This window comes from Apodemus sylvaticus, chromosome 5, assembly GCF_947179515.1.
Source record: "Apodemus sylvaticus chromosome 5, mApoSyl1.1, whole genome shotgun sequence".
NCBI lineage: Eukaryota > Metazoa > Chordata > Mammalia > Rodentia > Muridae > Apodemus > Apodemus sylvaticus.
In genome coordinates this window covers 85137152-85209240 of record NC_067476.1, presented here as the reverse complement: position 1 = coordinate 85209240, position 72089 = coordinate 85137152, and the positions used below count along the sequence as shown (strand labels likewise).

The following is a 72089-nucleotide window of genomic DNA, read 5'->3' as shown; positions in this document are numbered from 1 at the left end:
TAAACTCCATGCCAGCTTGATATTTCTACATCCTATAACCAGAAAGAGGGGTGTTTGCAGCAATAGAGTCTTATTCTGTAGTTACACTGGCTACAAGTGGTATTGCTCTGGGGAGCTCAGAGGCCTCTCAGAACAATAGGCCACTGTGATAGATACCATGATCAAAAGCAAGTTAGGGAAGAAGAGTTTATTTCAGCTTATACCAGAGGTTCTCAACCTCTCTAATGCTGCAACCCTTTAACCCTTATGCTATGGTGACCCTCACCCATAAAATAATATTTATTACTACTCGATAACTATAATTTTGCTACTGTTATGAATCGTAATGTAAATACCTGTGTTTTCCCATGGTCTTAGGCAACCCCTGTGAAACTGTCATTCAACCCCTCCCATAGAGTCAAGATCCACAGATTGAGAACCACCGGCTTATAGGTTAGAGTCCATCATCTAGAAAAGCCAGAGCAGGTTGTGGCATGAGCCTGGAGGCAGGAACTGAAGCAGAGGCTGGAGAGACATTGCTCACTGGCTTGCTTGCAGGCTCCAGTTCTGTTACCATAGTTACACAGGCCAAGCTCACCTGCTTAGGGGATGTGAGCTGGGCCCTCCTGCTTCAATTAGCAATCAAGCAACCAATGCCCCACAGCTGTGCCCACAGGCCAATCTGATGGAAACAATTCTTCAATTGAGGTTCCCTCTTCCCAGGTGTGTCACATTTACAATGAAGGTCAGTTATCCCAGGGAGGTAGCCCACTCTGGTAGGGCTCTAGGATTCTCATTCAATAACCTGTGACTTCTGGGAGCAGTTTTACTCACCTACATAGAGTATCCCCATTCAAATACATTCTTTAAAAATGTTTTTTTAAAAAAATATCTGTGTGTGGCTGTGTGTGTGTGTGTGTGTGTGTGTGTGTGTGCACATGCACATGTGCATATACAGGTACTCGAGGCCAGAATGAAGGTGTTGGATCCCATGGAACTGGAGATACAAGTAGCTGTGAGATGCCTGATGTGAATGCTGGGAAACAAACTCTGGTCCTCTACAAGAGCAGCAAGTGCTCACTGCTGAGCCCCTCTCTAAACTGTTCAAAATTAGCCTATTGTGTATCAGGTTTCCTTTTGGCATTTCCACCTCCTCATGGTTTTGGTTAACCCTTTCCTCTCGCTCTCTCTGCTCCATCTCATTACCTCTTCTCCAGCCTTCAAACTTTTCACCACCACAGGGGCCTTTTGTCATAAGACATTATCGAAGGTTCTTTGTGGTCAACTGTCTAAGTCAGTCATAACAAATATTTACTGAGGTCCTCTTAAGTGCTGGATTCCGTGCTGGGCGGTGTGGGTGTGGGTCAGACTAACAGAGAGAAAAGTCCTGCTCAATTCTGCGGTCACGTAGCAGGATTTTAAAGGAATAAGATAAATAAGTAAAACCTTGTTCTCTGTACACAGACGTGCATGGAACAGGCTACACCGGAGTCGGAGGAGCAGTCATTAAAGAAGACAGAGACAGAGACAGGGACAGAGACAGAGACAGATTGTCCACAGAAAGCAGCTGCCCAAATGAAGCACCGAGTTTAGGGATGGAAAATTCAAGAGTAACAATTTGGCTTTTACTTGACGTTGTCCCCAGAGATGACAGACCAGGTAAAATATGAAACACTGTCCATGCGACAGACACAACAAAATGTCTCCCTTATATCTGACTTGCTTGTCCCTGTCCTCATCCAAATTTTTATACGAGTGGATTCCATCTCTGCCTCCTTTGTTAGCATTATTTAGAGCATGGTTTAGCAAACATTTGCTGCAAAGGGGCTGGAGGGAAATATTCTTAGCTTCCCAGAGTGGACAATGCCTGTCCAGAACCCTGCTATTGTGGTAGAAAGCAGCCACAGAGGACACACAGTCACGCGATGTTTTTGTGTCTGTATGTGTATGTGTATGTGTTAGGTATGGACGCTAGAATTTGAATTTTGTATGATTTTCACATTTACTAATATTCTTTTGATTTTTTAATCACTTAAAATATAAAATATATTTTTAGCTCATTAGTTGTAAAAAAGACTACGGCCTATATTTGGGCAAAAGGCTACAGTTTGTGGATCTCTGATTTAGAAATATAGTGCTTATTGCAATGAACCCCTTTGAGCATGCAAGGAAGCTTAAACTTTATACATTAAATCACCAAGCAAAGGGACTCCTAATATTTTTAGTGCACAAACAGGCACTACTGAGAGTGGAGCTGGGGAGCAGGCGCTGCCTTTCTAGCCTGGGGAGCTTGAGGGTAAAACATGGGAGCATGAGGGCGGTGTCCTCCAGTAAAGGGGAGACAGGAGAGAGAGAGAGAGAGAGAGAGAGAGAGAGAGAGAGAGAGAGAGAGAGAGAGAGGACAGCCAGGGTGAAGACCCTCAGCTGGAAAGGAGCCAAGTGGGTGTGAGTCCTGTGACCCGAGTCCAGGTTGAAGAGGAGGGTCACAGAGGGTCTTCTCCATCCTGATCAGGGCTTGTCTTCTTTCCTGAAAGCAAGAGAACAAACAGGAGGAAAGCAAAACCTTTTTGAGAAACCGAGCTTCCTTGGCTCGCTCTTTTGTGGTTCACTGGGGTGGACCTTGGCACGAAGTGGCGGCTCCTCACCTTCAGGAGCCACCTGCAAAGGAGCAACAATCTGATTGACGCTACCCAAGGTCAGGGTTTGTACGTATCTCCCAGAAGTTGTGTTTTCTCTTCCACACCCTGGTCATCATCCCTCAGCTACTGCACAAGGACCCACATCCTTGCATCCTCCCCAGCAACCTCTGCCGCTCAGCTCTGTGCAAACCTTCTGGGCCTCAGCCTACCCCAAAGGGTGTGATCCCTAGAGTTGTGTCTCAGATCCTCCTAGTCTTGCAAAGAGAACGGACTCTGAGTCAGGTTCTCTAACACAGAGGCCACCTGTGCTCCTGGGGAGCTCTGGGGAGGCTGGGAAACTTTCAGAGTGCAGTTAATCACTAACTAGCCGGAGATAAGAAAAGGAGAAAGAAACAATTGAGAAAATGCCCAACCCAGAGCTTAGTGAGTCCCTGCCCACACATGCCAGGACCTGGCATGCCAGGAAAAGCCCCAGGATCAAACTGAGGTTGTTCACTGGGGAGAAAGCATGCCAGTCCCTGGCGGCTGCAGAACCTGGCTGATAGGCTGTTGGCAGCCAATGGCTTTTCTCTGCTGGGACCCTTTGCTTTTAGCCAAGACTCAACCCCAAGGTGCAAACAGGGCGAGTTGTCCACACTGCTTTGTACAGGGCTTGGAAACCCCAGACAGGTCAGTCAGCTGCCTACCTTTTACTGAATTCATGCTGAAAAGAAAGACAGACAGGATACCTGTATATAGTCTAGGCCAACATGGTAAGAAGACAGACAGGATGAGGTCAAAGGGAGTGGCCAGCTCTTCCTCTGTCAGAAGGGGCTCCACAGCTTATAATCCTGGTCATTAATGGAGGGTTTAGCAGTGCTAGGCAAGCCCAGAAACTTCCTGTCTATTATCCCTCAACTTCACATACTGACTTGTGTTCAAGGGATTAACACCACTTTCCAAGCGGAGAGTGTGCTGTCCTGTTCCAGGCCACTTTGCTGCTGAGTGCCAGAGTTGGAATCCCAGCTAAGTTCCCCCTGACCTCAAAACAACAGAACTGTCCCTTCAACGTCCCTTTCCCATGGCCAGTGTCCAAAATGCTCTCAATGGGAGTGGTTTGCTTTCAGTCAGAGGCTTGAATTCTGGAGAAAACAAAATCCCGGACTTCCATCCAGGTGCTGACAGCCATACATGTCTTCTATGAGTGATTGCCACTGGAAGGAAGATGCTGAGTGACAGGGAAAACTGAGAGGGTGCTGAGAGCATGAAGACAAGTTCCCTCAGCCACAGAGGAGGAGCCCAGCACAGCTCCTGCCCCTGTCTGGCTTTTCCATAGCACCTTACCAAGCTCATACCCTCAGGAGGCTTTTAATTTATGTTTCCGGGAACTCACTGATAGGTGTCCCCGCCTCCTTGCTGATGCTATCATTTGGGCCTAGTACAGATACTTTATCAATGTTTTATTACTGCCTGTCTTTTCAGAATATTGTAGATAAAACCTGCCCACCCCCCACCCCCCAAAGCGTTTACAAGTGGAAGGAAAAGTACCCAAATGATTGCCAGCTGGAAGCTCATAAGACGGGAGGCAGAGGCTGGCATGGCCCGGAGGTGCCTTCCTCTCCTCCTTCCCAGCAGCTGCTGCAATGCGCCCTGTGTTATGCTGACCATGGTCAGAGCCATTTTGGTCTCATGGTTTGTTGGAAGGTGAAAGTGTTTTTAAGTACCCACTATGTGGCAAATGAGATGGGACAAAGTACGTAACATGTGGGAACTTACTCAAACCAGCTGGTAACCTTGCACAGCAGGTTTAAGCAATGGGCTCCAGCCGACATGGCAGGAAAGCAGAAGTCTGGGTTGTTGACTTCCTACACCTTGGCTCTTGAGAGACCCATTCAGGCAATGCTCTGGGACCAGCACCACGTGTGTAACATGAAAGCTTGCTCTAAAGCAGAATCCCAAGCTCTACCCCCCAACTTCCTTCAATCTGCATCTTTCAACAAGATTTCCAGATGACTAGTATACACTTTGCAACTTGAGGAGCACCACCCTTCTTGCATAACCCAACTGTATTTCTGGTGGGTTCCTAAACGATTATATTCTACCAACTAGTTAAACAATGACCAGTTATAGACATTGGGTCAGAGAGCAGGTGTAGGTCAAGGAATGGACCTCCTTATAGGAACTTTTGACTTTGCATTTTACAAGGGAGTATGGGAATTGGGGCCAGGTGGTAAGAATCAGGACGCTTGAATTTGAACCCTGACCATGCCACTCAGAGGCTGGGTGTGGAACTGACTGGGTAAGGCAGTATGTACCCAGCACACAGTGTATTTCATAAACACAGGACAGGCATCCAGTAGCCTCTCAGCAAGGATCTGCTGAAAAAGGAAACTAAAAATTAGTGATCTACCCAGTCATCCTCTGCAAGGAGAAAGCCCCTTCCCTCAGATGAGGAAAAGCAGTGTGCTAGAATAGGAAGACCAGAGTAATGGTCTTGGTCAGAGAAATGTAGGGTCTTCTGACACCCCTTTATCATGATGATGGCCTAGACTGTCTCTATAAAACTTCTTCCCAGATCTCCCTAACTTATTTTATTTGGTGAGTAGCTGCTACACACCATTGGTAACTCAGCAAATTGGCAGCTAGATGTCAAGAGTGGGTGAGTGAGAGATTGATCGGAGCTTGACTTTCTGGTGTGGGAACCTCAGGTGTTGAAGGGAAAAAGGTAAATATGAACTAGAGCTCCAAGATGGTGTTCTCCCCCTCCCCCTCTTGCCTCTTTCCTCTTGTCTGTAAACTTCTTTGAGTCTTCCTTAGTTACCAAAGTGTACTGAATCCCACCTTAGTCACAGACGGTGTTTCCTTTGCTTATGCCAAATCAGTCACCACTTGATACATTTTACTATGGAATCCCTCAAACACCTTGATGATAGGTAGATGCTATTATTTTCCCATTTTATAGCTGGGGCAACTGATCCACAGAGTAGGGAAGCAACTTGCCCGAGGCCACTCAACCATTTCCTCCTGATGGTGAGCACAGAATCTGTGCCCAGGTTCAATCAGTTCCAAAGTGCATGTAGACACCCACTTGACCTTACAGCTGTGGCTTGTAACTTGGTTCAAACAGTAAGCCTGTTCACATGGTGTCTCCAACCAAGACCATTGGCTTCCCCATTCCAGAAAGCAAAACATCATGCTCCCTAAAGGAGGACAGAAGGCACAGAAGACAGCTTTCCAGACCCTACCTTAAGGAGGCTCTTTCTGGTGGGCTGCAGCAACAAGGTATTTTGGTGAGGTTCCCAGGTGTTTTAGAACCTCCATGGGCTTCGTCGCCCGTGAGCAGCTGGGCTCCATGGAACGGCCTGTGTGTGTGTGTGTGTGTGTGTGTTTCTCTTCATGAAGAACAGGTTGTTGGCTTCTGGGACTGCGGGGCCATTAAATTTGAGGGTGCTTCTTGCAGGTGACCTTTGCCCCTTGTGATTGAGATAAGGATATGAGTTTGTAGTCTGAGGTTAGGCTTCAAGGCTCAGCTTTGGAGCTTCTCTTTTGGAGACTTGAGCTCAGTGGTTACTAGGGGCTGGGTAGAGTGCTGAAGATCATTGATAATTAAAACATTTAGCAGTGAGCCTATGGAGTGTCTCATTCTGGTTCTTAATTAATATGTGTATGTTTGTGTACATATTCCCAAGTATGTAGATACATGCCTACATGTGCAGAAATGATGTTATGTTTCTTCCTCTATTCCCCCCCACCACCTTATTTTTTGAGACAGGGTCTCTTATCGAACCCACAGGTTATCAATTAGCTAGATCAGGCCAGCAAGCTCCAAGAATCTGTCTATCTCTGCCTTGCTAGCACTCAGATCACACTGAGAGCAAAAATGAACATGCCCTGATTTTTTTGTGGGTCCCAGGGAGCCAAAGTCAAGTTTTCATGCTTATGTATAAGCCTATCACCCACTGAGCCATCTCCCCAGACCTCAGGTTCTTAAAAGCCCTAGAAAAGGTGACTTTAGTATACCTAAGTGTTCAGACATAGATGTAAAATTGCTCTTGGTAGCTCCCAGTATGACGGGTACCATCCTGTTCAAGTTCCCCAAACCTCCTGTTGTTTATTTGGTACATTTACCACCTACTTGATTAGTCTCTTAGGTCTTCCTTTAAAATGAGTCACTCACTAGAGAAAGAGTTTTAGTGTTCTATGGCGCAGCATGGTGACTATAGCTCACGCCACTCTATTTTACATTGTATAAAGAGCTTGAAGAGTCAATAAAAGGCTCCAAGGAAAGAATTGGTAAGCGTTAAAGGACATGGAAAAGCTCACTCTTCTGACTTGATCATTACTCACTGTATACAGATATCCACCCCATACCCTACAAATATGTGCAATTACTATATTTCAGTGAAAAGGAATATTTATGCATTTATAAAGCAATCATATCACTACCAATAATAGAAAATAAGCAGCAGTAGCTGTATATATATAAAAATACATAAATACCTATGCTAAAATCAGCATGGGAATTAACTTCTCATATTGGAACTCCAGTTCCTTCTATGAACATGAGATGTCTGTCCACAAATGGATACTTCCTTTGAAGTGTGTAAAGAATGAAAGAGATCAGAGGAGGTGTAATTTTTTCTGTGATTAACTGTGTAATTCCAGGTTCCTAGGTAATCTAAAGCCATGCCGTTTCAGGTGACTATTAAATACTGCAGCATTAGAACGCCAGCTTCATGAGGGCAGGGATGCTGTGGTTTCCTTTTTGATGATCTGTTCATTCACTTGCTATTGTCCTAGACCCTGGGTCAGTGCTTGGAATGTGTTAGGTCTTCCATATCTAGTGAAGACATTGTTCATGGGTGCATGACCTGAGTTTTCTATCCCTTATCTTCTCTCCACACCAAGAAAGCTGAATATAAGTCAGGGAGAGTATTCAATTGGCCATTAGACATCTTGTTTGCTTCATCATAGCTCAAACACTCAGGTCTGAGAATGCTGGGACACTGATCTGTAGCCTGTATCAGTCTTGGCTTCTTTCAGTTCTTGAATGAACATGTGACTGTTGATGTGGGGATCAAACAATATTATGAGTGGGTAAACATTTAGAAATAAAAAGCCTTCTGCCCAGGGAAAAGTTGAGTTGCTTATAAAAGGCAGAGCTGTCTGATTGTAACTCAATGACTTTGTGTGGCCCCCAGCTGTTGTGGGAGAGCTCCTTCAGAACCTGGCTGTCCTCATTGTCTTCGCCTTCTAATAGAGAACCTGTTGTTCAAGAGGAGAGCTCTCACTGAACATGCTCATTGATACTGTTGATACTCCTGCATCCTCCTGAGTGTTGGAAAGGGTGACCTATAAGGTTGATACCATCTTCTCTGTGTTTATTTTTAGTAGAACCATCATTATACCGCTACTAATATTACTAATAATATTGTTCTTACTAATAATGCAAGGAAACTCCCACTTGTCTGTGACTGGGCCAGTTTTGCCTAGAGGCAGAGGCATAGATTCAATGACCTTTTGATCTTCCTCTTAGCCCTTTGGTTTTATTACCACCTTGTAAACCAGAGGGTGTTCTGTTTCTACCCTTAAGGAGTTGTGGTTAGAATTAGCCAAAAATATCACCAGTTCATCTCCCAATGGTCACCGTCTTTCATAATGTGCCTGTCATTCAAGGCTTTAAAGTTTCTCAGATATGACAGTGAAGTGCTAGCCATGAAAATGAAGGTAGCAGGATTTATATGTGACATGCAACAAGCTGGTGAGGTTGTCATTGTCTGATACGTGTCATCTACTGAGGAGGTGGCATCCATATCATGCCTCATTCATTAAGTACATGTTTACAGATTCTGAGGATGCACCAGCCACTCTGCTGGTTCATTCCAAGACAGCAACAAATAAGACATTGCAATGAAATGCTGTAAGCACTTAAGAGAGGAAAAATCGAGAAAAGAGAATTCAACAAGCCAGTGTGCATGTATGTATATGTGTGTGTACTGATTTGTGGTAAGATAGTTAATCAGGAAAGGTTCCCAGATGACGCTGTGTTTGGGCTGTGATCTAAAGGATGAATAGCCAGAAGAATGAGTAACGAAGATTAATGAACATATTCTGGGCACATGCAGAATGCACTATAATAGTTTAGGGGAGAATAGCATGCCCGTTTGTGGGAGTGTGCTATTCTGAGATGTAGATTTAGGTTTCAACCAGTTTGTTAGCATTCAACTCTTATATGTCTCAGAATCTCCAAAGTGATATATGTCTGAAATGATATTTATGATAATGAATTGACTAATAGATGCGCACTACTAGGTTCCTTTAGAGTACAACATTGACAATGGAAAAACAGGGACTGGTGAGAGGTCTCAGTGAGTAAATGTGATTGCTGCTATGCCTGGTGTTGAGGTGGATCCCTGGGATCCAATTGATGGAAGGAGAAAACTGACTCTTGCAAGTTGTCCTCTGCCGTACACACATACACAGAAGCATGCACACACAACCCTCCATATAAGCAAGCAAGCAAGCAAGCAAGCAAGCAAGCAAGCAAGCAAGCAAAGGAACAAATAATTATTCAAGTGCAGTATATAAGAAAGAAAAGAAAAACTAGCTACGTGGTTAGAGAATTGTAGTTCAGTCCTGATCTGCACCTCTGAGAATGAGACAGGGGCTAGAAGTTGAGCTAATCACGAATGGCCAGTGATTTAGTCAATCATGCTGAGTTAATGATGCTTCCAGAAACACCCAGCAGGATCTGAGCTCTGGGCTTCCAGGAAGATGAACAAGAAGACATTCGTATGCTGATGCTGATATAACTAAGCTCTGTAGGAATGGAAGCCTGTGTGCTGGAGACCCTTCTAGATCTCGCCCTATCATCAGGCTGTCAACCTGCATCATTTAAATATCTACGATAATAAACTGGTAAACATGAGTTTCTCCTTGAGGTATGTAAGTTGCTCCAGAAATTTAATTACAACTCAGGCAGCAAGTATCTCCTGTCTGAAGCAGATATCCTGGAGCTTATAATCCACAGAAGTTTTGTGGAACTGGGTTCTTAACCTGTGAGGTCTGACACTATCTCTGTGTGATTAGCACAGACAGACAGACAGACAGACACACACATACACACACACACACACACACACACACACACACACAGAGAGAGAGAGAGAGAGAGAGAGAGAGAGAGAGAGAGAGAGAGAGAGAGTCAATATCTTCTTCAGCGTTGCTTGCTTGGAGTGGGGAAAAGCCCACAAGAATTTCATCACCGAAGTAATCTGTGTTACGAGACTATTGTAGGGCAAACTGAGTCTATCCTATTAATATCCAGGCACTAAAAGGGGGCACTATGCTAGGTGAGAAACACTTGGAGAAAAGACTGGAGATGTGGCTAGATGCCAAAGGTCCTCTGCATTGTACCATAGAGGCTAGTCTTCATTCCAAGAGGCAAGGAAGCCACTGGTAGGTGTTAAGCAAGAAGATTCACATTCTAAGAAAAACTCTGAGCTTTCCTGTATGCTGGTGCTCTGAGTACATCCCCCTTAAGGGACTTTAGGCAGATATTCACATGACCTACCAAGACAAAAGTGGTATTGCTGCCACCATATCGGAATTTAGGGTCAGCTCACATAGAGCTTAGAATAGGAAAACATTAAATAGCCAGTGCTAAGTCAACAGAGGGAAGGAGGCATATGCTAGGGTCTTGCTTTCCTGGTTTGCTGATGGATTCCACCTTTAATTAGAGGTTAGGATGCCAAGCCTGTGTCTTCTCAACCCTTTCTTTCCTCCCTTCTCCACCATGCCCTTTACTTCTCTTTGTCTCACTGATATCTTCCCCTCTCTTCTCAGCTTTCTCAACTTCTCTTTGGTGTTCTGGGTTTCATATACCCTGGAGAAGTGATGATTTTAATCAGAGAAGAACTAGTGTAGATAATAGCTGAGAGGGCTGGAAAAGGTATCTGGCAATGGAATGGAAAACCTGAGCTTCTGGACCTGGCTCTACCAGCTACCGACCATGACCATGGAGACAAAGACCTTTTCCTCTCTGATGTTCTGTTTCCTTATCTCTAGCATGGAGATACATACTATCATGGGGATAATATCCATAATATCCATGGAGTAGTAGGACTTCAGTGAGGTTTCTGTTGTGAAACTGTTTCATAAACTGCAGAGCTCTGAATCCATATTCATTTGAGATTCTATGTTGCTTTCCTGGAGGGTTCTACTAGAGAGATGGCTGGGATAGAACTGGACAGATCTCTTGTACTGGGATATTTTGGTTCTCTCTCTCTCTCTCTCTCTCTCTCTCTCTCTCTCTCTCTCTCTCTCTCTCTCTCTCTCCATATATACATATAATTTTATATATCTATATATTTATCTATATCTATATCTAGAGAATATATATATTTATTACACATATAAACAAATTTTCATTTGTGGCAAAATTGAAGAATGTGACCTCCCCCTAGAAACAATAACTAGCTGGTCTATGCTCTTCCAGACATACCCAAAAGGAGTATATGTGTATGCATGCAAATATTTATTTATCTCTGTGTGTATGTCTGTATGTATATATGTATGTATGTGTATATATGTGATACATGTACTAAATATACATACATATTTATATATATACATATATATTTTAAATGTAATCACTAGCCTTTTTTATAGCACTTATTTGATTATATGAATATTTTTTTGTCTTAGCATTTAGAACCACCATAACCACCACCTCCTCTTCCTCCATTAACACTGTTCCCCCTTTTCATTCTTCTGTACACAGATGGCACTCAGGACATGCCACACAGGGTAGGCAAGCACTCTACCAGTGATCTGTATTCCTAGCCCAGATCTACCTTCTCAATATTCCTTCATTGCTTTGTAAATGGTCCATGGTTTACTTAAGCCCGCACCTATTGAAGGAGACTGAACTTTCATTTTTTGGGGGCACATATTTGTGTGGCCTTTTATATATATACCTGCAGGAGACATTCTAAGAACTGAAGGTGCTGAGTCAAAGGATATGAGTATCTGAAATTGTGGCAGATGCTACCAATTTTTTTCTCATGAAGATTGTAAAATAATATCTGCCCATGTCTGAACTAACCATGTATGCTACTAGTTTTGTTGGAGATTTTAACAGTTCCTTCCCTGAGTGGCTATGGGACACTGGCCATGTCTCAGTGCTCTCTGTCATATGCATGTAGTTCTTCACGACATCAGGAGGTTAGATCATTGAAGAATGGTTTCATGATAAAATGGAGGGAATCAAGCCCTGAGATGGAGAGACTTGTGTTGAGGATTAAACAGACTCTCCACAATTCCTAACCTTCAGTGCAGACACAATGGGGACATTGGACTTTAAGCGCATAGTATTGTGTCCTTTATGATTTTGTTCTTGGAGGAAGTTTGTGTTTGGAAGGGAGGAAGGCTAGGGGTTAGCTTAAAACAATGTGTCTCTGTCATTTTCAAGCTGGGGCTGGGCTCATGTCCCAATAATCACATGATCGGGCATCACAGGCCTTTGGTGTTACTAGATGCAAAGCATTTGGTAACCAAATAGCCCTTCTATGGAAAGAGCTCACTGCTGGCGTGAGGGAGCACACTCCAGAGAGAGGAGGAAAGGGATTCTGCTGCCTCAGAAACCTTCAAGAGGCTGTTGGAAAATAGATTTGGTTAGAGTCTATATTAACACTGATCAAAAGCAACTTGGGGAGGAGAAGGTTTATTTTACCTTATTTGCTTGCAGTCCACCATGGAGGAGAATAAGGGCAAGGACCTGGAGGCAGGAGCTGATGCAGACGGCATGGAGGGGTGTACTTCCTGGCTTGCCCTTCCTGGCTTGTTCAGTCTGCTTTCTCCTACAACCCAGGACCACTTGCCTCGGGGCAAAGGCCCTTGCTGCACATTAATCATTAATCAAGAAAGTACCCCCATGTACATGTCTATGGATCAATTTGATGAAGGTCTTTTCTCAATTAAAGTTTCTTCTTGTCAGATGACCCTGTCCTTGTTGACAAAACAAAACACCCACTAACCAGAACCGCTCTATATCACCATGACTGACAATACAGCTGCCACCCCTTCTCTGAGGTAAGAACTAGGGACCCAAAGTGGGTGTTGGTTCCTGGCCCCACTAGCTTCATTTAAAAAAAATTCTCAAAATGGACTGGAGAGGTGGCCCAGCAGTTAGAAGCACATCCTGCTGTTGAGTTTCTTCCTATCTCCTACACAAAGTAGCTTAATCCACTGTAACTCTAGCTCAAGGGGGTCAGATTCCCTCTTCTGGACTCACCTGCATTCACGTATGCACCTTGCCAGACATATCAACACATAATTTAAAAAGTATAATAGGGCTGCAGAGATGGCTCAGAGTGCTTGAAGATCTTACAGAGGACCAGAGTTTGGATACAGCGTACATCAGGGTTCTCACAACTACCCATAAATAACTCCAGGTCCAGGGGACCTGATGCCCTCTTCTGACTCCATAAGTGTCTGCACACACAAGCACATAATGTAATCATGCACACACACACATTATATATAAATATTATTTAATTGTATAAATCATAACTCTAAATCTATCATCTATCTATATCTATCAACTATCTATGTCTATCTATCATCTATCTATGTCTATCTATCATCTATCTATGTCTGCTCTACTCTGGGAAGATTGTTATCAGTGGAAATTGTGTAGGATTGATGGCCAAGAGCTTCAGAAAGAGAAGGTAGACAACAGGGTCACTTGGCCAATGTCTCATTGTCATAAATGACCAATCTGGAATACAAACAGACCTATCTTACTAACTACCTAGAGTGTACGGGTATGACTTGCAGTTGTAGGTTGCTGCTGCAAAGGCTGGATACGTGAGAATGAAAGCTTTTCTTTTTATTTTTTTCTTCTTTGAGAAAAAATGAACCATATTCAATCTGTCTCGGGACAGTGAGATAAATCAGGATTTCCATTGCTTAACTGGCAATGTCGATGTGTACATATTTGACAAGTCTACCACCCTCTAACCTCACATTCTCTCCACCCTTTTGGGGAATATTGGGCAAGCAAGGGCCAGTGATATGGACTTAGCAGGTATGACTCTGGAGGAATCACAAGGAGACCCTGCAGGGTGATTGAAAGCCCCAGCGACATGTTTGGTTTGGGTTATTTGTTTCTCAAACTTTACCTGGATCCACAGTACCTGGTGGAATCCCTGGACCTCCTGGAAGTCTTTGAGGCTGTGATTTATGACCTAGTAAACTAGACAGCCCTTGGCCTTCTTGTCGCAGCTCCAGCTTGTAATTATCTTGGCCACAAGTGGCTGCCTGGCTTTGTTCTGCAGTTAGATACTCCTTCCTCAGTCCCCCTGTGTTCCTGAGTCATTCTCAAGCTCCAGTGTGCACATTCAGATTGGTGAGTCACTTGCCATCACGTGGACGGGCAGTGTGGGTCAGGAAGGAGGGGATTCTGCTTGGGGAGGGTGCTCCTGAGGACAGCCCCTTCCCTTCTACCAAAGCCCTTGAAAAGCAGGGGCTTGAGGTCTGTACAGCAGAGGATGGGAGATGGTCTTCCAACATGGGCAGCCTTACTGAGAGCTTTGCCTGTGAGAGAGAACACACCAACCACGGGCAAGGCCCTCAGGTTAGACAGTCTAGACCTTGCTCTACCACATATAGCCTTGGCCCAGTTTCCCACTTCTCTGAGTCTGGGTTTCCTTAGGTATAAAGTAAGAATAAAGGTAGCCACTGTAGGCTGGGGATGGCTCAGTCAGTACGGTACTTGCCTTGGAAGTGTGAGAACATAAGTCTGAACCCCTAGAAACCATTGTAAGCGGCTGGGTATGATGGCACATGTCTGCAATTTCAGTGCTGGGAGGTGGAAGGTGGGAAAGAGGAGGGGGAGGGAAGAGGAGAAAGGTGGGAAGGGGAAGGGGAGGGGGAGAGAGAAGGGTTGGAAGAGGGGGGGCAGGTGTGGGGGGAGGGAAGAGTGGGGGAGGGGAATGGAGGAGGGGGAAGGTGGAGAAGGACTCTGGAAAGCTAATAGGCCAGCTCTACCTGCCTATGATGATGGTGTCTCAGGCCAGAAAGAAACAGTGCCTCAAATAGAGAGGAGGTTCCTGGGGATGGACACCAGGGGTTGTCCTCCAACTTCTACATATGTGTGCCTGTACACACACACACACACACACACACACACACACACACACACACACACACACACACACTGAAAAACATAGCCTCTGCATAAAGCATTCAAGGGATTTTGCACATTCAAGTGGCACCAGAGATGAAGATGACGGCAATGATGCCGGGGCCCAATTTATATTCATTTTAAAGATGATTAAATTGAGTCTCAAACTGTCCAAAGTGATATAATTAGTAAATAGTGGAGTCAGATACAAACCTAGTCTGTTTCCAAGGCAAGAACCTCTCCCTCTAATTAGTCAGTGTGTTTGCTGTGGGCTCACAAACAAGCCGTCCGTGCTGCCGTGGCAATGTTCACCGAAGTGGGTTCTGGGTTTTCTCCTCACAACGAAGCTGGAAAACGATGTAATAAGATTATGTAAATATTAACTCAAGGTTCTGGGAAAGCCAGCAGGGCTTCAGGGTAAGCCATCTCCCAGCAAGCAAAGGCTTGCCTGCTAATTCTCAGGCCTTATAAGACCGATCAGGTTGCCCAGTGTAGAGGCAAACACCACTTCCCTTCTGTTTGGAGGGGAGAGCAGCTGTCTGCTTCCCCTAGGGCTAGGGGAGAGTTCCTTGGGCCTGGTTAGAAGGTGTTTAAGGAGAGAGATCCTGAGGTCAGCCTCAGCTGGCTCCCATCTGGCCTTTCCAGCAGTGCGACTTTGGGAAAGTCACCTAACTTTTTCTCAGCCTCAGTGTTCTCATACTGAAAATGTGGGATTATGGTGGTACTTTCTAGAGCCTTTTTGAGGATTAGGTAATAAACTGTATGTTAATAAATCGATATCTGGCGTGTAAGCACTTGATCAAAATAATACAGCTGGGTAGAGTGAGGGTTTGGTGCTCAGCATGCTACAAGCATGACTCTTCTTTCCTGCCACACTTGCCACTCAGAGAGAGGGTTGCTCGGTCAGTGTCTACCAGCCAATGGGATTTGCTCCAGCAGCAGCCCTTCCTTCCCACAGTGTATCACCCACAGGTGCTAATCAGTGCAAGCATTCGGGGTGCATGCCGAGCCCCCAACATGCTTCCTTTCTGGTCCCCGAAGCGGTATAGTGAGTGAGGAGTGTGATCAAGTCCATTTTCAGATGGGAAAACAGAGGCTCAGAGATGGCCTCTAGTCTAAGGATGCAGGTCTATGAGAGATGATGAGGCTGAAAAATGTCAGTGTGACATGTCCTCAGGTTGGCCAACGTTGGGAGTTTGGCTGGGAATGTGGGGTTCTATGGGACATTCAGTGTTACAATGGGGCAGCATCTAGAGTGAGTTGGCCACCCTAAGGTAGTCTTCCTGTTGAGCTTGGCAGAGGTTCTGGAGGAGGGTAGGGGTGAGCAAGAAAGGAGGGGTGTGGAGTGAAGGCTGAAGTTCAGCCTTGCTTTTTATTTATTTATTTTTTAATTTTATTTATTTATTTATTTATTTATTTATTTATTTATTTATTTATTTATTTAATGATTCTGGCCTCCCCCTGTCCTGAGGTTTTCGGTGATTCCCTAGTGACCACATGGCTACAGGGTGCCAAAGGGGATTGGAGCTATCTCCTCAGGCTGCAGCTTGAAGAGAGATCACGATGTGCTAAAAGCAGCCATAAGGGGAACCCTGAACTTGACCTCAAGCTTTGCCTGCTGTTTAAGAACTGTATGAAACTCAGAAATGCACTAAACCCAACAGAGTCTATATTATATACCAAAAGGACGCTGTGGGGGGATCTAAGAGATGTAAACGGGAAACAGATTCTAAAAGATGAGTAACTCAGGAGGCAGAGGAAGACAGATAGATGTCTGTGAGTTCCATGCCAGCTTGGTCTATAAAGTGAGTACTGGAACAGCCAGGGCTACCCAGAGAAACCTTGTCTTGGGGGGTGGGATGGGGGTGGGGTGGGGTAGAGGGAAACAAACTGAGGAACAGAGAAAAAAGAAAGAGAGAGAAAGAAAGGAAGGAAGGAAGAAAGAGAAAAAGAAAGGAAGGCAGGAAGGCAGAGGGCAGGGTCTTTAGCAAACATTAATGATTAATCTCAACCCTGGAGCTGGTGCTATGGGGTTTGAACAAGTAGGTTTGGGTGCCCTGCTACTTGAGTGGAGTAATGTTGGGCCTTTCTGAGATAGGACCACGAAGAAGACAGAGGCTGCATTTGCCAGGCTGGCAGGGAAAAGCAGTAATCTGAAGCAGCCCCCTTGGGGCTGAATCAGAAAGTTTACTTCATTACAGTCTGTATCTGCCACAGTAAACCTTTTTCACCTTAGGCATAGCACAGAAAGCCCAGAAGCTTTTGTTAAATGTTGAATATTACATGTTTCCAAGGACAAAGGATCCTAGGAAATTAAAATTCTTAATGAAGGCAGTTGGGGAGGAGCTGTTTTGCTCATGTCATCCTGTCTGGGTCACAACAGGAAAAAGGGGACAGGGAGGTGCAGGGTGCTTATATATAAGACCCATACCTGGTGCTGGGGTGCACCCTCTGAGGTTGGGGGCTTAGAGACTTTAAACAAGGAATTTGAGTGGAGGCTATGCAGTGCAAGAGGAAGTCTGTCCCGTGGCAGGACGCAGTACCAAGAATTTGCTATCTGCCATCCTGCAAGCAGCGTGGCGTGCCCATCTCTAAGTCACTTCTCCCCGAATTTCAACCTTTTCTGTTCCTTTGTTACTGTTTTTGCTGTTTCCACTCTTCCTGGGGTTACAGAACTTAAGAGTTTATTTTCAGTTGACTCACTTTTACTTATTAATTTTTCACATCAAAATCATATAGCTTAAAAATGATGATCTGCACTTGAAATCATCTTGCATGTCATCTGAGATGGGCATGTTCTCCTCTGCGGAATATGAGCCTGGGACAGAGAACCGGCAATGGTTTTGACAAAGAGAAGGAATTGGATGCTGTTTTGAGAAGGTCACAGATGCAAGGAAGTCCAGAATAGGGCATATATGCTGTGTGTGTGCATGTGTTTGTGTGTGCCAGGGAGGGAGGGGGGTAAGGAATAGAAGGGGAGAGCGAGAGAGAAAATCAGGCACAACTGTGACTAAGATGTTGAGACATTTTACTAAGTTGTCTTTGCAGTTGTTGGGGGTTGATTATAAGCCCCCAATCCCGCCTCACTCTGGGTCACCATCTTTTCCAGCAGTTCTGCCCTGTGCCCTGTGGAAGGTGGAAGCCCTGAGGAAGAAGGCAGTGAGGGGAGGGCAAGGCTCTCCTCTGAGAGAGGCTCTGGACTCCATCGTGACCTGCAGAACTCTGGGTGTCTGGCAGTTACACCTTCACTGGGATGACTTTTTGTGGCTTTCTAGGCTCATCTTACTTGATTCTGAAGAGAATGCTACCCCAGCCAAGGTGCAAGGTCACAGAGCTCCGCCCTCCTGCTAGCAAGCAGCATGCACTTCCCAGCTTGGCCTTTAGTCCTCAAGTCAAGTTGACCCACTAAGCTGGGAGGAAAAAAATGGATTAGCAACAGTGAGGTATCTGCCAAGGGCACCCCTCCTTCATCACGACCACATAACCTTGAGATTGAAGGTCAGATTCCCTGAGGTTTTCTGCCATGGTGGTTCTAGAAACTTTTGAAGAGCTATAGGCTAATGAGGCTGAGGGCCATAAAGAAGACTTAGAAATTTTTGGGGGTTGATAGGAAAAGCTCCTCAACACTGGCTTTCAGTGTTGGTGGAAAGGAGAGCACAGTGAGTAGGGCTTGCCTGTCTGGAGTCTCTTCTTGTTGGAGTGGCTCCTTCCTCTTCTCTTCTTATAGCATTCTTTTCTTATTAACTTTAGACCATGCATGTGTCCATGTAGTGCATGTGGAGGTTAGAGGTCAATTTCCAGTGTCGTCTTCTATGACTGTGCACCTTACTGTTCTGACAGGATCTCTCACTGAGCCTGTGCATCAACAATTAGCTAGACTGGCTGGGCAGTGAGCTTCAGGGATCTTCCTGTCTCTTCGTCCCCAGGGATAGTATTATAGGCGCATGGCACCATGCCTGATTCTTAAGCGGGGCTCTGAACCAAGGCACTCATGCTTGTGGGCAGCTGTATTACTGAGTGAGTCATGTCCCCTGACTATCTAAGGCCATTCTTTTCAGAATAGCAGAGCTTAGGGCCTTCGTGATTTCCACTGTAAGGGGTTTTGTGCAGACCGTGGCTGGTCCCTCTTGTTGGAGTTGTGCTCCCAACAGAAGTTTTCACATGCACTGACTATGCAGATTTGGTTCTGTTTGTAGCCAAGTTCCTTATTTCGGTTTTACTGTACATCTATCTACACTATATCTACACTATATATACATATGTATATATGCACACACTCATAAATTAATATATATGGTTTTCAGAATTTCAGAGCTATTAGCCTCCACATCATGACTCATATCAAACCTCTCTGGGTCAATGTCATGAAAGAAGTTATCTGTCAAAATAGGACTATTTGGCATATAGTCTGTGCAGAGAGGCAGACTGACTAATTTCAAACCCTGAACTAACATGTGATTACTAAGAGTTGGGGTGGGGAGAGAAGAGAGAAATAAAAAATCAGAGACCTGTCCCAACATCAGCAGGGAGATTTCATCTGGATTTCCCCCAAATATGAAATTATTCAGAAATAATTCCAGAGGTTTCTTTCCTGCCCCTACCAGCACACAGGTGCAAATGTTTTGAATAGCCTGAATGGATAACTTATTTATACAAATGAGTGTTTTGCATAGTCCTCATAGATGTGCCTGTCTACTTCTAGGAGTTTCGAGATGCATTTAGTCCAAGGGCATGGGCAGTCCTGGTTTTATCTGCTGCTGTTCTCAGTCCTTGCTGCAATTACTGTCACGGCACCCCTCTGCCTGTTCCTCAATTTTGTTTCCAGATGTCAGAGACTTGTCACGTGCCATTTAACCTATCCAGTGCCACCAAGCCTGGTGAGCAGCAGGGTGACCTTTGTGTCAAAAGACCCTCATGACTTCCCGGACACCACAAAATCCCTACTTTTGCAGTGGGTTTCCCCCTCAGTTTTTATTCTGAACATTCAGCTTTTACAGTATTTGATATTGAACCACAGGGGCTGAGGACTGGCCCTGAAGATCCAGGTCTGTCACCTCGGTTTAGACTTATTCATATTGGTGTCCAGTTTTAGTTTGCTTTTCCATTCATTCTCTTGCTTTTACTTGTTTGAGACAAGATCTCACTCTGTAGCCCTGGCTGGGTTGGAGTTCAGCCATATGCTAAGGTCATCCTTTCATTATTTTCTTTTTATTTAGGGTTCCGTGATAGTGGGAAGGGCAATCTTAAGCAAAACATAACCTATGGAAGTAACTGATAATTGTTCAACAGGATAATGGGAGTTAAAATAAGATATTGTGTGTTTGAAAACTGCTCAGAACAGATTACAACTGTTCTTACTGTCCAAAAAATGCTAAGTGGTTGTGGTAATGCATATGTTAATTAGTTTGATTTATTCATTCTACAAGGCATACCAATGCATCATGTTGTATACCTTAGATATATTCAATTTTAATTTGTCTGTTATAAAGAGTCGCACAGAAGGTGGGAAAGTCTGCTCTAATTATGAAAAGAAATTTCTTTTGCCTATACAGAAAAGAAAATCCTGGTTACAGAAAATTTGTCTGGCAGAGGTCAGCTTTTGCTTGGTCTTCTGGCCTTTCCTGAGACTGAGAATTGTACCTGAGAGTCTGGAGTAGTTTGATTCAAGAAGCAGAGTGTCTGTCCCCACAGTGGAGTTGGGACAGAGTGTGAGGCTGGTCACTAGGGAAGATAAAGCCAGAAAGGGAATAGCAAGATAATATGCTGGAGAAAAGGCCAGGCAGGGCAAACTGCAGGGCAGGAATAGAGGGGTTCTGAGTAGGAATTTAGGGTAATTCTGTTTTTTCTTTGGTGTTTAAGTAGGGCTAGAGACATGACAGAGAAAGCTGTCTCCCTGTCTGTCTGTCCGTCCGTCTGTCTGTGTCTCTCCATCTGTCTCTTGCCACACTGAGCTCTTTTCAGTATCGCTGGGTCCTCCCTACTCCACAGTGAGGCTGTCTCTTACCTCAGCAATTCGGAGGGTTTGCTCATCAGCCCGTGGGTGTGCAGATGTGATGGCAATAGCCACAGAATACTCCGTGCCAAAGTGAGGACAACAGTCAACCTATGACCTCCCCAAGGAACAGAATGTCACTTGCAGGGCCTGAGAGATCATCAGAGTCCAGAAATCTAATCAACGTTCAGAATTTAAGGAGGATGGTAAGAGGTGAGAAGCCTCTTACCATCTGACCTGTGGGGAAGACAAAGCAGGTTTCTATTCAGAGTATCTGTGTTTCTAGAGACTTTACATACATCATGTGTATGAAGCCTGGTTTCTTATTTGGCTATAACCAGGCTAATAAATGACTGACTTTCTGTCCCCTGTGAGTTTTACAGGAAGGAAGAGAGGGAGGGAGAGAGAGAGGAGAGACAGAGAGAGAGAGAGGCAGAGAGAGGAAGAGAGAGACAGAGACACAGAGACACAGAGAGAGACACAGAGAGAGAGGCAGAGAGAGAGACAGAGAGAATTTCTTGCTCCTGTTCAGCTTGTGTTAAATGTTTGTGTCTCTTGTTACAGACTCGTCCCACTCTGCACTCGGGTATACTGTATCATCAGGAGAGAGTGAGAGAAGGCAGAAAGACACACAAACATGCATTTGCTCTCAAAGATGACCATAGGCTCCTGGTTAGGAACTGAAGTGTAAAGCAAGTGAGCCTTTGTGCAAAGCAAGGCTATCACTGTCCTTGTAATGACATCGGGCTTTGTCTGAGCCTTGGACCCACTAAGGCTTGCTGATCGCAGAGAGGTTCTTTGTTTTGGCCTTGGATTAGCAGTTAGGTCCCTTCATGTCTTTACTTTCCTGACCTTTTAGTAGATGAACCAACTAACTTAGGAACTCCAGGGAACTGCAAAGTTCTGCCTGCTCTACATGGCGCGCGTGTGTGTGTGTGTGTGTGTGTGTGTGTGTGTGTGTGTGTGTGTGTGTGTGAGAGAGAGAGAGAGAGAGAGAGAGAGAGAGAGAGAGAGAGAGACCTGTGTAGATACACTTGAGCCGGGGCCAGAGGCTGACATTTACTTCAGTCTCTCTCCACCTTAGGTTTTGAGACAGGAACTCTCACTGCTTCTGCAGGACTGGCTGGTCAGCGAGCCACAGGGGGCCTCTTGTCATCCCTAGTGCTAGGATGGCAGGCGCATGCTGCCATGCCTGGCATTTAACCTGGGTGCAGTGGACCCAAACTAAAGCTCTCACGTTGGTGCAGCAGGCACTTTACTGAGACATCTTCCATCGGAACTTGACTCAGAGGCTCCATGTCTTTGTACAAGTCTGATGCTTGGCAGCTTTCTATTCAGAGTATTTGTGTTTTTAGAGACCTTAATATAGTTCCTGGTTCTATGTCCTTCTTATCCCTCTTCAGAGAATCTTAGAAACAGAGTGAATGATAGAAATCTGTGATGATAATGACACCCTGCCCGATTCTTCTTCAGGAACCTACTCTGTATTGGTGTTAAGTATCTGCTCTGTTTGATGTTCCCATAGTTACTATTAAATTTTTTTAATCCAGGTTTGATCTATCTATCTATCTATCTATCTATCTATCTATCTATCTATCTACCTACCTACCAGCACTGTCTTGTTGAAGTTGACTATCAGGTAAATGACTTCATCTGGAGGAGTTTCTCCATGAATGAATGTCTAAGAATCAATATTCTCTCTCTCTCTCTCTCTCTTTCTCTCTCTCTCTCTCTCTCTCTCTCTCTCTTGAGAGGGGAGGTACTGTTTTAGCTACTGTTTTTCTTCTAGAAGGGTATGTTTAGTCCCATGTAAAGAAAACAGTCAACATTTAATATGGACTCACTAATTATAAGATACTTTGTTAGTAATACATATTAATATATTAATATGTGTATTAATGTATACAACTGTGGATATATACATGTCCACAGTGGCTGTGACTATAAGGTGACATCCCACTAATACCCCCAGATTGTCATCTAGCTTATTAGAATGAGTGTAAAAGGACTGGCGCAGGAGTTGATGAGATGGCCTCATCTTGATATTAAAAGGCCTATAACTAAGAGTGTCTGGGCCTGGGCTAGGGAGCCACAAATCTGAGGTGTTTGTATTTGATGTTCATACCTCAGGACTATACATACCGAACCCCTTTCCAGTCTCTGCTGTTTCAGGGGAAGATCACACGCAGAAGCATGGAGAAGGCTAAGGCTGCTTCCCTAGAGCCCTCCTCCTCCCTCCCTTCTCCCCCGGAACACCCAGTGGTGGGTGGAGTTATGGCAGCAAAACTCCAGCTGGCTGTTTCCCCGGGGCCTCGCTCTCAGATCTGGAACTGATAAACTAATTGGGGCTAATATGATAATGGGAAGTGATGACATTTACTGTTTTATAAGGCCCAGGGCATATATTTGCATGTTAACAGCGCCTTTGGCAGCTAGATAAGGTCACACTGGAGGGGAGGTGGGTTTATTTGCTGGAGGATAGACAGAGAAGCAGAGCTGCTTCACGGAGCCACCCTAAACCCTACCACCTCAAGGATGCCAGTCCCTCCTTTAAGGACCTGCTTTCTCCCATGACCCCTCCAAACCCACCCTGACCTGAAACTTCTCTGAATTCATGGTGCTTAAACCAAGCACAAATACAAGGGAATATTGCAGCTGGCTGGCTCCTGTCCCAGTTAGCAGCACAACAACCATTTGGGTCTTGTTCCTTTCATGAACTTTTATATCACACACACACACACACACTTTTTTTCACAGAAGGAACTTCTGAGTTGTGATCACAAAACCTTCTCTTTGCCAAACTCCTTCCGGTCTTCCAACAAAGGGAGAGGGGAGAGGAGGCTTACAGAGTTCAATGAACCTGTCCAGATGCTTTGCACATAGAAGGCTGGTGTCCAGGAAGACCCAAAAGGGAAAGTTAATGGTTAGGGGATTGTACTTTTCCTGGCCAGGGTAGTCGTTCACCTGTGCAGGTGGAGAAACATGTGGGACCCAGTGAAGCAAGACTAGGAAACTCCCTGTGCTCCCTTAGCTCAGGGGTGGGGATCTGTGAATCTGTAGATCCTCTCAGCAGCACACATCTCTCTAGGACTGTTGGCATCTGGGTTTTCTCTTTTCTGGGTCCTGCAGGGAGGGCTGATAAACAGTAAGATGCATCGGGTAAGTGTCAAGGGGAACTGAAGATGAACTGGCCAAGCAGCCCTTGTCTTGCTGAGGAGGACGATTGTTGCCCAAAGACATTTATAGTGGCTCCTCCCTTCCAGGACCATCCCCTCCTTTAAGGAGCTTACCTGGGGCTGGGGAAAGCCTCTGAAATAGTCAAGAGTCACTACAAAGAGTCCATCATGATGCCCAGAGACAGAATGGGCTAGAAGCTCCTTCTACACCAGGTACCTGCACAGCCAGGGCAAAGATCTTGATGACATAGCAGAGGACTAAATACAGGTTAGAAAACGAGGCAGATGTTTAGGAGCACCTCCAGCCCTCTTCCTCCATTTGCTTGACGAACACCTCAACTTTTATATTCCCCCCTTCCTCACAGCATCTTTGGGGAGTGAGGCACTTTTCACCTGAAACTGCCTCTAAGCCGAAAAGTACAGTCACCACCAAATCAATTCCTCATCCATTAACAGGTTGTCTCTGTTCTTGAGACACAGGCATAACCTGGTTAGACCTGTTTTGTTTGAACACTAACGTGTGAGTTGGCCAAATGCAAATGAGCCAATGTTTGTAATCCTTTATTTTATTTTTTTAAAGGTCTGGGCAGCCAATCAGAGGAGGGGGAAGTGACTTAGGGAATTCCCGGTTGGTGGCTTATTGCTTAACATCCTACAAATGATTTTAAATTATTGTCATATGCATTTATCTTCACTCTGATGAGAGCTCAGACGTGATAAGGCCGTGGCTCCCCATCCCGGCAGGAGCTGGTGTGATAGCTTCCTGCCTTCTATTCCATCGCCAGAGCCATAGGACTTCCCACCTAGAATCTTTAGGTAAATGAGGTAAGTCCTCGCTTTTAAACTTCTTTTGAACCTGGGAGTCAAACACCTGCATGGAAAGACAAGCTTGTCTTGAAACAGACAGGTGAAAATAAACCGGAGCCTCCGGAGGAGGCAGCTGGCAGGAAGCAGAGCTTATGTTACCTGGGCTCACCCGCTGGGTCTGGTTAGAGTTTATTTGGGTGAGAGCAGCGGGGGGCTACTCCGCTGTTATCTGTGAGTTATCTGTGAATTCCCTACATTGTCTGGACTTTCTATCATCAAGAATCTGAAAGTCCCCTGTTTCTCTCTGCCCATGTGGTATGACAAAGCTATATCCCTGGGTTAGGTTTCTCTGGAACAAAAAGCAAACCGAGACAGGTGACTCTGATGTCGCTCAGTGAGGAGCTGGCTGGCTAAGGGCTAGTAGGCTCAGAGCATACGGTCTCACAGTCTAGAGGCCTCTTTACTGATATTTCTTCTGACCCAGGAACTATAGGGAAAAGTTAATTTAATGTATTCCAGTTTGAGGAAATAGGTGTAGGTAGGTAAAAGAATCTATATTCACAAAGGCGGCAGGAATCAGGTGGCCAAGGTTAGGCAGACAGTACCCTTAAAAATGATCCTATACAGAGAGAAAACTCAACTTAGGTAGATGATTTTACCATATCACAAGAGGACAGACCAACCCTTTGTTTTTCCACAATGGAATACTATGACCAGACAGGCAGACATGACTCACCAGCGACAAATGCCTTCGATGTAGGGACTCTTTTGATTTTGTTTGTACACCATGAACAAGTATTGGTCCCAGTGTGGATCTAGCTAAGCACAGTGGGAGAATGCATCTTGTTGGTTCATGAGAGCAACAAAGTGGCACTGTCTCTCTCTCTCTCTCTCTCTCTCTCTCTCTCTCTCTCTCTCTCACACACACACACACACACACACATATATATTGGTCTTCTTTGGGACGCTCTGAAACCTGCTATGCAATGATACATGTTTTAGATGAAGTGTAAAATTCTCTGAGTCCTCAGGTGTCTCCATTGCTTTTACACATTGATCTCAGGGAGAACGGGGGAGTTTGGAGTCTGAGATTTCTGATGTAAACACCAATTGGTTCTGTGGACATTGGTGTGAGGATGTATCAAGACAATATCTTTCAATGAATAAGGAGAAGTCAGGGATCATGAATGGCTGGGTGCTACTTTCCCTGAGGTCCAGGGAAGAGTCAATTTCTACAGAAGAGATAAAGATATTTTTCTTTTTACAGAAGAGAGAAAGAGAATTTCAGTTAAGAATGCTATTAGAATATGCTATGTGGGATTAGTTTCTGCTGCATCACTGGCCAGTGGGATTTAAGAACTGTAATGGGAGAGACCAGAGTTATTTGGAAGTTTGTAACCACATTTAAACACTACCAACTCTCATGAGTACCACCTCCCATGTTTCTATTTCATTGGGCAGAGACATTAAGAGAGCAATCTGGAGGAAGCTGTGTTGGAAGTTCTGTGACCACTCATGAGACCCTTACTTAGAACCTCTTCCCGTAGTTGTAGGTATGGAAGTGTGTTTGACCCAGGCCTCATTTATGCAAAAGGTCCCAGAGTCAATAACATTTTTTTGTTATTGCTAAAAATTATATTACCTATAAGCACACAAGCTTTCTGATGTTTTCCTTATTGTATTATTATACTGCGATTTCTCATACAAGTGCCTTGGGCGTTTCTAGACCTCTGACAAGTTCCTCTCACACTCACTATTCCACATTTCGTGGGTATCCTAAGAGTCTCCCATTCATTGGCTGGTGTTAACTCAATCCTCTTTCAATACCTTTGAAGGCCTGAGAAAAAACCAGAACTGAGACTTCAGCTATGTTCTCTCTGGTATTCTGTTAGCTAGTTGGTATTCTTAGCAGGTCAGAAGGTGAGCGCTTTGGGGCCATGTTCTGCTCTAAGGAAGTGGGAATTTGCTTTCTGGACTCTTACTAGGTTTTATTTCCTTCTGATATACCCCGCTCTTTGGGGATTTGAGAACTAGGTTGTGTTCATTGTGCTTCTTTGCACACGTAAGAATGTTGTTTCATATTGTATTTCACACACGGTTGTGGAGGCTCACATGAGAGCTCCCTCAGTCTCTTCTCCCTTTGGACGGAGGCATCCCTAGGCCCTTTAAAACAGATGTCGCCTTTGAAGACTCCTGGGAGGTGAGGTGGGGTGGGTGCTATAACACCAAAGCAGAGACAACTCATGGGTCTCTGGGGTGAAGGAACCTGGATTTCAGTGCCACCATTTTGCTGGTGTTTTAAGCCATCTCTCCCCTTCAGCTGCCTCTCCTCTTCACGGAACTGAAGCAACAGACTTTTCTGTTGTGGGTGGGGCCCTGGTTGGGAAGCATTGGCTTGGTGTTTCAAGACCATACACTCTGACCCTGCTTCTGTTACTATTTAACTGAGCACAGAGCAGTGGCTTTCTGCTTGGGTAAGACAAATCTGTAGTGGGGTCTCCCTTGGAGCAGTGAGGCAGGAGGCTGCCACATTACCCAACTTTCTTTAAATTGATTCCCTACAGCTGATGGGAGAGGATGGATAATTCATTTTATTGACATTTTTATACTTAACTGTTTATAAAATGATTTTAAGTGATACGATTTGTTCTAAGGAACCGGTGTCTTGCTCTTATTAAAATTTGTGATTTTTTTTTTTAAATGCTGGCCAGAACTTTAAAGGGTCAGGTACTAAGATATGCAGGAAATCAGCGACATCATGGGGAGAATGGCTGTTCATGATAGCTTATCTTAGGATGGGACATATTTTCTAGCCAAATGGCATCATGGGGAAGAGGCCAAGATGGTTTGCACTAGACAATTCTATCAGTCCTTTAAAGTCAGCTGATGATCAACCTTTCAGACAGGAACAAAGATTCTTTCTTAGGGACCTTCCCTGAGGCTGGCTCTGTCTTTGGAGTGATCAGAGTATACAGTACATGGAAGGTGGCTGGTGGGACAGTGCTTACCACGGCACTGAGGAGACCTGGCAAGGCTGTGTGGCCCAGACCAACACGCTGCACTGCTCCGGGTTTGAGTTTCCTGATTATTTTAAAGATTTGTTTGAACGCACAGATTCTGCCAGCTATGGTGGCCAAGGATGGTGGCACCACTATGTTGAGGGTTGGGAGGATTAGCGTCTATGAGAACAGAGAGATGGGTAGCAGATGCCCAGAGACAGAAAGATTACTGGGGGCCCCTAAAGATTTCCTTTAGGGTCTTCAGAACTTTGACAGAGACTGGCACCTTCCAAGGGAGTCTCGGCGGCTAATGGCACATGCTGTGGCGCCTAACCCATGGGCCCAGAGCGGGTGGGAGAGCAGAATTGGGCGGCTTGTGATCAATTGGGAGCAGGTGATTCATGACTAGCATTTGAAGAGGCACCGGGGCTACCACAGGATCAGCCCGAGGTGAGCCTTCCACACAATGGTATCCACTCAGCCTGAGCTACATTGGTTTGTCCATGGGCAACTGAGCAGATGAGAAAGACGTGGACCCCATCCTAGAGGAAGCCTCGATGGTGATCATGTGGGCCACAGGGCTGGGTGGGCCAACCTGAAGCCCGTGCCGGTCCCAGATGGCTCAGCTCTGTATCTGAGAGCTTATAACCCGGTCAAGTATAGTGTCCTACCTAAAGAGGCTCCTAGGGTATTAATTGACTTAGGTTTAAAAGAGACATCCTGTTAAATGCTCCTTTGAAAATGATTTCACTAGCACCTAACCACAGTCTGTCTTTGGCTCGCCTTCCGGGGCTAGGCTCCTTATCCCCTGCTCACTGACTTCACTTGTGTTCTCTCTCCTGATCTCTTGTTTACTTCCTAGCGTTATAGTCACTGTGAGGGGGTTTGGACTGTTTGCTTAAATGCTGTGTATAGGTGCACCCAAAAATGATTTCTGATGAAATAAGCTTAAAATAAAAAGGGGCAAAGAGCCAAATAGATAATTGTGTTCCTGTCAAAAGGGACCGAACATCCCATTAACCCCACCATTTTTCTATGAAAATTTATCTCAGATAACCCCGTGTAGATGCACGATTTCTTTGATGTAACTGTGGTGAGGTTGAAGCAGCTTATCTGCTGTTTCTTGTTCTTGTACCACAGACTCAGGATAAGCAGACTCCGGGGCTGGGACCTTAAGCTAGGTATGGATCTGAGAAACTGTAGTTATTATTAACCCTTTCCCCACCTGATTCCAGTTTAACTCTATAGATGAGCCTCTCAGAATAAGAGGGGGTTTTTCTTGTGTCTGACAACAGGGTGCTGAACATGGCCAGTGTGCATTGCCCTGGGATCTCTCTTAGTAACCTTTAGCAAGTTTTCCCTCAGTAGGGCTGGTGTTACAGTCTAGAGGAAGAGATGAGTAGATTTTGAAGGGGGAGAGCTAGTATCACTTCTGTCTTCCAGGTGACTGCTGACCAGACTTGTTTTGGCTTTGTGTGGGCAGTAGATTTCAGTGTTGAAATTCAGTGTATCCCTAACATTTTTTAAAAAGATTTATTTATTTATTTATTTATTTATTTATTTATTTATTTATTTATTTATTTATATGAGTGCACTGTGGTGTCTTCAGACATACCAGAAGAGGGTATCAGATCCCATTATAGATGGTTGTGAGCCACCATGTGGTTGCTGGGGATTGAGCTAAGGACCTCAAGGACCTCAGGAAGAGCAGTCAGTGCTCTTAATTTAACCACAGAGCCATCTCTTCAGCTCTAACTTTGTTCCTTTTAAGAAATTAAAGAGCAGCTAGTTGCAATTCTTCTGGCCAGAGGCTTGTGGAACTTTGTGAATCAAGACTGCTTGTGTCTGAAGGGGTGGGCAGCATTGAGTTCTCATAGCTGGGGCCAAGGATTTGCTGGGATGTGATAGGATGAACACTGGGTGCAGAGTCAGAATACCTGGCTTTAAATTGGACACTACCACTGGATGGTTGAGTGCCTTTGGGTGAATTCTGTAAATGCTAGCATCCAAGACTCTTCATGGGGAAAATGGGATAATGGCATCTACTCTGTAGGGCTAGTAAGGATTAAGTTAACTGAAGAGTGTGAACACACCCAGACAATGCTCATGAACAATTTGCAGTAATAATTTGTAGGCTGGGACCTACATAAAAGTATTCAGTCTGGGTGTTGGAGCAGAAGGAGTGTTAAATTCTGGTTTTGTTTTTGTTTTCTCTTTTCCTGTACTGATTCTAAACTCTGATCTTGGGGTAGAAAAACTGGATATTTAATTTTTACTAGAGATAGGGAGTATCAGGAAACGGGATGGCCCACATTAATAGGAGACCTCCGAATGAGCCTTATGTTGAGTGACTTCGAGTCACAACACACAAGGCATGGGTTTTGGCATTTCTATTCTATGCTTGGGTACTTCATGTGTAGGAGGCCCTGGAAGAGATGTCTTTCTTCTTGTTGTCCACCAGATTAATTCAGCTTAGCTCTACAGTTCATGAGAGTTTTCCTAGCTATCTACTGAGCACTGCTGCAAAAAACATTAACCTTGGGCATCTGGAGGCTTGGGTCAGTGTGTGGGTGTGTAGCTACTTATTTTGCAAGGATCTTGTGGGTCTGGCTCTCACTGAACTGTTGAACATGTTGTAGACAAGTGAAGATCCTTTCTAAAGACCAGGTTGAACAAATAATCCTTGCTTGTTAGTAAAACATCCAGAGTTCTAACCTTGTGTCCAAAGGAACAAATTCAGGGGACCTAGGGGAAAACATGATTTTATTTTCAATAACATTAAATTATAATTTAGCACATCCTCTTAATATAAATATAGGCAAATCTCCTCATTACTATTAGTTAGAACAGTGATTATTTTCAAAAATATCAATATTTTTTATATCATATTGTACTTGTTACAGAAGTATCAATGTATCAACATCTTCCTTCACAGAGGTAATTAGATGTGGGACAGATGTTCTAATTCAGTGTGTTAATGAAACACACATTATAATATCACATGCTTAGCATAAATGAGAGTGAGGCTCACAAGCTTTGACAGAGTGCGCAGGGCACGGAGAACTAATGGGGATGAGGACCTAGGGTACAGCATTCTTTGGTACAGGAAATGACACTGAGTAGGTCAACTGTCCATATTCTTCAGCACAATAGGGGAACGTGTTCTTTCTGTTTGCAGATGGCCTTGGTGCTATGGATATATTTGGGTATAGGGCATAGAGAGGAGAGTAACAATAGCACTAATATTAATAAATGCTGTTTGCTGAGTGTCTGCTGTAGGCAGGGTTTTGAGTATGTTCAATTTTATCTTTGTTTTATCCTTTAAATTTGAGAAGGCAAAATCATGGGGCGTCCAGAAAACAGCATTCCTCCCTCAGGGATGATAGAGCCTTGGTGGGGTAAAAGCAAATGTTAGGGCTGTTGTCCTGGAGGCAGCCAGCATCAGAGGTGACTTACATGGTTATGTAGGTATGGCCTGTGTTACATAGAGTCTGTGCTTAGGAAGACTATTTGGTTTAATGCCCATAGCTATTTGGTTCGCTATGCTTTTGACCTGCATTCATATATTCATATTTCTCTTTCTCTCTCTCTCTTTCTCTCCCTCCATCTTTCCCTTCCTCCCTCCTTCTCTGTCCTCTGTCCTCTCTCCTCCCTCCTTCCTCCTCTGTCCTCTCCTCTCTCCTCTATACAGCTAGGACTGGCCTAGTACTTACTATGTAGACAAGGCTGCTCAAATTCCTTACCCTCTGTGTCTGTGTCTCAAGTGCTATCATAACTAGCTTAACATACTTAATAAGGCTTCAACAAGGAATTCTTCTTTCCCTTTTTTACTGAGACTTGCATTCTGTAGCTTCTGGTGCCTTTCATCATGGTGAAGTTTTTGAAATAGTGACAATTCCTGGGGCCTGGTAGTCTGGGAAGTTGCTTTGGAGGACCTCATCTATGTTCACCTTCCTCATCAAAGTAACCCTGGTATAAGGCCGAGGCTTGGGTCAGAAGAGGGGAAGAAGGAATTGCAGAGTTGGTGAATTCCTTTTGCGTTTACACTGGAAGTTTCCTTTGAAACAAGCAGGAGATGGGCCAAGTCATTATTAGTGTTGTGAAATTTCATTCCCAGGAAAGCCTTTGTGGAATTGAGGTTCACCTTCGTGGTGGATTTTCATTCCTGAATTTCCAGTGAGCTTCTTCCACACATACACCACTGTGTTAAGAGAAGCAGAGTTATGGAAAGCTTTGCTGGATCTCTCTTGGTGGAAATTAGGCTCCCAGATGACACACTCAGTTTCTTTCCGTTCTGAGGTATTTCTAGCACTTGCAGGTCTTCCCTCACACTTCTGGGGCCCTCCAAAGGAGCTATAAATTCTCCTTAAATTTTTTAGTGTTTCTTGCTGTTATTAGGGCTCTTTTGTTAAGGCCAATAAGTCTGAGGTAGCTTCCAGCAGCTACTTCAACCTCTGAGTCAACCTGCGGCTTTCAACAGGAAGCAGGACTGAAGGGTTTTGTTTGGTTTGGTGTTGGGGACTGAATGAAGGGGCACTTACAAGCACAATATGTGCATCTCACTGGGGAATTGATTCAGTGTCTCCTCTACTCAAGTTTAAGTTTTCATGAATATGTGTGGGGGGACCATGAGTCAGCATGTAGTAGGATCTAGACTCCTGTTTATTCAAGGACACCTTTCCTTCTTGAGAATAGGATGATCAGCGTGTCTCCTCATCACATTTGGGGGGGGGGAAGTCAATAAGCCATCTTGACATTCTTTTAAATGAAAAGTATGAGGTTCTAGGAGAGCGATGTCTCCTTTTTAGTGACAGAACAATCCATTTCCAAAGCTATAAAGATCTACTTCCCCCACCCCTTTCCTAATACGTGTAGAGGACCCTCAGTCTATTTACTAAATCAATATGTAAGATTTTGAATTTCACTGTGCCTTTTCATTTGTAAAATGGGGATTTTAGCATGTTATGTTTGAAGTTCTCATGAGGATTCCAGGAGATTATTAATGTATGGTTTGGCTCCATTCAGTCTACACAAATATGAATTGCCTTCTCTATCTTAGTTTTTGTTGTTGTTTTATAATTATACAGCTTGTGAGACTTTAGATCGGTGGCTATTAGGTTGACATTTTGGTATTTTCCTGGGAGGAAACTTGACTCTTGAATTAGTCAAAGCCATTGTCCTAGTCCATCCCAACCCCTCCTTGTCTCCAGTACCCCTCCCTCCCTCCCTCCCTCCACCCTTCCTGCATTCCTGCACCTTTGGTCTTATTTATTTTTCAGTCAACTCAGGGTGCTGCTAAACCTTTTCTTTTTCTGCTGCCTGATTTGATGTGAGGAACTCCACTCCCTGCCCTGCTCATAGCAAGAATGCTTGGGAGTGCTCAGCCAGCCATGTCCCACCCGTGCTGGATCACCCTGTCCTTAACACTCAGAAGAGAAGGCACAAACCCTGCCTGTTCCATAGCCTCTCCCCACTGCTCTCTGACCCTTTAAACCCCTGGTGGTAATGGGCCCGTGGTCCAGAGAAGGCTGGGGAGAAGGTGTGTCTGTGTGGAGCGATGTATATTGCTTATGACTATATATGAAATAAAATATGAAGACACTTCTCTGACTGTGTGTTGAAGGTTGGGTGATGATGCCATTGGCTAATTAATGTTGTTTATCATCTCTGTTGAATGATATGTTTAGTACTCTGTGGCCTTTTAAGGCTTAAATCATCATGGGTTTTTGACAAACTAATAAGAAATGAGACTATCATGTTGTTTGGATTACAGAAGAAATCATACCTTGAACTTCTCAGGTCCTTTCCCACCTGGGACTTGGGACCTCAGAGCCTGATGCAGAGCCTGAGGGAGCTTTTGTAGCCTGGTTTTGGTATAAGTATGGCCAGCCTCATTTCTGAGATGGGAAAGTCATGGTCTAGGGACTACGGCATTTTGTCCAGGCTAGATGTTGGGCATCAGTGGGAGAGGCTGGACTGAGACTGGGAATGTGTGTGCTAAGTCTCCACTCTAGCTGGTAACCCATAGACCCATATCTCCCCCTTGAGCACCCTGCATTTCAGAAGTCAATCATTTGAAGAGTGTGGTTTGGGGTTGAATCACCTCCCAGGAGTCCCTTCTTCACCCTTGTTCATCTCATTCCTGATCTGAACCTGGCTAGTTGGAGGCTGGCCATATCACTCTGCAGACCTTGGACACCCCTCAGTGCCCTTGCAAACCAGCCAATGGAAAAGTACAAAGTCTTCTGGCTTTTGGGCTTTGCCAGCTCCCACTGGCCTATTTGATACTTCCATTTCTTCAGGGGAGTGGGAGGATAGCATCATAACTGAAGGGACAGGGTTTTCTCTGGTTTTATAGGAAAAACAAATTGGCATGAAGGCTGAGTCAAACCAGCTCAGGCTGTTTGGGCAGATGCCTTTCTTTGCTTTTTTTTTCTGTTTATTTTCCAACAAATCAATGCTTAACTGCATTGTTATCGGAGTAGAGCAACAGGTGCAAAAAAATAATCCTGCTGCCAACTCAAATGAAGAGGTAGGGCTTATCCCCTCTGGGAGGCATTCAGAAGATAACAGAAGCCCCTGCCAGCAACTGAATTAACAGCTCTGTGTACGGTGGGTTTTATGTTAACAACCTGCTCCTAACCCTCTGACACATAAACGTGCCATTGTCTGGGGAAGAGACTTTCAGCCATTCTGACAACCAGCTGCTTTATTCTGCCCCAAGTGGAGATTGGTTTTGGCTGAGGCTTCTTTGTGAAACTCAGAGGTGTTATCCTGCCTGCCAACTCCACGTCTAAGTGAGGGTTTTCTCAGAGGGCAAGGGTATGAGGTTGCAGGAGAGGTGAGGACCCGACTTGCTTTTTAAATTCATTGAAATTCTTTCCATGGCTATTTCTTCCTAAATACCAGAGAGAGTTGCCTGGCTGTCTCTGCTTTTGCTTCCATTCTGTTACCAAGGGGGATGGATGAGCTCAGGGGCCTTTGGAAAGATCTGTTATTGTTTTGAAAGTGTGCTTTGGCTGATAATCTATTAGTGCAGGGCAGCTTTTTCTCCTCCCAGCATCAAGCAGGATGCAGTACATCTAGTATATATGTTAATTGGAAGAGACCAGTAAATATTTGTAATAGTTAAACAAGCATTTCTCAGAGATAAGTTTCCTTCCCATGAAGGCTGAATCATCAATTTTGAAGGGTGTAAGGCTTAACACCTAGGTGGTTAAATGATCTTTTAAAAGTGGAGGTGGGGCTAGGTCAGGTCAGGGATCATAGCAGCCAGTTGTAAGAGCCTTTTGAAATAATACAACAACAAAACAAACATCATAAGGGCCGTCTAGAAATGCTGGGTTCTGAGATCAGAGTATCTGTTTAGTCTTCAGAGACACACACTTTTAAGTAACTATACCCCTATGAATGTGTCAGTTGGGGGTCCTGAGCATCAGAGGCTGTCTTGTGTCATGCTGGCAAAGAGTATAGCAGCAGGCTCTCTACAGACAGATTAAACCTTGAATCCTCTGAATGGAATCTTTTGTCTCTACCTTACATGGGCTGTTTTCATGTTTATGGACATTTCCTACAAGACTGATGTCTCTAGGAGTAAGTCACCTGGTGGCAAGAGATCGAAGTGAGAGCAGGTAAGTCTGTAGAGTAGACATTTTCAGCTAGGAGAGTGCTCAAGGACTCTGACAGAGGGGCTTAGAACCACAGATCGCAGATCATGGTTCGGAGGTCTGGGTAGGATCCCATGAAGTCTGAAGCTCAGTTCTTCCTTAGGTGATGAGCACACTCCAGATGAGTTAGTCAGTCCCAGTTTCTCAAGCTAATTTGGAAGGTGGTGGTTGTAGGAGTCATCTGGGACGTTCCAACCTCCACATCTCTTACAATTCATCCCAGGCTGCAGGAAGAATGAGGCCCATGACTTTACTCTACTTTCCTTGCTTTATAGTCATTGGGCTTTTAAAATTCAGAGGGGGCCACAGCAAGGAGACAGATGTTTGAGGTTCAGAGGTACTAAGGAAAATGTTAAACTCTTAGAAACTTCAGGTGCCCCTGGAGAGAGACAGTAGAGCCTTTCGTGCTCTCGGGGGGGGGGGGGGGGGGGGGGGGGCATCAAGGCAACACCCACGCCAAGTAAGAGAACAGAGTTGAAAACTTGCAAAACCTTTCTCAGAGATGGCACTTAAGTTTGGTAACCCGTGTCTACCATGAAGTTTCCTTAAAATTTTAGTGTCACATGAGCACAGAGCTTTGTTTTATGTTTTATACTAACTGTATTGGTTTCCATGGCAACTATAATGGTGTCCCTAGATCTTTAGGCGTCAACAGCTGATCCTTAGAAAAACTGAGGCCCATAGAGCAGCAGTGTTGCAGCAGAAGCAGGTGCACATTTTTGGTAGAGGGAGAGAGCCATTACTTCTCTTGAGGTCTCAAAGGGCTCTGTGACCTTTGGAGATTCAATCTTGTTCTGGCTTGTTATATCTGAATGAAATTGACAGAGGCGCTGTGGGTTATTTCAAACAATCTTGTGTTTTGATCAGTCTTGGAGCCTGCCACTGTCAGTGTGTACCATCTTGTCTGGGTCTGGCACCAAGGCTTATAGAGGTCGGCACAATGTGACTATTTCCCAAAGGTTTACTGTCAATAAGGTATACCTGCCAAAGAGCCACACTCTCACTCTCTCTCTCCTCCCCATACTGTATTATTGGTTATGAAAATGCTCAGTGTCCCAGGAGTAATTCTTTGGATACTGCCCCTGGAAACAAGAAATGTCTGTCTCAAGGTACATTAGGAAGGTATAAAGCTAGCTCTGATGTAACTCCAAGAGGATTCTCCAAGCTTGATTCCCATTTTAATTAATTTGTAAAAACACAAAGTACAGCCTGTGTTCCATTAAGCTACATTTCACACGAATATGGATTTTCTTTTCTCCTGCTTGGGAGTAGTCCTTTGAAAAGAACAGTCAAATTGAAACAGGAAGTCTGTAGGAAGCTTTCGCAGCATCTTTAGGACAAATGCTGTGTATTCACCTGCTGACAGCATCGATTAAGGATGGAGAATTGTCTGGTGGCTGCTACTGTCACAGAACAAGTAATTATTTAAAAGGCTTGATTGCTCCTGTGACTGGAGAATTAAAGGTGTCCCATGGCAGCCAGTTCTGAGGCAGCACGAGGAGCAGGTTAGGTTAGGAGAGGGGAGCTGTGAAGGAGGTACATCGTGGTTTTCACTCTCACTTCCCTTGTACTGAGGACAGGGAATACAACTGCTCACTAACCCTGATGATGAATTTGCTCCATGGTGCAGGGCCTTCTCAATATGCTTCCCACTTTGTGATAGGAGTAAATAATATACCCTTTGACCTGGGATCTAATTCAGGTAAAGCGCCCATAATTTTGGGCCAACTTATTTCTGTACGTGCTTGTGTATAAGCTTAATAAAGATATGAGGCAGTTCAGTGGTGCAAGAAATGCTGTGGCCACATTTGAAATGGGACTGAGGGTGCAAATGACTTGAGGGATACTCTAGATTCTCCTGAGCATTGTTAGGCTGGGTTTGAATTTTCATCTAGTTCCAATCTTGCTGAGCCCCATAACCTTGAATAAGTTTCCTAATTCCTCTGAGCCTCTTGTTAGATGGTGTAATGCCTCCTGGAGTTGTGGTAGCTATCAGCATCCACTCAGATAATGGCTCTTTATCTTTAGCACATATCTTTAGACTTTAGCACATAGCTGGCACATTTAAAATATTCTTAAAGTTTTAGTTACTATAACAAAAATGATTTTGTTTAAAACAGCATTTGGTCCTTATAGGGCACCCTACTGCTGAGCAAAAGAAAGACCTGCTTCTAGCTGAGCAAGTCCATGTTGGCCTTGTTTGACATTTCTGGAAGATTTTCTGCGTGTCCTAGAAAAGAGGCCAGTGGAACAGTCTTTGCCCTTGATAGGAGTTCTGAGGCTGAGCAGGACTTCCTGTGAGACACAGGACTTCATTACCCTGTCAGAATCCCAAAGGTGTCTCCTTCCTTTGTTTTTCTGTGTCTATACTCCAGATTTCAGAGCCTGATCCTTGCAGCCATTGAGTATTCTGTATAAGGGATCACATAGGGCAGAGAAGCTTGTGGCCATGTTTTATTACACTCATGCTGCTATCCCCAAGGGCTGTGGACATGCAAGCTCATGGTCACATAGAGCTTGGGAATGTGTGCCTTGCACTGGGCTGGGCAGCCTCAGGCTCTGGTTGGTGAGAGGTGAGGGAACTGGTGGGATGGGGCGATGTTTTTCAGTCCCTCAGGCAAGAACTGTGTCTATAGGCACATAACATGACTTCTGTGAATAGTCGTCCAGCTGTTGGCTGCTCAGCTTTTGTATCTCTATACCTACTGCATCCACTCGGCAGCACCTAGTGGGATAGAACAGGGGCCTGGAGAATAAGCTCAAGGCTTGGCTGCTCGAGCAGCTGGGTCTGGAGAATTGTGCAGATGACAGAAGTCTGAGGCTTTGTTTGAAATGAATTTGGTGCTCATTTTTCTCCTCGGAAGTTTGAAAAATGATGAGACTTGTGAATATTATTAATATTATAATTATAAAGATTACCTAATGTATACAAAGTATTTATTCTATATCCAAAACTTTTCTAAGCATGTGTTAGCTGTCCTCCTCCTTCTTTTTTTTTTTTTTTTACTCAAAAATTCTAACAGAATATCCTCATATCATAAACGAGGAAATTGAAGCCCGGAGAAGTTAAATAACCTATATGAATTTTCCCTGTTAATAGTCTGGCAAAGCCAGGATTTAAAACATAGTCACCTGACTTTATAGCCAATGGCTCCCAGACTCTTGCACCCTCTTGTTTCAGAAGAGTCTGGTTCTACTCCGAGAATGTTCCTAAAGCCAGCCAATTTCCAGCTTAAGAGATTCATTCTAAGAGCTAATTAATATTAGACATTGGCCGCATGTATGATGCTTGAGTCCTTTCCAAACATCCTTGTCTACTTTTGTAACCTCTACCTTTCATCAGCTGTAAGGAAGATAATACTTCCTCATAATGCACATGGCTGTCAAAATTTCAACCTTCACGGCATGTGTCGTGACCCTTGGCATTTAAGGACCATCTTGGAAATACAGTAACCTGAGCTGAGTCGGAATCTTCTGATATTCTTGAACACGTCTTTCTAGCTCAGAGCCATAAAGATTCCATCTCTGTGGCTAGACCTTGCCTTCTCCCATGTGAAAATCCCCTGCTACCCTACCATCAGCAAAAATCTAAGACTCTCAAATTTTAGTCAGGTCAAGTGTTCCATACCTGCTGTATGTTTTTCCCCAAGTGGTCCAGTCTGTGTGTGGTGGCTGGGATGGCCATCCTCTGGAAGAGAAGGGAGCGTTTGATGGAGTTCCTAGAGGAATCATGGTCCCAGGGCATCATGTAAGCTCAGAAGGCACTGTAGTTAGCATCTTAGCGTCTTATGTTGTTTTCCCTATCCAATGCCTCTACAGGCTTTAGTTCGAAACATATTTCTCAACCAGGGGTGACTTTGCTCTTTCTAAAAGAAAGAGAGAGAGCTTCCAGCATGTGGAATCTAGTGAGTAGAAACCATGGGTGCTGCTGCATACCCTATCTGTATGTGACGACTTCCACAACAAGGAATGCCTCAGCTCTACCTGCATTCCTGTTTCTTACAACAGGATTCACAGTAGGCCTAGGAATGGCTCTTTGACAGATGACTGGGTAAAGAAAATGTGGTCCATATATGCAATAGGCTAGTATTCAGCCATGAAATGGATGGAATCTTGTTACTTGTGGCAATGGGGATGGAACTGGAGAGCATCACGGTGAGGGATAAACTGGACATAGAAAGACAGACACTGCATGTTTGCTGCCATTCCTTGGTGGTAGGTAAAATAATGATCTCATAGAAGAAGCGACAATGGTGAAGTTAGAGGCTAGGAAAGGAGTAAGAAATGGGGTAGAGCAGAAAAGGTTAGCAGGTCACAAAATGCAATTAGAGGAAGAATTAGCTCAAGTGTCCTTCAGAACAATAGTGTAACCACAGTCTACAATCATTCATTATATATTTCAAAGCAACTGGGGCAGAAGCATTCCAAATGCAAGCAAATGACTAAGTTGGAAAGGAGGAAATACTAATTATATATTTTATACATGTATGAATTGCCAGACTGCACCCTCCAAAATATGCATGTATACTAGGCCTTAATTAGAAATTTCAAGAAAGAATCATTCAGCCCCAAATTTTGGTTGTGGGAGTGCTGAGAAACTCCTATCAGGCACTTTCTGGCATGAGGAGGATCTGAGCCAATGTGCCCCTGCCCTGCCCACTGACAGCACTACCAGCATCCAACCCTCAGGCTGAGGACAGAGAGGAGTCCTATGTCCAGGTCACCTTGTACACAGGACACAGGAAGCCCCTCTCAGTCTCTGATGTGTAGATCGAGTCCCAGCACAGGTGAGACATGTTATAGCAACATCTTGAAACTTGCTATTTAAAGAAAAGGCGGCTAGGGCTACTTTTAAATTGGGTTATATACATGCCATGCACTGGACTTGGACGCTTCTAAAGCCACTGTATTATCTGCTCTGTGTAAAGCTCTTCTTTATGTTTAGCAAATCAAGGTGCCCTGCCTCTCAACCTCATCATTGCCTGTGTTCAGAATGAGGAATAGATTCAAAGTCACAGAGCCAGATGGAGTCTGGAGCCTCACTGGGGTCCTGCAGATGCTAGACTTGATTTCACACATTTAATATTACTTTTTTTTTTTTTTAAAGAAAGCTACGCTGAAGGCAAAGTAGGGAGCTGAAAACAAGCCCTAAATAATCTTTGCTCCTTTTAATTAAAAGGGTAGCTTTTTATACTCTAGAAACCAATCAGTGTACAGCATGGGAAGTCTATATTAGTACACGGGGGTGTGGGTACGTTGGTTGTAATTGGGCTTTTTTATAGTTCTCAAGGCACATTTATTATCCATTATCTCATTTGATCTCTTCAACCGTCCTGAGAGGCTGTTGGAGGACAAATGTCTATATTTTATATTTGAAAAGCTGGACCTAGAAGAGAGTAGACGTGGTCAAAGACACTTGGCTAGGCTAGTCTACCCAAAGTGCCTTCTGTGCCTCCCATGGCTGCTGTCGGGGTCCAGGACTGTGTCTACTCACAAGCCTGGGGGAGCTCCGATGAACTCTGACTCACTAAGGGTTAAGCCACATAAACTTTTTTATGAGTGGTAACCATTTAAAGGGCCCTGTAAAAAGGGCCCCTCACTATGCTGCTTCCTTTCCCCTGGAAGGGGGTGTTAGAAGGGAGGAGGGTTTGAGGGGGTGCAGAGGGGGAGTAAACAACCGGGGACCCCAAAGTAGTCCCAAACGCTTCTCTGTAAGTTGGGAATAGTTATGGAAGTTTCCAGGCGAGTGTGTCGAGAAACGACGTGCGCTCCAAGGAAAGGAGCCTGATTAGAAGCTGAGAAGTGGCCCGAGACACCAAATTCTTTTTAAAAAATGTTTTTATGCTGCTTCTTATTAAACTTTTTGTAGATTTGTTTTTCATGTGTGTATGTGTGAGAGTGTTCTGCCTACACGTATGTATATGCAGCTGTTGTTTGTGCCGGATGCCTGAGGAGGAGAAAAAAAAGCACACCAGATCCTGTGGAACTGGAATTAGGGGTATTGTGATCCACCATGCGGGTACTGGTCACTAAATCTGGGTCTTCTACAAGAGCAACAGGTGTTCTTGCCTGCTGAGCCACCTCTTCAGCCCCAGTTCTTGTTGTGAACTTGCGACTGTCTAAGATCTTCACATAAACAGTGTCAGGTGATTCTTCTTAGGTTTTGAGTTTGGTGATTTGCCCATTGTACAGCTGTGGTAAGTGAGGTGCAGGAAGTTTTGGGCCAGATGGATACAGAGCTTAGCGTCATGTACAGTGAGCAGAGGAATTAGAGTTTCTGTTCCCTTCTCAACTCTGAAGAGTGGGTCCAGCCCCTCCCTATACCACCCGCCTTCTCTTAGAAAGTGGAGGACAAATCCCTGAACTGGGAACAAGGGAGGCACCTACTGGATCCAGCAGTTCTTGTCCCCACCACAGCCACTTTGAATCCAACCCTGTAGGGAAGCCCTGGGAATCATTCCTAGGAGGCCTATCTCTGCGGATCCTCTGAGGCTGCAGGGCTGGGCTCTGAGCTGCAACCCTTTCGGGGTTAAAAAGTAACCTTTCCACTGCTTGTGGGTGAGCAAACCTGCCAAGGGAGAAACCCAGCCTTGAGCAAACAGAAGCCAGGGCTGGGCTCTGGCCCTCCCTGGCTGCCTTCTGAGTCTCACAGACTCTCTTCTGCCTCAAAGCCCCTGAAGGATGAATTAGCATAGGAGAGTTGTTCTAAAAAGCCAGGAGAGAGAATGCCCCCCTTCCTGTGTGAAAGGAAGGTTTGATCTGATTGGTTTTCCTTCTCTCAAGGTGAGAATGAAAAAGGTTTCTGAAAGGGGGCTGGAGAATCAGTTTTACCTTTTTGGAGTGAGAAATGTAGGCTGAGGGTTGGTTTGAGTCCAGGTTATCCACAGAGGTAGCCATTTTTCTCACAGTGGTTTCTCTTAACTATGTCTGACCTTGTGCCAAGTGCCACAAGTGCAGACCGGTGTTTGATCTCTAACCAGTGTCCAGGCTAGATGTGATCATCTGCATTTTTACATACAGGAACTGAGGAGGGCTAAGAGAGATGTTGAGTAACCCGTGGGAGTTCACACTCACTCAGGCTAGCAAGTGGGAGAGCAGGGAGGAATTCCTGCTCTCCTGGCTTCAGAGTTCTCCTGTAGGTACCAGGACAGAGACTCCAGCTCTCCTGTGCGTCCCCCCAAGCTCCTCTATGTGAATTGTCTTTCTTGTTTCTACTCTGGCTGCTTCTTCACTTTCCACTCATGCCTGGTGCAGGCTAATGTGTTGTTCACCAAGCGTCGGTGACCACAAGGTCAGCAATTACAAGAGTTGTCTGGCCCAGTTCAACCCCTAACTAAGTGTTGCTCTGTCCTTGGGACCTATAGCTCTTTATCAGGCTGATGAGCCTTTGCTGAATAAATGAATGTATGGGTGTATTTTAAGCTTTTTCAAGGTTGTATATCTTTTCTCGATAAGTTTCTACACAGAACCAAGTAGAGGAGCCGAAGTATAGTTAGGCACATGTGCCCCTGTGTGTGTGTGCACATGTGCATGTGTTTGTGCATGATATTTTGAGGGGAAGGACCATTCTGTTAACATGGGTAACTCCTGAGGATGTAAAATTTCCCTGAAATAGGGCAAACAAACAAACAAAAAAACCAAAACAAAAAAACCATTCATGGTCTGTGGTTATCCACACTGCATCATTTTATAAAGGATGAGGGGTAATACTCGGCCTTTCAGCTAAGATAAAATGTAAGGAAGGAGATACCATGAATAGACTTACTAGGCTTTAGAAAAAGCCTTCCCCCGCCCCCGTGATTGCACACACTCCTGGGTTCTAACAGAGTCTGGAGGGTGTTCAGTTGGGAGTTAGCACATCATAAATGTTAATGGATTTTTTTTTCTGAGATGTAAAATTTTTACATCATTCCAACGTTCCACACTGGCTCTCTATGAAAACTCTTCTCCTGGGTCCCAAGGCTGAGAGGCCAAGGAACTTGTCTTGAGCGTGATTTCAATGCCTGTTGGATCTTCCAGGTCTCTATCAGAAGAGATGCTAGTTATACTGTTTTAGCAGAACACAAAAATCTTAGTTTTCTGTACTAGAAAGACGAAGTGTCTGTCATAGAAATCAAAGGATTATTAATCTTCGCCCAGAGCCAAAGAGCTCAAGGAGCTCTACTTAGATTGTATGGATGTGCTCAGATAACCAGTTGACCCCTAGGAGAGCTGGGCACTGAGGTAATGTTCCTCATCCCTAAGTGTGGAAGCCACTCGTGTGGGGACTTCACAACGTTGTCTCACACAGAGGCTAGGTCTGAGATTTCACTGATCAAAATTCCACCTCAAATAAAACCTCTCTGGTATTTTCACTTTTGTGAAGCACTTGGATGCTGGCCAGGCTTGCCCTGCAAGCAGGCATTGTGTTTTCCTCCCGGCTTCGTTTCTGATCAGAGATTATTCATTTATGAATGGGTGGCTGTAAAAACTTGCCTCATGCATATGAAAATTGAACCTGGAAAATTTTAATTGCCATGAGTTTTGCTTTTGCTGAAAGGGCTGTGGCAATGGGTGGAAGGGCACGTTCCTTTTTTTTTTCCCTTTTGTGTTTCTTTCTTTCCCAAATGAACTCCATGTTCTGCACTCTCCAGTGACATTTGTCTAAGAGACACAGATTAAAGGACTGTTTGATCCCTTGCAGATCATGATTCTGGAAGGAAGTGGTGTAATGAATCTCGACCCAGCCAACAACCTCCTTCACCAGCAGCCGGCCTGGGCGGACGGCTACCCCACGTGCCACGGTAAGGCCTAGCCTCTCTTCATCTTCCTTCGTTTCCAACTCAGGCTTTATCCATGGGTTACATGGAGGCTAGGAACAACTCTCTCTCTCTCTCTCTCTCTCTCTCTCTCTCTCTCTCTCTCTCTCTCTCCCTGATAACTGAACCCAGTGTCTTGCCTAATCATAGACCCTACCACTGATCTACACTTTCTCATAGGAGGAAACTTTTAATACTGAAGGGCTCTGTGGGCCTCAGGGCTCTATGCCAAAGCCCATTTGAGATAGACCACCATCTTCTTCCAAAATGTAACGATATGGGTTGGCAGTAAAGGTGTTAGATGAGATATCCCAAGGGATGGGAGACTCCTTGTTGAAGTTTTCAGTAGTGCTTCATTGGGATATCAAGATAGGATCAGGGAGGTGAGTGTGTAGACAAGTACACACATGTGTATTTAAAAAACACACACACACACAGAAAGAGAGGGAGGGAGAGAGAGAGAGAGAGAGAGAGAGAGAGAGAGAGAGAGATTTCTTGTTTACGGTCACTTCCAAGTTTAAGGAAGAGATTGGTCAAGAAACCAGGTATTGTCTTCTAGTGCTTTACTCTGGAACATCCTGACTCACAGCAGGAGGACCTGGTGACAAGACTTAGAGGTAATGTCTGGTGATCCAGCCTATGGCTCACAGTGAAAGCTAAATCGGGGCCCTGTGTTTCACTGTGAAGGCATTCAGCACAGTTGGGCTGCTGGCAGTGTACCGCTCACCTGCTACTAATCCCCCCGAGACACTGCTGTTCACACTCACCTGAACACGCAGATGTGTCCCGTCAGAGGGAAGTGCTTGAGAAACAAGAGTGAGGGTAATGACAGGGTGACAGTCTCTGTAGAGTGGCTGGTCCATGCGGTGCTCCTCTTTTAACTTGGAGTCCCAGCCAAGCAGGGCAGGAAACATGAACAGGGGGACTTCCTGTTTTAGATTACTTGTCTCCTCAAACTGCTGTCCTTTCTAGACAGTTACATATTCTGTGGTGACCTCGAACTTTCGGTGGGGAACTAGAAAAAAAAAATCTAAAGAGAACAGAAAGTCTTGGCATGCCCCAGGCATCGTCTTGCTCTTTGCTTTGGAGAAAGTAGATTCAGCAGAGAGTACAATTCAGATGTCACTTTTACTTATTTAACTCTGGAGGTCCCTGGTCTTTATTAAGACTGAGGGGAGGAGAAGACAATTGAATGGTAGAGAACAGAACCCACTGGGTTTTCAGTTTCCCTGACATGAGGGATTCTGATGATTCTCTGCCTGAGGAGGGAGGCATTTACTAGACAACTTCTGTCTCTCCTCTCTCAGATTTCAATAGAATATTAGAAACTATGTGTAATTAGGCTCACATTGAGTGCACAGGAGAGAGGATCCCAGGACTGTATATAGCAATGGGATTATTCTAGGAATAGAGGCCATTGGCCAACAACAACAGTTCTCATCTTTAAACAGTACCACATGTAAGATACAATAATAATAAAAATAGTAATAAGGACTTAGAAACATCAACCATAAACTTGGTATTTTTCAGGAGAATTTCTGTGTACCTCAAGTTTTAGACTACATTTTCCCGGTCTTTACTCCCCTTGCTCTGTTGCTGTCCTCTGTAGGGGAGGCTGTGGGGATGCATTTGCTTGGCTGTAAGATAGAAGTCATGAGGCTTGTCCTGTGAGTGGCAGGTATCAGTGGCCATCACCTTGATATCCCGACTGGTCGTGACTTCTTGGTGTTGTTGCCTCTGAGCTCTGGAAGCAAAGGCTGGATTCTGAAGGGGGAGAAAAATGAGATTGCCTGAGACCTTCCCTGCTTCACTTACTTCCTCTGGATGGGATAAAGGGTTAGATCCCAGGCATTGTGGGAATGGAGTCCTGAATCTTCTTGTCACTCTACAGTCCAGTAGCAGCAGCAGCAGCAGCAGCAGCAGCAGCAGCAGCAGCAGCAGCATAGCAAAGTTCACCAAGAATGCAGAACTTCAGGCCTTAGCCCATACCTACTGGATTGGGATTTGCATGGAAGCAGAGTCGCTGGTGTTTGCAGTTGTGCCGAAGTTTTAAGTACTTAGCCAGCGTGATTTTGAAGGGACTGTATTTTCCTTGTAAATACATTTTCCTCACAGAATGCTATCCTATGACCATGGCTCTGCCGTGGCTTCTGGAATTTGGAGTAGCCGTGAGTACTCAAATTGGGTCAGTTCTGTACAGTTGTCTTCAGTGAGCGCAAGGTAGCCATGTGCATAGAATTTTAACATCTGTCATGTTCAGCAGTTTACCCACCGGAATGCACTTCACATCTTTATCCAAATCACGATGCATATCTATATTCCTGCACTATTTGCTCTTCAGCTGAAACAGAGTCATATTGATTATGTAGTGACCTTCCACTGTGGCTCCAGTGGAGTTTTTATGGATATATGAAGATGAGAAAGATTGGAGTCCATGACCTTGGACACACAGTTTTCAAAGTAGAACAAGCCAGGACTCTGAGATCTATAAAGATAAGCAAGACATGACAGGTGCCGTTGAGAGAAATCACAAGCTTGAGTCCTGGAGGCTCAGTTCTCTAAGAAAGTTAGGGAAAGGGTGGTGGCTCTGAGTTTAAAAGACAGGGAGCCGGGAACGCAGCAGTGGTAAAGGGGAGGGAGAAAAGGGGCCTGAGGACAGACAGCACAGGAAAAAACCACAGAGGACACAGGTCGCTTCAAAAGCAGTTCTAGATCTTATTTCAGGGAATAGTTGGGAGCTACTGAAGAACACTGAGTGTCAGCCAGGTGTTGGAGCAGCTACAGTCACCAGCCAGGGTGAGGGGACATCACACAGCCAGCAAGTGGATTGTGTCACCTCAGGGAAGAACAAAGCCATCAGAGAAAAGGAAGCTTAGTTGAAGGCTCCGTTTTTGGTTGAAAATGACCTGTATTTGATGAATGTCAGCTTTTGTCTCTGCCTATCTCTGTCTCTCTGTCTCTGCCTATCTCTGTCTCTGTCTCTGTCTCTCTCTGTGGGGTGTGTGTGTGTGTGTGTGTGTGTGTGTGTGTGTGTGTATAAGAGGAAAAACGAGTGGGAGAGAGAACTATCCTCAGGCCTCTGCACCCCAGGTTTCCACACCTACAGAACCAACTAAATTCTAATTTAAAAAATGCATCTGGGGGGCTGGAGAGAGTGCCCTCGGCTAAAGTGCTTGCTGGGAAAGTATAAGAATCTGAGTTCAGAGTCCCCAGTACCTACCTAAGAGCCAGGCAGATGTGGTAGATTGCATCTGTAATTCCAGCACTGGAAGGCAGATAGATGGATCACTGTATCTCTCTGGCCAGCCTGTCTAACCAAATCAGTGACTCCTGGTTCAGTGAGAAAACCTTGTCTCAAAAAATAAGATGGAGAGCTACACCAAGCACCAGATAGTGACTTCTGGTCTCCATACACCCACTCAATACACATATAAGTGCACTTGTATATACACAAACACATGTACACCCCCCCTATACTGCATCTGAACTGAGCAAATACAAAATCTTTTTTTGTCATTACTTTCCAAACAATCCAACATTAACTATGTACAGAGCATTTGCATTGTTGTGGGCCTTGTAGTTACTCTGGAGATTTTAAAATACAGTGGGAAATGTATAGGTTATATGCAAATATGGCATTATATAAGGGAGGTTTTCGGTATTCATTAGGTGTTCTGGCAAAGTTAATGTATTTGCATGAGTACAATCATCTAGAAAGTAGATGAAACTATAACCAACTCTTTCACGTTGGCACTTCTTTCAAGGTAGGGTAGAGTGAGCTCAGAGTACTGCAGATGTCATGTATTATCTAGTATTCAGAGATGGACACCACACTAGGAAGAATATGAAAATGCCCTGACACAACCGGGTAAACCCCCCACATGCTAGAAACCTGCTATCCAGAGCACATCCTGTATTCAGCTCGTACAGGGCAGGGGCGATGGTTATGGTCCCCATTACATTACACACAGCCATGCCTCTTGTGCCTGAGACCACTCAGGCACAAGCAGGGGTCACTCACAGGGTCGTGCCCTATTTTGCAGTTTCCAGCGGTTTTTTTGGAGGCCAGTGGCATGAAATCCACCCACAGTACTGGACCAAATACCAGGTATGGGAATGGCTGCAGCACCTCCTGGACACTAACCAGCTGGACGCTAGCTGCATCCCTTTCCAGGAGTTCGACATCAGCGGAGAGCACCTGTGTAGCATGAGCCTGCAGGAGTTCACGAGGGCAGCAGGCTCAGCTGGGCAGCTGCTCTACAACAACCTGCAGCATCTGAAGTGGAACGGTGAGTGAGCAGTGCCTGGGAAGGGCAGGGCTGCCGCAGCTGGCTGGGCTGCTCACAGGAGTCACAACCCCAAAGCACCGATTCCCAGGACAGGGGAGTAGCAGAGAGAGGAGAGGAGAGGTGCAAAGCCTTGGGTATGGTATGTGTCTAATCCCTTGAAACACTTATGAAACTCTTCCTGTGGCTACCTTCATTTCTAGAGAGATAGTGCAGGCTGAGTTATCCACAGGATACTTGTCACAGTAAGACAAGATTTTCCTTTACATTGTGTGTGTATATATATCTATCTATATATATATATATATATATATATATATATATATATATATATATCAAGTATATATACTTGAGGCATTGAAGTGTTTTACCCATGTGCTTGTGTCTGTTCTGTATGTGTCCTTGGTGTTCATGAAGAGAACATGTTGGATCTCCTAGAATTGGAGTTATGGATGGTTGTGAACTACCATGTGGACACTGGGTGCTGAATCTGGATCCTCTACAAGAGCATCAAGACCCTTTAGCTTCTGAGCCATCTATCTATCCAGCCCTCCTTTAAATTTTCTGACAGTCTAATAACTTCGTTTTTAGCCATTCATTTGCTTGTTAAAGATCATCAATAATAAGAACAAAATAATTTTTAAAAAGAAAAAATAATTGACCTAAGTTTTAAATTTTTAATTAGAAAAAGTTTTGTCCTGTTATCTTGAGATTGGATTGGATTTTGCGGTTATATAGCTGGCCTTGAATTCTGTCATTCAGACTGCCCCTAAACTCAAAATCCTCTTTATTTAGCCTCCCAAGTTCTAGGATTACAGGAATGAATTAGCACACCGACCCTAGACCCAGGTTCTTAAAATGAGAGTCCAGTGTATTTAAGAAAGCTAGTGAAACTAGATCTGTGTATCTGGAGGAGAGAAGGCTAGCCCTACCTCTCCCCTTTCCTTTAAATGCATAGAACGTGGCTGGAGAGGTGGCTCAGCAGTTAAGAGCATGCGCTGCTCTTGCAGAACTGATTCCTGCACCCACATTAGGGGTTTTACAAGCTCCTGTAGCTTCAATTTCAGAGAATCCAACACTTATGATGAGCCACACTGCATCTGTGCTCACGTGCACATACTTACACACAGAGGCACACACATGAGGACATACACAATACCAAATAATAAACAAATAGAAACTTAAAAATACATCCATAATAAAAATATTTCTGAAAACAGAATGAGTGGGCTGGATACACACAGGCTGTTTCTGCAGTCATTTCTGGAATATTTCCCGAAACCTCAAGGCTCTCTCCTCAGGTCTCACCCTCATATGGAGATCACCTTGCAAATTGTCCATGGTGACAGTGCACACATACATACACACACACACATACACACACACACACACACACACACACACACACACACACACAGAGTTGACCCATTGGAAAATGTGTTTATGTCTCAGCAAAGCTTGTGTTTGACAAGTAACTAGGGTTCAGGAGATGTGAGCCCTAGAGCCCTATGGCTGGCCACCATCATGCCATTTTGGATGACCTTATCTGGTACCCTGGCACTCTCTTCTTTTTAGTTACCTCATGGTGGTGGTTACCCAGTTTTGTTTTTTCTAGAATCAAACAAAAAAAGGCTCTCTTATTTAAATAACCCTCAGGAATCTTTTCGACAAGCAGACATATACTTGAAGAATTAGAAGTTCTACCTCTAATTATGTCTACTCCTGGAAAACTTTGTTCTGACTCAAACCTGAGGCAGGGAGGCCTGGGAGGTGTGCTGGTCATCTTTGACCTTCTGCTACTTGTTTGGTCTTGTTGTTCTTGCCTGTGAGTGCAAAATGGTAGGAGTTTCCAGTTTGGGCTTCTGTTTGAATTTCTACACATATTCTATTAGTTTACATTTGTTATGAATATATTTACACCATTAATTGATTCTTATGGGAAAATGCCATGCCCATTTTAAAGATGGGAGAACTGAAGGTCAGAAATATGAACTTTTGGTGATCCCTATGGGGAAGAAAATCACTAGACTCATATGTGTGCCTTTATACATCATAGTCAAGAGGAGTTGAAAACAAAGATAAGGTTATATGGCATGAACCATGTGTGTGAGTGCTGAAGGCACAGGTATAGGAACACCCATTTTGTCCAGATGAGACTCAAAGATGAATCTAATAAAGGTGGGGTTGACCGAGTTTAAGATCAAAGACTTCAATGCTAGAGAATTAAAACGCCTTTCCATGCATCTTCACTTCCATTTCATATGATATCTTAGTGTGAGAAAGTACCATAGGGCTCATCTAAGGAACTCTACCCACTTCACTCCCCTGAATTTACAGAGGAAACAGCCTAGACAAGCAAATGCCTTCCAACTCCTAGTATTGGAGAAGATGGCCTTCTAGTTTATGATGTTCTTTACTTATATCACCAGAAGATCTGATTCGTGCAGGTGCCCTGGACTACTGGTTTTCTGGGGTCAGAGATGGTGCCAGGCTTTGGTGTGCCAAGGCTCACCAGGGAGACTCCCACAGGCAAACAAGGAAGGCAGCAGGATGGCAGGCGCTCTTCAAAGGAGCCAGCTCTGTTTAACTCTGTCTGACTTTGCCATCTGTCCTTCACAGGCCAATGCAGCAGTGACCTTTTCCAGTCCGCACACAATGTCATTGTCAAGACTGAACAAACTGGTGAGTGCTGGGGGAGCCAGCTCAGCCAGGTAGAGCCCTGGGGAGAGGCAGGGGAGGGAGAACAGGAGACTGTGGCAAAGAGGAATCCATGGAGGTCACGTCCCTGCCTCCAATGGACCACTCTGCTGTAAGCCTCTTCCTTGCCCTTGGGACCAGTGGCCACCAATTTCGTCTCATCTACTGTGTGTGGTGAGCTGTCCTGCTGCTAGTAGCACCTTAAGTTCTTCTGCCAGTTATAGCACCATCCAGATCCAAGACTCTAAGGTGGGCTTCCTTCCCAGAAAGAGTGAGGCTGGGTTCAGAAAAGCAAAGGGAGAGAAATTGAGTCTTTGTTCTCCCACCTTTCATGGGAGTGAACTTCAAAAGGATGGAGCTACTGCCTTGATGTTGTAGGCAGCATAGTGCCTGGGCCCCAGTGAGCTTCCACAGGGACCTTTAAAGGTGGCTATAGAGGGCAATCTCCATCTTGAGGCCATTTCTATTTGAAAGATCCTGCCTGGGATCTGAGAAAAGTCTATAGTTTCATAATGTCTGCATTCATTTTTGGTTCCTTTCCTCTATACCCCAAACTTCATGGGCACAGAAAACAGAACAAAATAAAGCAAAAACCAACCAAGCAAACAAAACAAATCATGCAGGTAGTACTGCTTCTGGGTCACTCCTTATGACCATGTCAGATAGATTATACATCACGTGGGCTGACAAACTTTGCCTCAGGTCTCCCTGAGGATTATGTGGCAGTGGTCAAGGACAGAACTTGACCTAGGGGTGAATTTTGAGTCACTTGGCACCAAAATTAGCCCATGTAGTTATTTAATCTTTTATAAGGGCCTTGGTCTACCATAATTAAAGAAAAAAAATAGCTGCTAAACATGTTAATTAGGGCTTCCTAGGCCTGCCCTTTGACTTGGGTGCTCTGTGTTTTGTAGGCCTGCCCAAGTTCTGGAGACAGATTACAATTTGGCTTAGATAATGGCCTTGGCCTTACATATAGCCCCACTGTAAGGGCCAGGGTGATATTGGAGAGGCCCCCAAAGAAGCTGATAATCCTCCTTGACCGTCCGGACATTCTTGTGTGGCTGGTTTGGAAAGGTTGAGCCCCAGGGTGGAGAAGGTCCACCCTGGGAAATGGGGAGAATAGACTCAGAGGGGCCACCACCCCCAAACCTCTCTGGAGGATGTTTTTAGAGACAACAACAGATGTACAAGGTGACCCAACAAGGACAGAGGGCGTAACCCCAAAACATTGGGTTTGGAGTGTCCAAATACTTATCTGTGAGTTCAAATACCAGCTAAATCCCCATGTCATAAACAGGAGGACTTAGCCAGTGAGTCAGGTTTTATACCATTTGTGCTATTAAAAACAAGACAGAGATCAGCCAGTAACTTGCCATCCTGGTCCTCACATGTGGAACCTAGGTATCAGGAAAACCAAAGCAGCCCAGAGTAGGGGCCAAGAACTCGATGCCAAGAAGAAGGTGGGAGCATCAACTCTTGGCCAGCCTGAAAGGAGAATGCTTATGTTGGAAGCTGGCCTGGATCTGATGATTGTGTGGGAGTTAGGCTTACTTGGAGTGGGTGGAAGGGAGTTTCCTTCTGATCGAAAAGCTGAAGTGTGTGTCTCACTTGGACTAACTCTTGAGACACAGCGTACAGGAGAAGGAGCAGGGAGTGAGGAGGAGTGAGGAGGCGACTTCAGCTTCTCCCAGAGATAAAGCAAAGGCCCACCCATAAAAAACTATTTTTGTTATTTGGTAACATTTTCCTCCTTCTCTTGAATTTTGAGAATTCTATATCATTCCTTAAGCTACTCGAAGAAAGCCCAGATGGCTGTGGCTGTCACTCAACTTAAGGGGAACTACTCTTCTGAATTTCAGCAGTGAAGGAATTGTGAGAAAACTGGCCTTTTCTGAAAGAAACACACTAATTCCCCAAGAAAGAAGAATGCTCATTAACTCATTATTATACATTTATTCATCTCCAACAAAGCTTTGCTTCCACTCTAGACTAAAATTATCCTGGTGATTATATGGTAGGATGTCAAGTGAGGACAGCCAGGCTGGAGCAATTTCTAGAAAAAATGAGAATTAGTCTAGGATAGGATTCTACAGCCTGAAATGTAATGAGGGCGGATCACATGGTGAGGACATTAACAAAGCTATTCTCATGATGCTTGGAGGAAAAAAAAAAGGAGGGGGGCTGACATTGTTACAAAGTAGCAGATAATTGAAGTGGCGTCTTTCTTACTCCTCCTCTTGGCTGCCCTTCCTTTCCCCATACCTCTTAGATGAGCAGCCACCTAAAATGAGAATTCTTCCTAAAATGAGAATTCTTGCACGCAGGGATAACAATTATTGATGTTCCCCATTCTCTATCCCTTGTAGATCCTTCCATCATGAACTCATGGAAAGAAGAAAACTATCTCTATGACCCCAGCTATGGTAGCACAGTAGGTAACTACCTCCCTGACTCTGAAAGGCCTCTTACACTCTGCCTCAATGCCATGTGTCATCAGGAGGGTCTCTCAATGCCCCCTTCCCTTTCTGTTTCCTGCAGATCTGTTGGACAGTAAGACTTTCTGCCGGGCTCAGATCTCCATGACAACCTCCAGTCACCTTCCTGTTGGTAAGTTGTCCAGATATGGGCTGGGCTTGCCTTCTGCCTGGGCTTACTAATTATCAATAAAACTTACCACCACCCACATTTCTACCTCACCCGAGCCTTTCTCATTAAAAAGCCAGGGAACGAACTGAGTTGTCATCTGCATGAGCAGTCATGCTTCCCAGCCAGCCATACACTAAAGATTATCAGCTCACATTCCTCCAAGCGATATCTCTATCACTCCGCTTCACTAGTCTCTTGAGACAATAAATGCTCCTTGAGGTTCCTTTATTTTGAACATAAATTTGCTTTGGAGATAAACCTGGTATATTTATTTGTACTTAAATTCAGGAGAAGGCTAGATTTAATTTTCATTTGCATCCCAAACATACATTCTGTAGTATGTTTGGCTTTAGAGAACTCAAAACACCTGTGGACCCATGGGCGTGGTCTACAGATAGAATGAGTTGGAAGTTTGGACAACAGGCCTTCAATAGCAGCCCCCTTCCCATATCCATCCCCTTCCCACATCCACCCCCTTCCCGCATCCACCCTTTTCCCATATCCACCCCCTTCCCACATCCACATGAAGCCTAATCTTGATGACCTATCAGCACTATATAATCAGAGAATCTGCCCTTCGTCAACTATTTTTGCATTGGGTGCATGGGTTATGACTGGATATGACTAGGTGTCATCCATGATGTTTTGTCAAAGGTTACATACAGCAAGGTTGGTACATTGGGATTGGGTCTGGGAGAGGGCTTTCAGACAATAATGCATTTATATGTGTGCTGTTAAGAATTAGTTGAACAATAGATTTTGTGTTGTTCCCTTGCCCTGGCCATTTCTAGACCTCTTTGGGTCTGTGAAGCTGAGACCTCATATCAGAAGTGTTCTGCAGGAATTGACCTTGGGGGTGGTGACAGAACTGGAAATGAGCACTGTCTGTGTGAAAGAAAGTGTGGACTTAGTAACTTTCTATCATCTTTTGCTTTAGTTGAATATGTTGTGTGAACTGAACTAATCAGAGCTTTTAGTTTGAAGTTTTCTGCAGGCCAGGTCCCTTGAATGTGAGAACTAGGAGCTAGTTTAAGCACTTTGGGAATTATGGTTGCAATCTGAAGCAGCCCCCTCCCAACCCCCACATAGCCCTTATTGTGTATTCCTTGAAGTGTTAAATCAGGAAGGAAGACATATGCCACTATAGAAGAACCGTCCATCTGGATAATTTTCTGTGGCAATGGATGAGACCTACCTAGAGAAAACAAGCAGCTTCAGGGCTGAGGAAATCTTACCCAAGTCACCCTCTAGTTTCCACTCCAACTTCCGGTAGTTGTCACCTTCCCTGTCTTTCCTGTTGGGTCTTTAACATGTGACAAAAGATGTCAAGTAATGATAAAGTTGAACTAACTGCTTTGAGAGCCTCCAGGGTTTTTAAGTTCCCCAGACTCTTAGGAAGTCACAGCCTTGCCACCTCACATCCAGGCATGCTTCCCTTTTTCCTGCCTTACATCTTCTAGGATCTCAGAACAGTAGGGGCTCAAGGTAGGAGCTTATGCCTGCATGCTGTCTTCTGGACCCATCTATCATGGCTTTGGATGGTCCTTAAAATGAAATTTACAAATCTGCTTCTCCACTTCCTGCCCACCCCTGCCCTCATTTTCACCTGCCTTCGTAACAGGCTAGAAAATGAGACAGCTAATCCAAGCCCTCTATCAGAGTTAGTTTCCTTTAAAAAAAAAATCAACTCTGTAGTTGGTGGATTCTTTGGAGTTTTAGGTCTGGTAGGGTAGTCATTGCAACCATACACAAGTCAGTTTCTTCCAGAATAGTTTAATCTCTACTGGATGGAACTAGAATGACCCCAAAGACCTTTACCATCTGTCCTAGTTTTGCCATTTCAAGTTCCTATAAAATAAGATGCTGTTAAATGTTTTTCTATGCTTTCATGCAAGTTTGAGCTGAGCTAAGGCGAGGCCCTATGTCAACCGATGGTCTCATTGATAGTGCCAGCGGGGAAGCTAGCTTCATTTTGATTTATTTTATCTGCCCATTCCATGAAATGGCTGCCACCAGTATTCTGATCTGCTCAATAGTCCTGAAGCCAGTCATGCCAACTCAGGCTTGATGTGTTTATCTACTGACTTGTTGAGCCTCCAGCTAGGGTGGCCCGGTCTATTAGAATACTGAAATTTGTATATCCCGTAAAGAAATGGCTCACAGCTGACTCATATGCAAATCCACCTAATCTCTGCTCTCTTGCGAAGTAGCAAGGCTGAAGGCATAGGCTCCCACTTACACTGCAAACTTGGGGCGTGTTACAGCTTCCATCTGGACCCACGGACACCTTGACCCCAAGTGTCTGGGAGGGAAACAAGGGAAAGCCAGGCTGGACAACCTCTGTAGAGCTAACCATTATTCTATAAAAATGAATCACCTGACTACATGGCTACTTCAAAGGTAGCTTTTATTTTATGGCAGTGGGGAGGACAAGGGGGCGGGAGAGAGGCAGTTGTAGTAAATGAGCTTCTGGATGAAAAGGCTTTAGAGCTAAGGCTGGTAGGATTTGTGTGGCTTCCTCTGCCTATTGGCAAGAGAAAAATATCTGAAAGAAACATTCATCTTTTTTGCCCAGGATTACTTATTTTCCCATGTGATGATAGGAACGTGTATGTGTGTGTGTGTGTGTGTGTATGCATATATGTGTGTGTGCATGCATGTATGTGTGTGTGTAGAATTTTCCTCATCTTTTAATCTAGAGTCTGTGAACCCCCTGAATGAGCCAGGGATCCCTGAAATGACTGGTCAAATTCCATTAGGATAACACACTTGCATTTTCTGGGGGAGAACATTTGGGATTTCACTCAGTTCTTAAAGATACCATAACCCCAAAGGTTGTTAGTCCTCATTTTCTGACTGAGGCTAGTGTGCCAGGAAATGTGTTTTTCTGAACCTATCCCTGGCTCTGAAATCATGGCCCTGTTCCCTCCTGGATCTCATTGGAAAATGAGTTTTTCTTGTGGCCTGCTGGGTAAATGCCATTCTTTGTCTCCAGAACAACGTGGCCCTGTCAGGGTGATGTATCACTGGGAAGCCGGGGTGGGTGCCAGACCTATTTTAATGTCATCATGTCCTGGTGGGGTGTTGCAACCTTGCCCTGTGAACTGCAGGGGGCCAAGAGGTGTCCTTTCCAGTTCTTTGTATCGGTCCTTCTGAATTTCAGGGAAAGCCACGTAGGGCCAGGCCCTGCTGGCATCCTTGCCAAGAGAGAAATTCTTACTGGGAATGGGGAGCTTCTTTTTTGTTTAATTCATCTTCTCATCCTCCCATAGCTTTGGGAATGTGGAAGTGTGGGGCACTCAGGGATCTGATGAGCAGAGGGGCCCTCATCAGCACCACACACCAGGAAGAGCAGTGCCAGGGCACAGGAATGGCTGCTTTGTTTTCTGTTGATGAGCGCACTGTAGAAGTGGATGGACTCTTCAGAAGGCATTCAAGAACTGTGTTGTGTGACCAAGTTGCTTCCCTTTAGGAAAGAATTATGAACTTCTGGGATCCAACCATTAATATTTTCAGCCTGGCTCTACTTCAGGCCATTTCTCGAATACTCTATAGATGCAAACTGTGAATTAAAATAGTACTAACCTCATAGTGTTTTTATATGAATTATATAATGATACCTACTTCATATTGTTATTGTATGAATGACATGAGATAAACTATGTAAAATGTTCAGTATGGTACCTGGCACATGGCAAGAACTCAATAATTAGTAGTTTTCTTAACAATTTTATTTTATCTTATTGTATCATTTTAGTACTTGTGATGCTGGGGATCAGACCTTATACAAGTGCTCTAACACTGAGCCATATCTCCAGTCCTCTTAATTGCTTTAACTGGAAATAGAATAGTCACTTCCTCTATCAGATTCAAGCCTGGGCCCCTCCCTGTGCACACATTGTTAATGCATCTAGAATGCTGTTGAAGACCTTACCAGAGAACCCTAGACTAGGAAGCTCTGCTATATCACAAGAAGATACAGTTTTGCTTAATTTCTATTAAGGAGTGACTTGTGTTTAGGGACTATTTTATATTAAAATTGGCTATCTGTTGATTATGGGGCTTGGGGTAAGATCAACAATGGTCTTCACAACATCTGAGATGACCTTGGACATATACAAACACAGACACACAGATATAGAGAAATACCCACATATACACTTCACACACACACACACACACACACACACACACACACACACACACACACCATGTGTGTTCCTGGGGCTCATGACAGTCAGAAGAGAGTATCAGGTCTCCTAGATCTAGAGTTACAGAGAGTAATGAACCATTGTGTGGGTGCTGGGAACCAAATTCAAGTCCTCTGAAAGAACAACAAGTGCTTTTAACTGCTGAGTCATCTCTCCAGCTCCACCTCCTTTAATTGATCCATAATAACAGTATATTTATGGGCCATGCTGTGACAGCTTGGTATTTGTATATAATAAGTGATAACTAAGTCAGACGCATTAGTTCACTAGCATCTCTAACTCTTAAATGTTCATCATCTGAGTGTTGGGAACCTTGGGACTTCTTAGTCCTGGTTCTTTGTAAGCTATGTAATAAATCACCAAGCATTATATTTTCATCCTACTGGCTGGCAGAACAATAGGCCTTGTTCCTCCAGAGTAACTACATTTTTGTGGAGTGTCACCTCCTGCCATCTCTCTTGTCCCCTCTTGGTCTCTAGCCTTCATCGTTCAACTTTTGTTTCACTGGGATTAAACTTTTCAACCTGTCATATGTACCTGAGAACATGAAGTGTGTTTTGGATTTTTTTTTTAAGACAGATTTTTACATCAGAGAGCTGTCTCTGTCTCTTCATCTATGGAGACAGAGAAAGAATTACCATAAAGAGTCATTTGTTAAACTAATCTGTGTTTCCATAGTCCACTGTGGCCTTCTGTGCTGAGCTCAGGCCACTCAATGGCCCCTTTGTCAAGGTGATTAAAATGTATCTTTGCATGCCAAAAAACTGGCACTCCTCTGGTGTGAAACTTATCCTTCTTTGTTATAAGTGTTTACATTTTTGTATTATGTTATAAAAACATCCTTTAGATGACCTAAATCTTTCCATAGCTTGCTGTTTCCCTCAGAATGAAGCAGAAGAGAGTGTAAGGCATTAGAGGCCAGCCTTCAGCTCCTATCTCTCTGCCTCTTGTTCACATTCACACTGGCGTCTTCCTGTTCTGTGTAAAGACTTAGTGCACAGTGACCTGAGGCACTTTACACCTACTATCCGCATTTATGCAAAGCTTGTCCTGGGTTCTCTGCATGCCGACTCCCCCACATTTCTCAGGTTCCTTTATCACAGAATTTTCTAATAATGACGATGATGATGATGGTGGTGGTGGTGGTGGTGGTGGTGATAATGATATATACATATCGATCCCCATTTCTTATCCAGCATTATTTTTCTCCACAGCCTTTATTCTCTGTTTTGGCACTGCCACACAGCCAACAGTGTCAGGCACACAGTGGGTATTCAGTGAATATTAGCCAAGTGTGTGTATGAGAACGATAGTTGTAGGGAATATGTAAACTGAGGTGTTCTTACTTCTCTCCTTAGCAGAGTCACCTGATATGAAAAAGGAGCAAGACCACCCTGTAAAGTCCCACACCAAAAAGCACAGTAAGTCCCCAGACCACGTTGCTTTCTTCTCTATTCCTTTACCTCTAAGTGGTACTAGTTTTCTATCAAGGTGACTCTCTTTATGGCTGTTTCTGAAAGTGGGGCTTCTGGGAGATTTCTTCCTCATCGTGTTTTCTCTAAAATTATGACACTAAATGGATAAGAACTTGTGGGCAGAAGGTTAAAGGTTTTCCTCTGTCCAGGAAAAAACAAGAATGGCACAAGGAGCAAGATGGAAAGGGGTGGCTGAGGTACAGCCCCCCTTTCTTGTCCCCAGACACGGCGGATGTTTTAATACTCAACTCTGCTCTCTGGGACTTGGATTTTTCCCAGGAATAAAACCTTATTAACATATCTGGACTATCAGAGACACAGGGTAGAGGGGCACAGAGGAGCATTGGGATTGTAAAATCTAGAAAGGATGGAGACTTGGGACAGCTTTCCTCTCTGTTCTCCAGCTTTTGCCATAAAAGTGAACTCTTAGAGCCCCTGGAGTGGCATGGCGGAGGGGAGATGACATGCATCTCCTGAGAGTAAAATCAAATTCCAGGAGCTGCCTAGATTTCAAGTTGGCTCCCCAACCCCTCTCTATACAATGTTCTTGGAGTTAAGACTCCGAGTGCTCTAGTGATGCCATTTGGCTGAAGCACAGCTGTGAGGCCAGAGTAACTTAACCAAATGAGGTGCTAGGAAATGGACAGCTGCTGTCTGAGATGAAGCCCAGGCCATTTGTGAAGAATAATTAGAGGCAACTAGACCTCAATGTAATGTTAACAGTGATTCTTTAGTCCTGGCTTTGCTAGTAGTCAATTATGTAGCATTAGTTAAGCCTCTGAGATTCCCCACTGCCCGACTATATTAGTTGTTCACTCTAAAAGGACCGTTTGGTGGTTATGTCTCAAGGCAGAGGCTGTCACTCCACATTCTTCTTCTCTCCATCCTGTTCTCTGATTTGCACCACTGCTAAGTCATTGTGTCCTGCTCTCCATCAGATCCACGAGGCACTCATTTATGGGAGTTCATCCGAGACATTCTCCTGAGCCCAGACAAGAACCCGGGGCTGATCAAATGGGAAGACCGTTCCGAAGGCATCTTCAGGTTCCTGAAGTCAGAAGCTGTGGCTCAGCTGTGGGGAAAAAAGAAAAACAATAGTAGTATGACATACGAGAAGCTCAGCCGGGCTATGAGGTGAGCTGCGTCAAGTTCTTCCCATGGCAAGGCCAAGAGCAGGTGCTCCCTGCAGCCTCAGGCTTATCCATTTCTCTCTTACAGATATTACTACAAACGAGAAATCCTGGAACGTGTGGATGGACGACGGCTGGTCTATAAGTTTGGGAAGAATGCTCGTGGATGGAGAGAAAATGAGAACTGAGGCTACCAACCCTTGGGACACAAACCAAAACACACAGCAAATGGATTATGATCAATGAAGAACCGGACGTAAATATTTCAAAGACTACTTTTCTGTGATATTTATGTACCATGAAGGGACAAAGAAAATCTACTTCTGACAGGAAGAAGGAACACTACAGTTGATAAAAAAAAAATTTATTTTGTTACTTTGAAGAAGTATGTCCTATGTGGGGAACAAACGTACACAGTTTTCTGTGAACTATGAAGCTGTATGTGGTTGGATTTGCTGTTGCCTCTTGGTGATGTTCTTTTCTACCCCCAAGAACAGCAGGGCCTGCAGCCTTGTGCTTCTTGCTAAGAGGAAGGGATAGGAAATGAGGGCATTAAATGTTTTCAAATGTAAAATGATTTAGAAAAGAAAGGCAATGTATTCTCTGTATCTAAGCATCTGTATGACCTCCTCAAGAGAAATGGGATTGGGTAGGTAGGACAAAGTCCAGGGTCTCAGATTGGTGGGACCAATCCAAAAGATGCTGGGAAGTTTGACTTGAATTGGGAGAAAGTGAGTAGAGAGTGGGGACTTTGACAATCCAGAGTGGCCTATAGTCATGGCACCGTCACAGGACTGGGAATGTTTAAGTACATGAGAATGATGGCAGGAGAAGAGTTTACCCTCATTCACGACGATTTTCATGTAACCCCTTGACCCTTGAATGTTTGAGTAAAAGTCAGTTACCACATGCAGCCACTTCTACCTATTTAGAGTTCAGTCCAAATATTGAAAACCAAGTGGGACAGGAAAATGGTGGCCAGGAAATGACTGATGAGTCTGTCTTGTATCTCTGTAGTTCAAGGTTTCTCCATGGGTCCAGTTGACACTTGGGGCTGGGTCATGCTTTGTGGTTGTACTGAGCATTGTAAAATGTGTAGCGATATTCATGACCTCCGTCAGCATTTTGTAACTGTGACAATCTGAAGTGTTTCTAGATATTGTCAAATGTCTCTAGGAGGACAATAGTACCGTTGAATGAGAACCACCAATATAAAAGCAGTCATTCATTCTGAACTGAGCAATCTGTAGAGATTTCCAGTCTCTACAGAGTAAAGCAAAAGCAAGACCTTGAAGCCAATATATTTTTATTTTTTTTAAAACAGTAGGGACAGCAGGATGAGATAGATGGAGGAGATTCTTTTCAGAGCTTCACATGATAATCAAAGTCAAATAAATGCAGTAATGTATGAGAAGTGCAAGAGAAGATGTTTGGAAATGCAAAGGGAAGAATCTACAGATATCTCTCTATGGTATGCCTCTCTCTCTCTCTCTCTCTCTCTCTCTCTCTCTCTCTCTCTCTCTGTGTATGTGTGTGTGAAGTTTCTAGGGCATCTGTCAGTTTTCTCTTTGCTTTTACTTCCCTGGCTTTCCCTAGTGTTGGTCTAGGATGGCTGGACCTTTTTCTGGGTTCATTTTCTCTTATTCCTGTAACTGGGTTTGACTCTTCCTACAGCTACTTCATCATAGAGCTACTCTTGTCAGAGAGTAGGTGAATCTGGAGAGGGCCAGTGGGAACAGTTCTACAGATAAATAGATTATGATTTTTGCTGAGAGTGGCAGTTTTTTGGCACCCAGTTCCCATTTAAGTAGGCTGGAGTATTAAGTTCTCTGCATATCTATTGTCTTGGCTTGAATTTGTGGTGTTTTCTATGTGCTATTCATGATTTTGAGAACTCTAGGTAATCAGCTATGCCAGTTTGGGGGTGTAGTGGTGTGTTTCCCACCACAGTTTGGGAAAAAACCCATGAAAGTCCTGCAGAAAAGCACCTCTTTCTTTAAAAGATAGTTACCTAGTTAAAAAGTTCATCTGTGATTAATTTGCCACAGTCTCCTTGAATATTCCTACGTGTTGTATTAGTGTTTTCTAAGGGAACTGAAGTCAAGTAATGAACCATTAATTCTTCACAAGACTCGGATCATTTGAGGCCTCTATAGGACTTGATGACATTAAGCAAAGCCCTGGCTCCCAGGGATAGGTCCACAGGTTCTTCAGGATGCTGAGCAGGGCAGACCATGCCCATGAGCTTCATCCTCTGAGCCTTCCTTCAAGTTCCCAGCTGATTAGACTGTAAGCTCTCCAAGGGCAGGGACCATGTCTGTTCACCTTTGTTATCCTCATACCTGGGATGCAACAGGATAACTAGTCACTGAATGGATGATGACTATCTATCTTCTGGGAGACTCCTCTGACTGGGAAGCCATCAATCATATTCATAACTGGGTTGTGAATCACTTCTCCAGAACAGAGTATAATAACCAAACCTTCCAGGACATCCTCTCAGGCGAACATTTTACTGTGACGCTCTTCTTTGCCTCCTACCTGTGCTGAAAAGAAATTCAAACAGCCTGCTTGGTTTCACACGTCAGTGTCTGCTGGATGAGAATTCTGTTGCTTTCAAGAACTGTGAGACTTAACCTAGTTACAAGATGCCAGTAATGAACCCTTGACCTATTTAATCAATGAAGATTATAAATGTGTTTATATGTTGTCAATTGCTATTTAAGCAGAAACCCATTTTCAGTTTTAGTATTTAGGGGTTGGTTTTCATTTTTTGTTATTTTTTTCCTTTTTGAAATATGCTAAGGGCATTTTGATAAGGTTAGTCACGCATGTTAGATTTTCATTTTGCAAGTATTTCTTTTTTAATGTATAAAAATATAAGAAAAGGGAAAACAGTGAGAAGGGGAAGCAATTACATTCTCTTTTGGTAGTTTATTAAGGCCCCTATGCATGCCTTGTGCATAGTAGAACACCAGATATGTGACGAGTGTATGTGAGAATATAGACTGTAAAAGTCACATGATCTGGACCTGCAGAGGAACACTGACTAAGAGAAGGAGACACCAGAATGACAAACTTAGTGCCACAGGTGAGTTTATCCTCAGCTGGGGGCTCATATTCAGTTTCTGGAATAAGGGAGACCACTAAGAAAACCAAACTTCTTGGAACTGTATCTCACAAACTTCTGAAACATGTAGACTTCAAAGTTTAGCTGAATTGAGATTAATCATTTTATAGCTATCTGTAGAAATCTCATTCTTCTTGTCATCTGGCTTCTGGGTTGATAATTGGTGGGCAACAACCCTTCTGCCACTTTTTTTAAAAATCATAACTCTTTCCCCTTAAGCTGTTAAATTCCAACAATTTCTGTTTAATTAAAGACTTCTATTTTGTTTGTTTGATGGGTCCCAGAAAACACTAATAAAAACCACAGAGGTCATGCTGGAGATGTGTTTCCTTCTTTGGGATAAACCATCCTACAAACTAAACGTAGCAATAGAACATGGATAACTTCGGCATCTGGTTACCACTCAGTTGTTTTCTTTTTTTTAAAGATTTTTTTTTTATTTTGTGTGCACGTGTGTCTGCCTGTTTTTCTGAATGTAGACTATGTGTGTGTGTAGCTGTCCTTGGAAGCTAGAAGAGGTGTCAAGTCTGATGGAACTGTAATTACAGGTGGTTGTGAGTACCAACATAGATACCGGAAACCAAATCCAGGACCTCCACAAAAGCATCAAGCACTCTTCCCTGTGGAGCCATATTTCCAGTCTCCACTTGTTGGCATTTATGTGTTCTGTGCCAGACATAGAGCATGAAACAGACAAAGATACTCAGCTCTGATGTAGCTTATGTTCTTTTAGGTGGAAACAGATAAGGAAAATCAAACCTAGCACATCAGAAATGTGGGGCAAGGAAAAAGATTGGTGAGGATGAGAGGAAGCGGAGTTGTGTGGCTAGATTAGGGAGGGCTGAAAAGACATTTTGGTAAAATGTAAGAGTTATAAGAGAATAAGTCTTAGATGACTGGAAAAGTGTGATATACCAAACATCCAGCAGCAAATGCAAAGGCCTAGAGGTGGGCATGTTACTGTCATATCTAATGAACAGCAAATAGACTTTGCAGAAATAGACTCACAATGTTTGGACATCATGAAAGAGAAGTCTAGCAGAGCAGAACACAGAGCTCCCCGAGGCACACATGAAGGGTCCAGTCTTCACTTTGCCTAAGGTCAGGGATGCAAAGGATAACACGCTTCAATTCACACCTCAAATGGTGGTGGTGCCAAGAATGACCTGTAGGAAAGCATTTGGTGCTGGGTGTACATTCTTAGTTGTGGGATGCAGCATCATTCAGCCTTCTAATATAATGCACATAAATGTTTTCAATACTGGAGCTCTGCTCTATGATGACACCTTTCTCCCGGGACCCACAGTCTGTCACTCAGTCATCTAACACTACAGGTGTAATATAAATACTAGCTAATTGCTTTGGTAGTGTATATAATGCAAGCTGGTAATACATTAATTCATTTTGTTGAACAAAATAGTGAAAAGGTTAACTGACTTTCTCTAAGTCACAAGCTAGTAATGAGTCTAGCATTGTTTGCTATCAAAGTCCAGGCCCTTGCCCTGTTTCTCTAGTTTTTTTCAGATGCTATGGTTAATACACACATAAGACCCTTCTTTTAAGCATGTTGGGATTTCTAAGTTAAATTGTGTTTTCCAGGGCTGAATACTATAGGACTTCTTGGGAGTCTTTTTTATGTTGATATGCACTGTGGGTCTATAAGAGAAATAGAAAGCACAGCCCTTTGCCAAGATCTTTTGGGATGGACTGTTTCTGTCAAAGAAGACCTCATGATTCACTTTTGAACACTTAATGAAACAATAATTTTTAGGAAAAGCTTTTGAAATATGGATGAGGTGATCTTTTCATGAGCTGACGAAATAACTATGCTGACATATTTCTGTATGTCAGTTCAGCCACCTTTGGAGTATGTTCCTCCTCCTCCTCCTCCTCCTCCTCCTCCTCCTCCTCCTCCTCCTCCTCCTCCTTCTCCTCCTCCTTCTCTCTTCTTTTAGAAGAAATTTCTCACTAACTGTGAGACAGGATGTACACACAGCGGGAAGAGTCTTTTGATCACACTAGGATCTGAGATGGACGGTGAGCTAGAACAACTGGCAGGAAACAAGAACCTTAGCCTGTAACCTTAAGAACCGGAGGTGACTTTGAAATGAGAGAGAGAGAGAGAGAGAGAGAGAGAGAGAGAGAGAGAGAGAGAGAGAGAGAGAGAGAGAGAGAGAGAGAGAGAGAGAGAATGTTAAATATCCTTGCATTTGCTGGAATGATGACAGTGTCTTCAAGAATAAACAAGTTTGATGTTTCCAGTAAAGGTACAGAGTGGGAGGATTTGATTTTTTCCAACCCCACAAGTACCCTAAAGTTATTAATCTGAACAGCTTGAGCTGTGGCTTTCTGGATCTACATATTGGCATTGATGGGGGATGGTTGTTACAGGAATAGGACTAAAAGTCCCCAAATAAGAATGGCTGCTGTGCCCACTATGCACTAAAATTTGGCAGCACAACAATTGTCCTTCTTCCTTTCAAGAACACCCTCTTGTAGCCTAATCTAGCTCTGTCCTCCTCAGCAGCTAACTCTCATCTGTGGCACACACAGTCTGTTCTCTCTGTGCACATTAAGGCATTGACAGTGCACTGCTGAAGGTTGCACTCTGCCCATTGTTGCTGGGGCTCACTGACACTGTTCCTCCTTCAGCAATGTCAGTCGTGATGTAACCTGTGGCTCCTTCGAAGCCTCACTTCACAGTCACCTTTTCACATACACTTGCTGCAGCTGCCTGTCTTCTACCCCATATCACCTTCTAGTAGGTTTTCCATGTTTCATGTTGTCAGGACATAGAATATCTGCCATTCCATTTTCTTTTTATAATTTTTATTTTTTGAAATTATAATTTTATCATTTCCTCCTATTCCTTTCCTCCCTCCAACCTCTCCTATGAATTTACTTTGCTCTCTCTCAAATTCATGGCCTCCTTTTTATTAATTGTAACATATATACATATGTAATACATACATATATATATATATACATACACACATAGGCAAGCTAGTGATATATTAATTAGCTTTTATTGAATTAAATGGCAAGAATAGCTCACCCACTTTCTTAAAGTCTAGTAGTGAGTCTGATATTGTTTGCTGTTGAAGGTCAAGCCCTCACCCTGTTTCTCTAGTTTCTCAGAATCCTTATTGTGTTGATGTACATCATGAGTCTGTAAGAGAAATTAGGACTCAGAGAATGTGTGTGTGTGTTCTTAAATATACAAATACAACATGTTTAGTCCATTTTCAGTTCATTATTTTATATTTATAATGTTTACTTTACGTGCTAGGTCTTAAGTCTTTAGAGAGAATAGACCTGACACCAACACCTGACACCATCCATGCCTATTGAACATGTAGGTAAAGGGCCATATTCTGATAGGACTCTCTGGTCTTTGCTGTTAGCTAGGAGAGGAGTTCACATTCCGTTCTCGGTCCCAACCATCAATCCTTCTAGGCAAACGTGAATCTTCTTGGTCATGCTATATTCCTCCTATCCCCACATAGAGCATCACAAGAATGCCCCACTTCAATGCTGATGTCATCAAGCCTCCCTGTGTCATAGCCAACTACTCTCTGCCACACAGCAGGTCAGGAAGGTCACCCATGCTAATGATCGAAAAGCGCTGATATGGAGCTAGAGGTTATGAATTAGTGCCACTAGGGCATGACAACTGCAGAATTCCAGTGTCCCTGAGGAAGAAGTCTCAGAGACAAAGCTTGGGAAAGATTCTGTCAGCTCTTGTCTGTGCTCTGCTCTGCTGTGCTTGCACATGAACAGGCATGTAGGTGAGCAGGCATGTAGGTGAGCAGGCATGTAGGTGGGCAGGCATGTAGCTGGGCGGGCATGTAGGTGAGCGGGCATATAGGTGAGCAGGCATGTAGGTGGGCAGGCATGTAGGTGGGCAGGCATGTAGGTGGGCAGGCATGTAGGTGGGCAGGCATGTAGCTGGGCAGGCATGTAGGTGAGCAGGCCTGTAGCTGGGCAGGCATGTAGGTGGGCAGGCATGTAGGTGGGCAGGCATGTAGGTGAGCAGGCATGTAGGTGGGCAGGCATGTAGGTGAGTAGGCATGTAGGTGGGCAGGCATGTAGGTGGGCAGGCATGTAGGTGAGCAGGCATGTAGGTGAACAGGCATGTAGCTGGGCAGGCATGTAGGTGGGCAGGCATGTAGGTGGGCAGGCATGTAGGTGGGCAGGCATGTAGCTGGGCAGGCATGTAGCTGGGCAGACATGTAGCTGGGCAGGCATGTAGGTGAGCAGGCATGTAGGTGGGCAGGCATGTAGGTGGGCAGGCATGTAGCTGGGCAGGCATGTAGCTGGGCAGGCATGTAGGTGGGCAGGCATGTAGCTGGGCAGGCATGTAGGTGAGCAGGCATGTAGGTGAGCAGGCATGTAGGTGGGCAGGCATGTAGGTGGGCAGGCATGTAGGTGAGTAGGCATGTAGCTGGGCAGGCATGTAGGTGAGCAGGCATGTAGGTGAGCAGGCATGTAGGTGGGCAGGCATGTAGGTGAGCAGGCATGTAGGTGGGCAGGCATGTAGGTGAGCAGGCATGTAGCTGGGCAGGCATGTAGCTGGGCAGGCATGTAGCTGGGCAGGCATGTCGGTGGGCAGGCATGTAGGTGAGTAGGCATGTAGGTGGGCAGGCATGTAGCTGGGCAGACATGTAGGTGGGCAGGCATGTAGGTGGGCAGGCATGTAGGTGGGCAGGCATGTAGGTGAGCAGGCATGCTCTCTGTACCTTTCAGTGACCATATTTCTTTATCATATTCTTCCTTCCTCTTACTCACCAGTCCTTTCAAGATTCTCTCTCCAAACTTGCCTTTCCAGGTTGGTGAAAGAGCCCAAGAGGAGTTGGTTCAGGACCAGAAATGGTGCCACCTCTCTGGAAAGCTTAGAGGTGACAATAACAAATGGTATTTACCTAAGAATTATTAGCACATCAACTGTTCTCCCCTTTATGGTCTAGCCATGTCATTCAACACTAATGGACTTTTCCAACAGCAAACAGAAAGAGAAGAAGGAAAACAAACAGGACGTTCACACTAGATAGAGGCAGTGATCCCTGCCGGAGCTGTGAAAACAGAGATGATCTCTCAACTGGGTCTGAGGACACGTCTCACCCAAGCCAACATTTACAAGACTCTGAACTCTCTCCGCTGAGCTTTCTTCTGCAGGGAAAGCAGGAAGAGCTGAACAACATGGCTTCATGGAACAAGAGGAATAAAAAGCATCTCACATACTCAGCTAGTTCCATTTAGGTATTGGTGACAACCCTGTGACAAGCCCTGCTGGAGGCTGCCACAGAGCACCACACCCCGAGGAAAAGGTCAAGTGTCTGCTCCAACCTCATAGAGTAGGTCAGTGTTAGAGGTCACCTGACATCCAGTGCTACTCTACCACCCTGCCTCTGTTGATTGTTGCCAGTCTGCCTTTCTAAAGGAGACTAATATTCAGTGGCCAGGCTGGGAAAACACAGTCCACATAGGCTCTGAGCTGTAGTCACCCCATCTTTGCATCCCTCATGAACAGGCAGGGAGTGCTCAGTTGGTGTGAGCACTATGTTGGGGGACCAGCCAAGCTGTGGTAGGTAACTGTGGAGAGACAGGACACTGGTCCTGGGTTCTAGTCCTGGCTCCGCTGTTGACATTAGGAAGTTTGTGAAATTCTCTCATGGTAGTTTACCAATGTGCAAACTGACAGGTTGCTTCAAGTAAATAAGTGCTAGAACTTGTGATGATAATGTTTGAATTCATTCAAATATTCGTTTAAATGTGAGTTATTCAGCCAAACAGCTTAGAAATGGCTTTTTTCGTTATCCTGGAATGGATTGTGGAGCTGAAGTGTCCACTGAGTCACCTCTGGTGGCAGTGTAGTTTTGGAGAGGCAAGAGGAGAGTAAATGCAGCCAACACTGGATCCCTGGACATGCATAATGTTTCCAGGGGAGGCTGCCCTTTCATATCTGAAAGTTGAATGTAGAGTTTTGTCGAAACAAACAAACAAACAAACAATCAAACAAACAAAAAACACAAATAGAATTTGGAGAGATTGTTCAGTGGTTAGAGCACTTATTCATGGAGAGGGCCTGCACCACCCACATGGAGGTTTGTAATCATCTATAACTCCACTTCTAGGGACCTCCACAGACACCAGGCATATATGCTATATATATGCTATATATATAAAACATATGTAGGACGGTTTAAGGAACTGGGTACTATGTAATCCCAGGACAAATGGAGACAGCATCCTGAGTAAGAGAAACCTGAATTCCCATTAGTAAAGATGACTGACAGCTTTTGCCAGAATTTTGACTGCAGTTGTCTGTCTGTGAGACAAATCCAACTCTCCTGCAGCCTTCTTGGGAGTCTGGCTTTCAGATGTACCACCTCTGATCAGATAGGACCCATGGGCCAGGGGACAGATAGGAGCAGGGTCAGGTCACACTGAAAGGATCACAGGATGCTTGGTGAGGATGTTTTTTAGTTATCTCTTGGGATATGTTTGATTTGGGAAATTTCATCAACTTTTCTTAATCCTCAGAGTGAGACAAAATATATTACAATATTTAAACACTAGTCTCTAGGGCCAGATTGGCTGTGTTTAAATTTTTGCTCAGCTATGATATTGATATCTCTTTTGACTTGTGTAAGGATGTGTTGAACAATTCTTGAACACCTAAAATAAATCTCACTTGATAATGCTGTGTAAAGTTTTTGATGTACTATTGGATTTGATGATTGCTTTGTGGTATTTATTTAGTTAGTTAGTTTTTTTTATTTTGAGACAGAGAATCTCTCCGCAGCTCTGCTGTCCTGGAACTTGCTATGTAAACCAGGATGACCTTGATCTCACTGAGATCCATCTACTTCTTCCTCCCAAGATTAAAGTTATGAGCCACTATGACCAGCTACTTGTACGTTGCTAAGTTTCCCAACTATGTTTGTGAGGGAAACTGATCTTTACTTTTCTTTTTGTGTTGTTATGATTTCTGTTTCAGTAGTAGGATAAGAATGAGTTTGACAGATCTCTTTCCTTTTCCTTTTTTGGGGGGGGATAATAGTTTGCAAAAAAAAAAAAAGAATTCTAAAATTCATACGGAACCACAGAGGGGCCCAAATAACCAAACTGACACTGAGTGCGAAAAGCAGAGCAGGACACATCCCATTACCATGATTTCAACAGCGTCTTCACGCCTATGGTAACAACAGTAGCATGGTGCTGTCATAGCATCAACATTGACACTGATGGACCAGAACCCAGAAGCCAGAAACAAATCCATTTACTTGCAGTCACTTAACAATCTTGTTTACTCTTTGGTACTTTCATACATGTGCACCATGTGTCTGCATCTCATCCACTCCTCCCCCTCCCTCCTATTCTCTTTGGGTACCCCCTCCCCCATACATCCCTTTCCCATCTTTCTTTTCTGTTTGTTTGTTTTTGGTAAACCACTGGGTCCAGTTAGTGCTGTCTGCTGGAATGCTGATTGATCTTAGTTAGATCTTGTGCAGGTCAGCAGTGCAATGCCGTGCCATGTCTAGGAGATGGGATTTCAGTAAAATTCTTTGCCAGCTTCTAGCTCTTACATTGTCTTCTCCCATAGTCTTTGAATGTCCCTGAGCCCTGGTATTGATACAGCTGTCCTGTTTAGAGCTGAGCACTCAATGGTCATTTATTCCCCGCACTTTGACAGTTGTGAATTGCTATGTTCACTGCTGCCCAGTGCATGAAAAATTCTTCTCTGGACAAGACTGAGAGTAGCTCTAACCTGTGAGTATAGCTATAAATACTTAGAAAGCACACTGACAACCGGTCAGCTTAGCTGAACAACAGTAATAAGTTCCCTCCAGAACATAGAGTCCTGGGTCCATGACACTCACCCAACCCCAGCACACTCCACCAGTCATGGGCTTTTGACCAGGTTTATAGCACTAGATATGAGTTGTCTACTGTGGAACCATCCTCAAATACAAAGGAAATTGTTAGTTGCCTCATAACCATCATGCCATTATTGTGCATCTTGCCTGTAATTGAGTTTGGCAGCATTTAGGAGTCTCCACTGAATAAGGTCATCAATGTCTTTTCTTTCAAAAGGCCCTCAAGGCTATTTCTGGTACTATGAAGTCTAACTATCAGAAGAAAAGCTTAGGAAAGTTCTAGCTTGATCTCTCAATGCCCTAACCAAAGTGTCTTTGGCAATAGGGTCTCGCCATCTGGACATGGTTGGCAACCAAGAGCACTGGCAACAACCTGTGTTGTGTGATGCTCTGGGCTTCCCTGAGAGG

At 44.3% G+C, this 72089-nt stretch overlaps 1 protein-coding gene across 1 annotated transcript; it reads left to right on the top strand.

Moving 5' to 3' along the window:
* The first annotated feature begins 24650 nt into the window (after positions 1 to 24650).
* Ehf (ETS homologous factor) lies at positions 24651 to 64104 on the top strand. The gene is made up of 9 exons (XM_052183102.1): positions 24651 to 24777; positions 44109 to 44208; positions 48267 to 48512; positions 51129 to 51191; positions 53576 to 53644; positions 53748 to 53816; positions 59425 to 59487; positions 60480 to 60675; positions 60760 to 64104. The coding sequence occupies exons 2-9, from the start codon at positions 44112 to 44114 to the stop codon at positions 60857 to 60859; spliced, it is 903 nt and encodes a 300-aa protein (XP_052039062.1). The 5' UTR covers positions 24651 to 24777; positions 44109 to 44111; the 3' UTR covers positions 60860 to 64104.
* Positions 64105 to 72089: the final 7985 nt, after the last annotated feature.

Coding starts and splice junctions, on each gene's coding strand:
- Ehf (XM_052183102.1), top strand. CDS start 44,112: ATGATTCTGGAAGGAAGTGGTGTAATGAATCTCGACCCAGCCAACAAC. Junction 44,209..48,266: donor CGGCTACCCCACGTGCCACG/GTAAGGCCTAGC, acceptor CCTATTTTGCAG/TTTCCAGCGGTTTTTTTGGA. Junction 51,192..53,575: donor TGTCAAGACTGAACAAACTG/GTGAGTGCTGGG, acceptor TATCCCTTGTAG/ATCCTTCCATCATGAACTCA.